The sequence below is a fragment of the Apus apus genome, chromosome 15 (assembly GCF_020740795.1).
Source record: "Apus apus isolate bApuApu2 chromosome 15, bApuApu2.pri.cur, whole genome shotgun sequence".
NCBI classification, from domain to species: domain Eukaryota; kingdom Metazoa; phylum Chordata; class Aves; order Apodiformes; family Apodidae; genus Apus; species Apus apus.
This window is the reverse complement of record NC_067296.1, coordinates 3,799,848-3,871,936: the sequence shown is the minus strand read 5'-3', so window position 1 is coordinate 3,871,936 and position 72,089 is coordinate 3,799,848. Positions and strand designations below refer to the sequence as shown.

At 44.5% G+C, this 72,089-nt stretch overlaps 1 long non-coding RNA gene across 2 annotated transcripts; it reads right to left on the bottom strand.

The window, feature by feature from the left end:
- Positions 1-34,839: 34,839 nt before the first annotated feature.
- LOC127391013 (uncharacterized) lies at positions 34,840-71,276 on the bottom strand. 2 transcript variants are annotated; one of them, XR_007890991.1, is made up of 6 exons: positions 70,873-71,276; positions 57,022-57,121; positions 54,249-54,314; positions 52,349-52,488; positions 47,182-47,249; positions 34,840-44,165 (listed from the first exon to the last, which is right to left on the bottom strand). It is a non-coding gene; the product is annotated as an uncharacterized LOC127391013 (long non-coding RNA). The 2 variants fall into 2 exon arrangements; XR_007890992.1 differs by lacking the exon at positions 57,022-57,121.
- Positions 71,277-72,089: the final 813 nt, after the last annotated feature.

Genomic DNA, 72,089 nt, shown 5'->3' with positions numbered 1-72,089 from the left:
GGTGTGGTTCATCCTGGAGAAGAGAAGGCTCCAGGGAGACCTTAGAGCACCTTCCAGTGCCTGAGGAGGCTAAAGAAAAGCTAGGGAGGGACTTTTTTACAAGGACTTGTAATGAGAGGACCAGGGAGAATGGATTAAAATTGGAAGAGAGTAGATTTAGGTTAGACAATAGGAAACAATTCTTTAGTGTGAGAGTGGTGAGACCCTGGCCCAGGTTGCCCAGAGAAGCTGTGGCTGCCCCATCCCTGGCAGTGTTGAAGGGCAGGTTGGATGGGGCTTGGAGCAACCTGGGCTGGTGGGAGGTGTCCCTGTCCAAGGCAGGAGGTTGGATCTAGATGATCTTCAAGGTCCTTTACAACCCAAACCATTCTATGCTTCTATGATTAAACAGGGAGCAGTTAGGTAAAAGCTGGCTGATGGCTTTTACTCACAGAGTATTTACCACTTTGCACCACAAAAAAGGAGAGCAGGATCTGGCCTCAGGAGCTGATGTGTCCAATGTAAGCATCACTATCTTATCATTTACATTTGCAGCTGTTGGCTGAAAAATGTTTTGACCTTTATCTTTGCTTTTGCAGCAGCTGAACTGTCACAGCTGGGTACGTGGCCAGGCTGGCAGCAGCTGCCAGCAGTGGGTGCCCTGACAGCCAGTGCCCAAGGGTGCTGTAACACCCTTGGGTGCCACCTCAGCCAACATCCCAGACCTGCCACAACTTGCAAGGCTTCTTCCATCTACATAGGAGAATCATGGTATTATTTTTTTTTTCCTTTCCTGTGACTTTTCAATCAGTAGAAACATCTCTTTCCTCAGTTTAGCTAATTAAGTGTCAGGAGTTGATCTTTGAGCTGAAGTTGGTACCTGAAGTAGAAATGTGTGAACAAGCTCTACTGATTTTGTTATTTATGGGTGAGTCAAATATAAACAGTCAGGGAACTGGATCAGCTGAAAGTTACTTAATCTGGCTTTTGTATGTTGTTGGGTTTTGGTTGTTGGTGTTTTGTTGTTGTTGTTTTTGTTTTGTTTTTTAATGTGGTAACTTAGTGCATATTAATTAAATGTAATAATGTAATTATTTGTTGTTATATGTAATGTAATAACATTTTTATTTGATGTAATCAAATGTAATGATTTTCCAAGCAGTCCTCAGTCACATCCTTCCTTTGAGATGAATCTTTTCTAACCCCTTAACATTATAGATAAAATCAATCTTCATTTTCACGTCTGTCCTTCAGGCTCCATCCACTCCTCAGCGCTTCTCCATGCAGGAGTGTTCCCTGTCACTGAGCCCCTAACACATCTCCCTTCCAGCTCCTTGTGATCTTGCCAGACTTCAAGATTTTGGGCTGAAATTTTCTGCAGCAGGTGCCTGCCTCCAGCTGACTTGGTTAGGAAAGACTTTAAGCAAAACAACTGTTAAGTTTCCCAGAAAGATGGTATGGAGATTATGTTGTTTTACTCATACTAAGAGGGAAAAAAAAAGAAAGTATCTAGCTTAACTCTCCTTTTAGAAGCAGCAACTTGCTTTAGAGCTAGGATTTGAAGCCTCTTCTGGGGATCTTTAGTGTTGAAACTGTACCAAATATGTCCCCTTGTGCATTCAGAAAAATGCAGGGCATGACAAATGAAGATGTGCAAGGTCTTTGTTGCTGAGAATGCTGTATTCTGGTTTCATCTGTCCTGAAGGTGCTCAGGTGTTGGAGAAGGAGGGTGGCTGCTTGGCAGGGAGTGTGAGATGCTGGGAACCTGCTGAAGCCATTGGAGAGCACAGAACTTTCTCCAGCATGAAAGCCCCTTGCTGATGCTCAAGCAGAGGGAAAGGAAAAGTTCTGTTTCCCTTTTGGATGAGATAATGACTCCGTCTGTGGAAAGAGCACAACAAGACTGGGCTGGGATATATGCTGTGGGGAACAGGACCCAGCTTAGAGCTTGGTGGCAAGGAAGACTAAAACATGCATAAAATCCCTAGAATCTTAATTTTCATTTTTACCCATTGGTGGTTTCTGTTATCTTCTATCCTCTCCCATTTGCATTCCCTTTCATCCTTATCACAAGACAAGGAATCCTTAATAACTAAATTGATTGTAGCTAAGTGAGGACAGCCCAATCTCAGCAGCTTAGCTGTCAGTTCCTTATATATCCCCTTTAACTGTGCTTATCTGGAATTAGAAAAGCCACATTTCTTTACTGGCAGCTGTTGACACTGGAAGAGCATTTGGTCATCAAAATCCTCTACATTTTATTGTTATGTATTATTTACTAACTTATACAGCACCATTAGTAAATGCCACTGCACAGTGATGGATACCCATTAATTTTGCATTAATGCACATCCCATCAAATACCTTCTGGAGTTTGGCACTGGGTTTCCTGGGCTGTTTTGCCTGAGATACCAACTTGTGCTGGCTTTGGGTGTGTCAGGTAATCACCCTGTGCCATAAAGAGCACTGTGAAGTGGGTGGGTTAATGATACCTACCTGAAATGATGCTGTGAGGCTGGATAATTCACACTTTTATAGCAGCACTTAGAGATCTTTCAGGGAAAAAAACAGTATTTAAATCTGGGTGGACTTGTATAATAACCCTTGGCATTCTGGATTTGTGAGGGAGCACAAAAAGGTCTGCAAATATTTACTTAAGCTTCAAAAGCTCTCAGAGATACATCTGCACAGTCAAGTTCTGTGCTAAATAGCCAAAGGGGATGACAGGGGTAGAGCACAGCAGGGCAGCCACCCTGGCTGGAAAGGAAGTTGTGTAAACACCGAGGGGGATCCCAGAGCAGTGCAAAAGCTTTTTTGCATGATGAAGATACAGTCCTGTCTCTCACAGCTTTGACCCCTGTCTGCAGGGATCTGGGCAGTTCAGGGTTTTTTACTTTATTCACAGAAAATAAAGTTGAAACTCCTGAATGTGCATGTTAATTGCAAGAGAATTTCAAAACATTCTTTTAATAGATTTTAATACAAAAATAAAATAATAACTTTCAGCCAGGAAGAGTCCTGGGTGAGCCATTCTCAAATGGCTGGGGAGGTGGCAGGTCAGAGGGCAGAAGAAATTCAGAACAAAGAGCAAGCAGCTGGGCAACAAATGGACATGGTGTGTTCATGGACGTCTGGGAGCTGCACGGAGCCCCAGCTGGCTGAATGCCTGTGGGCTGTCTGCCTGCCTAAGGGAAAAGTAGAATTTATTTCACTTCTGTTTATGGTCAGTACCTACTAAGCTAAATTTCTGGTTGCTCTTAATCTTATCCTACTGTGTTTGGATCATGGAAATAATGAGACAGTATTTCACACCGTGGAAATACAGCACAAAATCCTGGCCCTCCTGAGCACCACATAAAGATGCCATTAACCCTTGAGGAGCCAGGGCTTCATCCCAAATCCCCTCACTGAATGTCTCGGCTTTATTGTCCCTGGAAAGCTTCCTGAAAAACATACACTTCATGATCAGTCATCAGGTAGTCAAACTTATCTTTTTCCTCCTGTTTGGCCGAGAGGAGCCAGGGGTTGTTACAGCATCTCCTGAGATGGAGCAGAGGAGACACTGTGGCATGGCAGCCTTGGGGGAAGGTGCCCTGGTCCCATAATTTGTTACTCCTCCTCTGTTATAGGGCAGTGATGAAGTGGGAGACCCTCTCCCTCGTGTGAACATAGGAACCTCAACTGGAGGCAATCCACCTCTGCAATCCACCACAGTCCCCTGCTGGTTTTGCCTCCTGGTTCAGTCAGTGCCTTTTGCAGCACCCTCTCCCCTCAGGCTGAGGTGCTCCCTACCAGCACAGGCAGGTGGTGGCCTGTGGAGCTGGGCCAGGGGTGACATCTGTCATGGCTTTACCCCTGGAACATGAGGCACGCTTTCCAAAGAGGGATGGATCCTGATTGTACAGACATCCATCCAGCCTTTGGCTGGTGAGAGCAGGATGGATGAGAGCAGCCTAGAGCAGACCAGCAGTCAGATCCACTAGGAGGCACCAATTTATACCAACTAAGAATCCAGCCTGTGCAATCTGGTTGAACCTTAATTCCTGCTCAGATTCCGCTTTCCATTAGCACTCTGTGAGCATTTATTTGACAGCAGAAATGTTTCACTCTCTTAGAAAAAACAGCCACGTCTCGGGGAAAGCTGCTGCCTTGGGTTCATCCCCACACCCGCTCGCGCTCCCCGCCATGCACGGAGCTTCATTTTGCATAATCACATTGGTTCTTAACCAGGGCAATATATTCAGATCTTCAGATACCTGACAGTCAGACCCAGCTCTCCAGCAGCCTCCCTGCTGGCAAAGCAATTATTTTTGTGCAAAGGTGTCGGTGGAAACTGTAAAAGTACATGTCAACCCAGAGGGAGCAGAAAGCCTCTCGAGCCAAGCCTTGCGAGGGGCACATCCCACCCAAACTGGTTATCAAAGGAAACCTTGAGTGATCAAGAATAATTGTAAACTACATCCAGCAAAGGGAAATGGACCCTAATTCGCTAATAGGTGATTTGATCAGCTTGTCTTTCTCTTTGTGGTGATGAGTCTGTTTGTTGAGAACCCTCAGACTGTAGGGATGAAATTCTTTGTCTATCCAAGTGGAGGCAGAACCTCTTTAGCTGAGCTAAGGGGTGAAAACCAAGAAATAAACAAACAAACCAACCCCAAAACAAGTAGCCATGTACTAGCTCTCCTGTCCAGCTCCTTTTCTGTGCAAACAAGAGTGGGATAGTACTCCCGAGCTTTCCCCACTTCTGCTTCCTTGGGCTGAGCTGGCAATAACGTGGTCTCCTGCTCACAGCACCATTTTGATCAAGACCAATCCCAACTAACAATAATGATATGTTCAAATTAATAATCATTGTTGCTCGATCCTGGTGTGCTCCATTGAATTTTTGTGCCCTTCCCTGTGGTCTGACTGAGGACATGTGTGATGCAGGGAGGATTTATCCCACCCTGAGGCAAGGAGATAAACTAGGTGATGTCCTGAGGATTCCTCAAATCCTGGGCTCCTGCAATGCAGGAGTCACACAAGTGCCCTGCCTGTCTCTTTTTTTTTGACTAGATAACAGAAAAAGTCCTGCCACATGACAGAGAGATGGCACTGCCACAAAGCTGGCAAAACACACTTCTCTGGTAGAAGTAGCAATTCAATTGTCTCCATTTCAAAGTGTTTCTGGACACTGGAAGGCAGTCTCCTTTCTTTCCTTTCTTTTATTGGCTCTTATGAGCCAAGATCTTTAGTGGCTTGAAGGAGAAACTTAAGAAAGTCAAAAGAAGAGAAAATATTTTACTGATTTTTCTTTTTCTTTTATTTTTTCTATTTCTTGGAACATAAAGGTCATTGGGGCACAATAGGCATAAAGAGCTGTCATGCTCTTGTTCCTCTTGTTCCTTCCCATCTACAACCAGAAAAAGGAAAACATTTGGGTCTGGAGCCAGAGTGTGATCTTGATTAATGCATCCAGATGTAATGCTGAAGTGAATCTTGTGCTATAAATACAACTGTTTCAGGCTCCCACTTGTGTAACAGAGATAAAATTCTAACAAAAGGTTCCAAAAAATTCTCCTGAACCTTCCAAGACTCAGTCAGGCCCACATGCAAAGTTGAAAATAAATAGAATTTACTGGAAAATCCCCAAGACTGTCTAGAGTAATGCCAAGACTTTTCTTTATTCCAATTCAAATGAGTCCTATTACACACTGGGAATGTCTGGAGGAGAAACACAGCCTATTTCATAAGGCCTTTCTATATATTTTAATGCAGACAAGGTAAACATGAAAATGTCTCTTGGGCATTGCATTGTTTCAGTTTTATAATTTCGTGTGCTCTTTGGTTACTTCTAGAAAGTCTTCAGAAAAAACTTTGTGGTGTTTGTTTAATCTCCGTAAGGGCAATAGCTGCTCAGTCAGACTCTGTGCTTCATGAGTGCTTTTTACTCACCTGGTTAAGTCTGATTGATTGTCAGAAGTAACAAATCCCAAGGATTCAAGTAACACCATTTTGGAATGAACCCCCAAACCAATAAGCTTGGCACTGTCACTCCAGATGCAAATTGGACATCAGGGTACAAATATCCTCTTCTGCTGGTGGGATGAGGTGCTTCTGAGTCAGCTTTTTAAACTTGCCTCCTTCATCTCTCTGAGCTGACTTTGCTGTGTGCAACATTGAGGTCAACACACAGAACAGGTTCGTTGGGTTTGGGGTGCACCTGCTGGAACGGGGCCAGGCTGATAGCATATTTCTGGCACTGAACTGGGTGCAGGGTGACACTGCTGTGCCTTGATTCTGGTGAAGGCTGCTGACCTTTTAACAGGTCCCCTTTTTAGCAGCAAGCCCAGTGCACAGAGAACTTCCTCACTGAAGAACACTGCCTTTTTCTCTAAGGTGCAGAGAGCTACCCGAGCTCTGACAAAAACATCTGTTTCCCTTCAATTCTGGCTCAGATAATGGGGGCAACAAGAAAGAAAAAAAACCCAGAAGGATTCCCCATTACTTGCCAATCCAGGGAGGTATAAATCACAGAGCCAGTAAAGCCTCATTCAGGTGGTTTCCTTTTAGAGTCCTCACTGTAACTGCTTTGCAATCCTTTTAACATACAAACAGCATCACTTTATTTGTTGTGGGTGGAACTGATTCTCCTCCCAAGGGGTCCCCATTGATCCTGGCAATTATTTGCACCGAGCATGGGAAGGGAGCCACTTATTTCTTTAGTTAGTTAAACCCTTTAGCCTTGGGTAGTGTAACCCTTCTTTGAAGCTTAGCTTTGTTTTCTCCATCCCTGGGCACCCTGACAGCTATTGTAGCCGTGTAAGTAGGAGCTAAAAGGTTTGTGGCTGTAGGAAAGTTGAATATCCCTGCCCGTGTGTCTGCTTAGTTATAGGGAAGGTGGTACCTCTTTGTCTGTGGTTTGTAAAGGAGTTCCAGGCTCTGCTGGCAATGCAAAGAGTAAGTTACAAAACCAAGGTTTCTCTTAAGCCCTGCAAAACGTTCTGGGTAAGTTCAAGTCCTAGAGCATGAGTTGTTTGTTTTTGCAAGAGATTAGGAACCGCTGGGTCTACTTTTGCCGTGGCGTTAGGGGGACGCAGCTCAACCTCTGCAGGAGGTGCCGGGCTGGGTGGGATGCAGCTGGAGCAGCAGGACAGCAGCGCCGGGCGCTGCGGCTGCTCAGGGCTCGGGGTGTTCCTGCAGGTATCACTCCTGGCTGTGCAAACTGCCAGCTCAGGTACTTCCAGGGGGAAGTGCTGTTGCAGCTTTGCAGAGACTTTTGCTTGGGATTTTGTTTGTTTGAGTGTTTTTTATTTTGCTTCTCCAGCTTTGTACAACGCAGGACGTTTGGTATTCTTGGGTCTATTGGAGGAATGCACCCTGCTTTCCTCTGCCTGCTTGGAACAGTCTGTGTGTGTATATATACATATTTATGGCAAAAGATTCCTCAGTGATTGGTTATTTAATAAATCTGTGTGGATGTTCTGTATATGGAATTCTCTTCTGTATTTTTAGAAAGAGAGAGATGGAACAGTTCCCAAAATCCTGTGCTACAAACTCTGTCTTGCTTTTAGAAGTTGGATCAAAAGAGAAGAACTGAGTCAGTGGTGCCTGGTACAGTGGAGTCCACCTGAAGATGATTAAAGATTTTCCCAGATAAGTTTTTCAATATGAAGCAGTTGTACATAAGATAAATAAGAAGGTATAATACAGGAGTGAGAGGGGTAGGAAGGAGGCAGCAGGAGAGGAGAGAGGGATGGTTTGGTATGCAGTTGAGTCAGTCCTACTGCAGGTTTTATGCTTTTTTACTCTCCCGCAAGTGGAATGACAGGCTGCAAATATAAATATTAATTTTCTTCCTGCTATAAAACTGTCACTGGACAAAACAACACGACAGGTGAAAACACAGCTCCTTTCCAGATGTAGAAGCAGCTCAGTGGTATGAGCCTTGTCTTGAGAATGAAATACGGCTGATGGGGCTTGGGTATTTGGGCATTTTTGGGGTTGACTGGTTTGGTTTGGGTTTTTTTTTGCTCATGGGGTGGCATTTCTGCTATGGAGGCAGCCAAACCTTGCCAATACACAGAGCGGAATGACTGCAACGTGATGCTGACTGAGAGCATGTGAAGCTGTGAAAGCTGGTGATGTAGCTACATGGACAGCAAAACAAACTGAGGGCACAGGGGGCATAAAGTTGTCAAATAATTGCAATGTTGGAATGTTGCGTAGCAACAATGAAGCTCCTCTGTGTTTTCATACTCACTGTGCATTATGTACAAGCCTGATCTGCCTTCCATCAGGGAAGAATTGCATCCAAAAACCTGAAGCCAGTGGGCACAATATTGTCCAGCACAGTCTGTGGAATTGTTTGCTTGCTGTTGTCTTCTGTGTTTGCAGTCAATGTTTTCAATTGATCCCTCCGAAAAGCCTGTCCTTGGTAAAGGTGGTAAATTAAAACACAGCTCTCTACACCTGATGAATACTTTTTACCCTTTTTGGCAAGGGGATGAGTCTTCCTACACATCCCTCCCCATCTCAGAACAGACTCTGATGAATACATTTTGATTCTGCAGCACAAGACGCAGGTTCACGCACCCATGCCAACACCTTCCTCACCCCCAGTTTTTCATTTGGATTTCTTCCTGCATTTCACTGTCATCTTTGTCAAGTAGGGAATCTATTTCTGCCAACAAAGTGCTGCCATTAATTAAACTTAATGGCTAAACTGGTTACATCAAAAGCAGTGGTGGAAAAAGTTCCCATACTGTGCTCACCCTCCCGCATCACCAGCCCCTTTGCCCCAGCAGATAGTGTGTGTTTTCATTGTTACTTCATGCATGGGGCTCTGCTTTGGCATGAAGCATCTTGCATTCTGCTGCTGCAGGCTGCCTGGCTTCAGACAAAGACATTTGCAAGGGCCCTTTCTTCACTGCAGTGGAACAAAAAATCAGAACTTCCAAACCCCCTTGTTTTCTCACACTCCTCACCCAAGTGGGAGGCTGGGTGAGGCTGGGTAAGGATCCCCAGATTAAGGCCCCCTAACAACAAGCAAGCTGTTATTGAGCAGGTGTTCTTTACTGCAGTGCTGGGCAGCACTGGGGATTCTCCACCACGAGTGCTCCGACCAGTTAGTGAAACACCCCAACTAACAGACACCAAAACCAGGCATATTCAGTTCCACATCAATCAGTTCCCAGAATTCTTGTACATGGTCATTTAATTTCCTGGAATTGGCTCTCTTTGTAATTATGCAGGCTCGAGGGTCTCCTGTGGGGGTCTTTGTTGATTCTGGTCCTTTGTGTTCTTTGTCCTGTCTCTCCTCCTGGTCCTGTCTCCAGTCTCCCACTGGTAGATTGCCCAGGTGGGTCAGAATCAACATGAGTGTTGTCTGTAGGAGCCACAGGTTCTTAGAAGACTTGATGTTATCACAGCCTGCAGGATGTTGGCATCACTGACTGACAGTTTCACAAAGCACATTGTTGTAAAAGCAACCCTTAGTCTAGCAAATTCATTATATTAGTAAATTTTTATTAGGCTATATTTCGATTGAATTTACTAATGAATATCCTATGACTATCAGCAGTTAAGGTGCAAGGTCAAACACACAGCAGAATTGCCCTCTGCTTCTTTGTAGATCTTTTTTTGGACCCTACATGCATCAGCTGGAGGTGGCTTCCACATAACCTGGAACTACTTCAGAGCTAAAATCAAAATAACCCCAGTCCCCTTCCCCTCCATAAAAAATAAACCAAAACCCTCACAAAAGTAAAGGAACCACAAATAAAACCCCACCACAGATTTCAAGGTTTTGCACGTTACTTTGTTGGACGTTGCATTCTGTCTCCTACTGTGAAGGTTAAAGAAAAAAAGCTCTTTTTCCCCCTCCTGCAATATCATGCTAGCAAAAGCTAACACTGACAGCCTTGGAAATGAAAGCTCAGCTTATCTGGTCCAGGTAATGTCAGTTTTGAGTTGGCTGAGAGCCCTGACTTGGCCTTAAACATAGTTCTTCTGGGAAAGAGCAATCCCAGGAAGAACACATCCCTGGGTTCATACTGACAGCAGCTGCAGGTCACGCCAGGACCTGAGTCACTCAGACATCTGACCACAGAGGGCTTCTCAGAGCCCTTCCTCAAATGATTCCATGAATCCACACAGTGATTTGGATTCCCAAGCAGCTCACATTGCCTCTGAGGCTTTGGACTAAAAGCTCAAGTTTCTTTACTGTAAACCTCTTTGTGTTGAATTAGATAAACTTCATGACAGACAAGATAAAGTCACCTAGACTTTTTCAATCTTTCTACTCCAAGCTGCAGGATGTTCAAATACTTCTTACTGCTAAGATCCTCCTGATTTCCAGCCTTAACTTATTCTCCCCCAAGGCATAATTTTTCTCTTTTGTTCTTGTGTCGTGGTTATATTTTATATCTGCAGTGAGGACAAATTGCAAATTTATATAGCATTGATGCTGCTAAGTTTTTGCACTATGTGCAGATAGAACAACTTGCTTGCAATAATTACAACACAGTTACAGTTTTCATCTGAATAGCTGGAAATACACTGATTTTTCTCCTCCCATACTTCACATAAAAGTTCCTTTTTATCAACAATTTATACAAATGTTACTCTATAGGGGGTTGCTGTAGTTGCTCTAGATTTAAAAAACACAATAGCTTGTTTGTAAATAGGTCTGATCATTTGTAACACTGCTTGTTGCTCCCTTTACAACATCTGTTTGATTGGATGTTAGAAGAAAACAGGCTGCCCAGGGAGGTGGTTGAATCACCATCCCTGGAGGTGTTGAAAAGCCAGGTGGATGTGGTGCTGGGGGACATGGTTTAGCACCAGACTCAGGAGAGCTGGGTTAATATTTGGATTTGATGATCATAAAGGTCTTTTCCAACCCAAATGATTCTGTGATTCTGGAAAACACGCAGAGGAGGAGGATATGGAGATCTCTAAAATTACAGGAGGGAGGAAGAGAGAGGTGGATTGAGGCTGATTGCCCATTGTTTCCCTCCCTACAGGAATTAGGGAACTCATATGAAGCCAGGAGAAGCCAGGAGCAGGCAAACTTTCCTAGATTATTCTTCTTGCAGCTGGTGGAGGCTGAATTTGCTGGACTTCATGGCACAAACAAGGTGGATGCAGAAACATTGCATGGATTCCAGGGGAGGTGAGTTCATGAAAATTAATCTGAGGGCTTCAGAGTATACAGGGTTTCTCTCCAATTCAGGAACACCCTGGACTGGAAAGCAATTTGAGGCTGGGAGGGGGGGCATGTCACAGAAGTTTCCCTGTTGTTACTTTGTCCTGGGCAAATCTCACCTGGGTTAGTTCACCTGCAGTAGGGTTGGGTAGAAGAACAGCAAAACTGCAAGGGCAGCTGGGGCTTTGGAGCCCTGGGCCACAACAACCTCCTTAAAACTGACACAGTACATTCCCCTCCAAATGTTCCATGAACACCTTCACTTTATTGCATGAATTTATCTTACCTCTCACACTATTCATGTTGGTAACTTATCTAAAATGGAAGTGAAGCCCTGATTTTAAGGCACATTTTATGACCAGAAGTCTTACAGAGGTGGATAGGAGAATTTTTAAATGCACCAAAGCACCTCCATTGATTTCAGTAGCAGTCAGCTTTGTAAAAGTACCCAATTTACAAGTGTAAATAAATAATTTCAACAATGTGAGTCACTGCAGTTGTATATATTGAAATTCCAACAACAGCAGCTTCTTTTTCTCTCTGACCACTTAAAGACATTTAAAAGTACCAAAGCAGTGGTTTTAGTGCCACCACAGTAAAATTCTAAAAACCAACCAAACAACAACAAAAAACTTTGCTGAACCTATTTCAAGGTTAACTCTTGTGAGCAGCATGTATTTGTTCTCACATTGTTTCTGAGAAAACTTGATTGAAAATGTCAGGAAGTCACTTTCCTTCCCAGTAAGTGCCTGTTCCAGGTATCTTGCTGTTAGGCAGAAGCTTGTGTCCCACCTTTGAGTCATTCTGTCACTGTTGGAGGCATTTCCTGGCTGGCTGATGTGATCTTGAATTGGAGCACAAAGTCCAGAAGAATCCAAGGTGAGAAGTGTTAATTCTTCCCCAAATAAATGAAGAGATGTGGAAATGACACTCCTAGGCACATCTATTCCATTTGATGCTCAGGAAAGGAAGAAGGAAGGTTAAGTCTTCCTCTCTGAAGTAGTGTAAAGGGAAGCATCTTCTACTGTCTCTTGAGTAAAACAAAATAAAATAATCTGGTCTCTCTGCTGGCAGTTTTACACCAGTTCACTCTTGTTGGCCTCTTCTAGAAACTCTCCTGGATGGCAGGGGATGGAAACGAGCTCAGTACCAGGGCTGGTTTTGTCATTCCAGAAGTGCAGCTTTGGCACGTGTGATACACCAAACCACATCCCTGTGAGCCTCTCTGCTGCTTCACACTCACCTTAAGGCCATGACAAGAGGGGTGGTCAGTGGCTGTTAGCAAGAAATCCATTGGTGGTTTGTGTTTTGAGGATTTTCCAGGGTGAGACACAGGATGAAGAGATGGAATGAACATGGATGTGCTCCTGAGGGAATCAGTGTGACTATGGGATCACTGTGGCTGGGGAAGCTTGAGGGAGTGTGGCACTGGAGTCCTCCACTCTGTGCTGGCCCATGTCTGGCCAGACCATGTCAGTTATTGCAAAACAATGAAGCCCAACTCTGGAAGCTCTTCTGTAGGTCCAGTTCTCATGGAAAGAATGAGGAATGGTTTAAAAAAAAATCCTTTTTGAATCTAGAACTGGAATTTCCAGGGCAACATAAAAGCTTGGCTTTTCACCTAGTACCTGTGGCAGATTGGTGAGACCACAGCAGAAAAATCAAAGAAGTGGTAGCATGGGACTTCTCTGGCTTTGTTATAGATTCAGTTATGGAGGTATTGATCCTCTCAGTAAATGCTGAGGTTTCTGTTTCTTCCTGCAGTCAGTGTGTCTGCATTTGGTGTCCAAAATATTCCATTTTTTCCCTGATACGTGCAATATGTTTTATAGCTTATGGAACTATTTACATCTTATGGAGTGCTTCCTTAGGCCAAAGCCACAGCACCTGGTTATGCTGGCCCAGCACTTCCTATTAAAAGATCTTTTTCTCCTCTTCTAAACAAGCAGCTTAAGCTGAAATTTCTGTCTCTGAAACTTTTTTGAAAGGTCTGAGCAGAAGTCACTGACCTGTTTCTGTGAACAGGGCAACAGGAAAAGGATTCTTTTAGGAGTTAAGCATGTCTTCTGTTGTTTGATAAAGGAGGAAAGCCCCTAGACTGTAATATGACTCTGAGGTCTCAGAGTGGGCTTGCTCTACTGATGTGGTGTTGACCAGCACTGCTCAAAGCTGGACACATGTTTAGGTGTCCACAGCCAGAACTGCTCCACCAGACCCACTGCTTCCCAGGCCCGACCGGTCCTGAGCTGGGAGAGGGGACAGTTCTGCTCCAGGGAGGGGGATTCTCCGTCACAGCCATCATGTGCAGGACCCCAACACCATCATGTAGCAGCCTTGGTTGTGCAGAGATGCTGGCACAGCTGGGGCAGATGGTGAGGTGGTGGTTTGTCACAGCAGACATCTGGCAAGATGCACTGGGAAGCTGGCACATGGCAAGGGGACACCTCAGGGCAAAACTCCATGGTGGTGGAAATGGAGAGTGGGGGAAATGGGCAGTGAGGGATATGGACAATGGAAGCAAGAGGTTTATTTTTAGAATTTCTTTTGGGCTGAATCCAAAGGGCCAGATGCTGCTCCTTCTGACATACAAATGTGTTTTAACTGGCTCCAGCAAACCCATACGTACAGCCAAGGAGTTATGTTTCCCTTAAGTAAATTCTCCTGATGTGAACTTCCAGCCTGAAAAAGCACTTTAGCTCCAGGACCTTCTTAGTGAGCACATCTGCTCAGCACATTTGTGCAGCATCACATCTGCCATATCATTTAACCAAACCCGCAGAGCTCTGGGAGTCAAAAAAAGCACAGGTTCATTTCTGGCTCGCACATTGCCAACAGAATGAACCTGGGACAAGCTGTGGCTTGAAGCTACCTAAAAGACCTAAAAGGCTTTTATCATCATGCAAGTGGCTGGTTCTGCTGAGCAGCATATTGTGGGGTGGAGAACTGCCAGAGAGAGTCGAGCCAGGATCCCAGCTTTAGGGACTCTGTGGGAGAAGAATCCTGCAGCTCTTGAGTACAGGAGCAGTCTGTGTCCATCCTACCCAATGGTTCATGTACTGGTACAATTTTTTTTTGGGACTAGACCTTCTTCTATATCCTCCTTATCCCAGTTTGTCTGCCCTGTTGCCACTCTACATCTGTCTGTAGTGCCATCCTTCTCTGCCAGTGTCATTGCTGTCACACTGCAGCAACAGCCTTTGGTGCAGCTTTGTGCTGTGCCCTCATCTTTCTTTGTCATGGCTTGTGGTCCCACAGCCTGCATGCACCACAGACCTTACCTGCAGCTGAAGTAGTAAGTAGGTGATTGAGCAATGTTCTTCATGCTCCAGAAAGTGCAGGTATTGTGATCATTCTCTGTTGTCCTGGGCCACCTACCTACTTACCTACCTCAGCAGCATCTCAGCAGCTCCTGTGCCACCTGTTCCTTCACTAACCACAGCAAATGTCCAACATGGGATGCCATGTCTTGGCTCTTCAGCTCATCAGTGTCTCGGGGCTGTTTCCTATTCTCTCCTTGCTCTCTGACCTCTTCTCCAGCACAATTGTTGGAAGCAGGCACAAGAGGGGAAAGACGAAAGGTGCCACCATGAGAGCCACAGGGGAGAATCTTGGGACAGAGCTGGTGGGAATGGGGTGAGAAGCAGGCTCTTGGGTTTCTTGTAGAGCTATTTCCTCTTCCATCTTTTTCCCACGTTACCCCCAGCACACACCAATATGCAAGTGCTCCTGTGTCATTGTTTACTACTTAGTGAGTGTCAGGGAAAGTATTTCTCTCCTCCTGGGCTACAACTGCCTCCAGTTACCCTTCAGTGACATAATGACCAACCAGTGTGAAACTCTTCAAATTACCTCATAAATAACTCCTAATGCTCAGAAAACGAGGGGCTGCTGCTGCTCATAGATAAATTACTCCCTGCCATTATGGAGCATTAAACCATGGCTAAGATGGAGGTCTCCATAGGGGATTCATTAAACACCAGAGGTTTCCTATAGATTTAACCATCAGGAGGCTGTGCAGCTCTTGCTGCTTGTCAGCTCTACTGTATTAGAGGTAATGCACTTCTGCACACCAGTACCAGGGGTGCTAATGGCCAGGAAAATGTCTCTTAATGAAAGCAAAAAAAAATATATTGGAAAGCAATATCCCAATGTTGTTAACATTCAGTAGCAGAATGCTGTTTGTAGCAAGATTTTGGATCTCTCTAGAGTTTGGAGGTTGTTTCTTTTTGCATGAAGATGTTAAGGGAATGTAATAGCAACTGGTTCTCTTTCAATCAGGAAGCAGGGAAAGGGCAACGCTCTGGACTTGTGTCCCTGCCAGAAGTGGAGATTTCCAGACCTCTGTGGGTAGCTTGGCTGGGAAAGATGAGCTGTGCCATGTTCATTTGTTGCCTGTGACAGAGAAGAGCTACTGCAGGCACGTCATTGGCAGGCTGAATGGGGCTTGGAGCAGCCTGGTCTACTGGAGGTGTCCCTGCCAATGCAGGGGGGGATTGGAACTAGATGATCTTTAAGGTCCCTTCCAACCCAAAGCATTCCATGAATCTATAATTCTGTGTCTGCCTGGTTTCTATCACCCTGACACTGCCTGGTAGATACACATCCTCACCTTACAGTACCGTGGGACTCCACTGACACCCAGACTCCTTCCACCCAACCATAGTCCCTGAACAACCTTAGAAGACCACCCAAGCTCTCTGTGATCAAGGGAGATAGTGACTGAGCCCATGCATGGTCTAGACAGCCCTTTGGAGACTCTCCACCAGCATGGTCTGCATTGCAACATGGTCCTGTGCACAACCTGGCTCTGCACTGGAGATGTGCTGGGTGTCTCAGACCCAATCAAAGCCATGCAGCTTCCAGCAAACAAGAGATCCATGTGTGTTCATGCTTGCAGGTCATGCACCCTCTTACAGCAAAGGCCAGAAGAACAGATGGTGCCCACCAGATGAGAGCTGGGAAGGCTTAATGACCACCAAGGAAGTATTTATAGCTTCACCTTGTAACCAACTGTGGTAAGTAATTACCCCCAGCACAGCACTAACTGTATTTCTAAGATGTGTTTTTTCCATGTTTTGCCATCTCTCCTACCAATACTGTCACACACTCCATTTTAGTGTTAAAATACTTAAATCACAATTTATTTCCTAACACATTCAGTACTCAGGTGAAGTCGAGGACATGTCCTTTTTGGCACTCTAGTAAAATTGTACTTATCCTCAAAGCTGTTGTAGCTGTCATTCATGTGTAATTAATGTGGCTACACCACTGATGACTCCACTGACACTAACTAGAGGTGTGAACAGGAGTTCACACCCAGTGATCTTCCCTGTTGTGTCTCTTTTTCTACCATTCCAACCCACTGTTTCAGCTAAATGCTGGGTGGACAACTGCAAAGTAACTACATAAAGGTGGGCTCCTTGTGGCTCAGGGAATGCTGGGTCTGTGGGGATGCAGCTCTCCAGGGTGCTGGCCTGGCACCCAGGGCAGGCTGGGGAGCTTAGGGGTGCTTCTCCTGGGCTGCTGGCTCTCCTGAGAGGAGCTGGCTGAAGAGGACCTCAGCTCCCTTCTGTAGAGCAGAAAGGGAGGTGAACCACGGTGGAAGAGGAAGAGAAATTAGAAGAAGAAGAGAAATTGGTGTTGTTTCTAAGTTTTGTGATTTAAGCACAATGTGAGTCTCTCTCTAGAATAACCACCTTGTTCCATTAACTACAGAAATATGGCTGCAGGCACTAGGAGACTAAATTAGGAGATGTGATTACTCCTTTAAACTCAAATCAGATACTAATCCTTCTGGCACCCTAGTCTGTCTGGCTTCTCTTCCATCCCATCCTCCAAGTACAAATTAAAAAGGTGAGCTGTTATTACTTACACAGTTTTCAAAACTCTGATTATTTTTCTGACTCCTGTCTCTCCCTCAGCAGGATAGAAATGCTGTTCACTGAGTCTGGAGCAAACCCAGCTGTTCACTATGAAAGAAAAAGTAAGATTTGAAGGGAGAAGATAGAGGAGAAAATAATTAACTGTGCTATTGAATGATCAAGAATTTCAGTCCTTACCTGCAGCTGGGCTGTGTTTTGCTGATATGAGGAGGGGAACATGATTCAGTTTAGCCAGCCCCAGAGCACCCTGCCATGTCCTGATTGGGTCCATTCCCCTATGCTGGTCTGGGCAGGATCTGACCCCGTGCTACTGCTGCAGGTAAGTTGTTTTTTTCCTACTGTAGCACATACATGTATGAAACAGGTAAAAAGAATATGCAGCAATATTGCAAGTCTTCAAAAATGTTTAATTCTACTACCTGCAGGACCCTGAGTCTGCCCTGGGAAGGTTACTGCAGCAAATAACTGATGAAAGAGCATTCAGTGGCCAGTTATTTTAAAGTGCTCCCAATCTTGTTTGGTTGTGATCACGATGATAAGTAGAGAAATGCATATATTCACCTCTGCAAGAAAGCCCCAATCACAGGTGGCAGAGATAGTCAGAAACAATAAAGTCCAAGATTAAAAAATGAAAGCGAAGGATAAAGCCTCGTGGTTTAATATGAGAGAAAATATATGACAGAATCTTTCATCTCTGACCATGTTTGCTGCAAAGTAATAAGATACGTTGGCTCTGAATGGAGAAGATAAGAGACTGGGATAAAAAACAAGCTTCAGTACAACAACCATGGGAACTAAATTATTGCCTTGTTTTTATTACTACAGGCACAGAAGTAGAGCGGGAAGATGTAGCCTCAGGGAAAAACTCCAACAGCTGATGGGATGGGCTGCAAACACTTAGGGTAGGCTTTGAGAAGGGCCAGTGCTTGAGATATTTCTCTCTCCTAAAGCTCTCAGAATAATGCTGCTGTGGGCAGGTTGGATGCCTTGAAACAGTGGCTGTAGCTTGCAGATTTGAGTGAAAGTGTTGGGAGACTGAGGTCTCCTGAAGCAAACTGGTAGCACCAGTCAGTTTGTATCAGAACTGAGATCAGGCAACATCAAAGACTCAAGGGTCCTCACAAGGTGACCTCCTCCTCTGCCACCCCAGGGGCCTCATGAGGACCACAACCTCAGCCCCTCCTGCTCCGTTCCATTTTGGAGACCTATGGGGCTTTAGAAGTTTCTTTGTCCCCATTTCAAAGGCAGGGAAGTAGAAATCAAGCCAGAATGGCATTTTCAAGTGCAGGAGCTGTGTTCCCAACTTTGCATGCAGCTTCCTAAACAAGCAGACTGATTTTCCAACATGCTGAGCAGCTCCTGATGCTCAATGGAAATTCATCCAGAGTCACAGCTGGGTCACTAATGTGAAAAGGGCTTGGGATGAAAGGTACTGCAGGATAGTTTCTGTGGTGGAGTTGCTTTGATTCCATAGATTTCTAGGCAGCCCCTGGAGCTTAAGCAAGTCTGAAGATGCTGATCCTGGGCAGCACTACTGGACTGCTTGGACTGCATATATCACAGGTCTGACATTTTAAAGCAGTTGAGTATTTTTCCTGCTATAATTTGTCACCCTAGCTGTCCTTTGCTCCTATGACATGAGTTTCTGTCTGCCTGTGTTTCCTATTTGGCTGCGGGAGAAGAGGCAGGGACACACAGATGGTGCCTCTCGGCTGGCCACCCTCTGGGCTGCTCTTTCCTCAGAAGAGATGTCAAGAAGAGATGCCAGGTCCAGCTCTCAGAGCACCAGGGAAGTTCAGATTTGCAGCCAAACATTTGGGCTTTGACCCTTTTTTGCTAGCAGGACAGATCAGTCTTTGGCCAAAATTCCCATGCTCAATCCAGCTGGGTTTGGGGGATGTCTAGAGCCTGAGGCAACGTCCATCCATGCTGTGAATTCATTCCTGATGTGCTCCTGCTGCCCACTGTCCTCCTGCTGTCCCCAGCACACACCAACTTGCAGGGTCCATGCACACGTGCTTCCTACCGTGCTTGGTGCTCACAGGAACCTAGAGATACTCTTGGTTATGTATCACAACCCAGCTACATCTCCCTGGGCAGCAGCACTTTGCAGCCCTAAGCAGCATGTTTTCCTGATGCAGGCTATACTGCCTTCCCGTGGTGAAACACTACTGCTGTATTTTAATCTATATTATACATAGATACACACACTGTATATAAACATTCATGTCCCTAAGACTATAATGCCTTCCACTGCAGTGACAGCAGGCTCCCAGGTTCTTTACTACAGGAGATTTCCTTGTATATCAGGGGAAAGTATGACAGGGTTGGCAAAAAGCAGAGGGCTTTTCTAAAGAGCAAATGCCCCTAGAACCTGTTCTCTGCTCTTTAATGCCTTTCATGATTCGGATTCTCCAGCTCCCCCAGGTGGGATTGCTCACCAGTTAGTAAGCACTTTGGACTGTATTAAAACAAGCAATAATGTGTGGATTAAAACAGCCTGGAATCATAGAATGGTTTGGGTTAGAAGTGATCTTAAAGGTCATCTAGTTCCAACTCCTTTCTATGGGCAGGGACCCCTTCCACTAGACCAGGCTGCTTCAAGCCTCATCCAACCTGGCCTTGTCTTTCTGTTGTAGTGTGAGAAAAAATCTTGCAAGGGACCTGCTGAGATGGAAACAGACTTTCTGGACTTGAATGCAGTTATAATTACCAGAAATTATCATCACAGGACCCATGTATATCTTTGGTGATAAGAAAGGTAGGTGGGACACTGGAAGGAGACATCAGGAGACTTCAGTCCAGAGCTGTCAGTAGACATCTGCCCATGCAAGCCCATGATCTTACCACAGCCTGGGTTAACCTTTCTCCACACTGAATCTAATTGGAGAAAGGACTTGGAGAAAGAAGTGGCACCTGTGACCTGCAGAAGTGTAGAAAAGTAAGGCCTGCTCATGGTGGTGCTTTTGCTTCACATGTCCAGACCTGCTTGTTCAGTGCTTCCTGCCTTGTGTCTGGGGGAAGCCAAGGTGGGGGGAGGCAAAGATGCTGAGGCCAGAGCCTTGATAGTTTGGAGGTCAAACCTCCAGCCTCTGTCACCAGAGCTGAGATGAAGGGGCAGTAGGTGAGTGTGGATTTCCTCAGGTCAGAAGCTGAGTTAGCTTTGGACACACAAAAAAAAGAGTAAGAGTGCATCAATCTGATTTTGTGGTGGCAAGAAATCGTGATGCAGAATTGCCACCATCCTGTTGAGGTGTGAGACCTGCCAGTCATCAAACACACTTCCCCCCAGTGCCCAGGTGGAGGAGACTTTGAGGGGAGACCCCTCATGTTAGGAGCAGCACCAGCTTCTGGGGCCCTTCCCATGGGTTTTGAAACAAGGGACATCCCACTGCATGATCCACAGCTTCCTGCTAGGATGTGTTCATCCAGCACCCCAGGTCAGGTTGCCACAACAATTTGCAGGAGTGACTTCTCCATCACTCATCACTCTCCTTTTCCCCAGTAGTGTCTCCAGCTTGGGCTTGTGCCCATGAATCACAGCAATTCTTCTGGAGTGGGTCTGCTGTCCTTTAAGGGTCCCGTGGGTAGAAGTGAAATGTTACACTTGACTACTAAAAATATGGGACACTTCAAAACATAATGGTTTTGAAGACACAGATTTCTTCATTTACTAAGAGTATCACAAGGTCAGGCATCTCAATTCCAACGCACTAGAGCTGAAGGTAACTTTTCATGTGAAGTGATTGTTTCTATGACTTCAAAATATTTACTCCAAGTTCTCTTTTTTAAACCTTTTATTGGAAAAGTTGGTTCTCTTGAAATGCCTGTTGAAGGAAAAAAAAAAACCAACCCAGGCATTTCATTGCAGATCACTTCAATCTTACCAGCTATAGCTTCTTTCATAAAACAAAGTTTTGAGGTTGACAAGCATGTTTTAATGTAAATAGCTTCCTCTGGTTTGAGATTTCTTTAGTGTAAAAAAAAATATCCCATGAGTTGTGTTTAAGACCTGCTGTTATATGGTATTTTTTTGAAAAAAAGTCCAACTAAAAAGTGCTGTGAACCAGAATGAGTTTTATTCACCCCAACATAAATTGCAAGTGTAACAATGCCTGTGAGAAATGGTGAATTGAAGAGAATTTTTCAAGCACTTCATTGTGCCAAGAAAACTGTACACTCATCAGTTACTCCTGCTATAGCTCACGATTTTCTGAAGTAGAGATATTTAAAGAGCTTTCAATAAAGTCCAGAACCAAAAGAAATCACATTTATTCTGAATATGAGGCAAAGACCAGGTTCCCTGAAAGTCTAACAGAAATCTGTGAACTGTGTGTGTCTTGGGGAGTGTATCTGATCCAGCCCAGCCCTTCCTGTGATTTTTGCACTGAAGTCCTCAAAAAGAATTTCAAACTCTTTTAAAATACTATTGGTTGCTATTACACTTGGAGAACCAAGAAACAAACATAAAACAAATGAAGGGGGTAGAACTGGTGCTAGAATTTTTCCTCCTGGCACTCCAAAGCCAGAGCTGGAGGGTATAAACTCAGGGCAATATTGTCAGGTGATAACACAGATCTGGGACTTCAGTCCCAAATGATCAGATTTGGGATTTTTGTGAGGATTTGCCTGCTAACAAACTTGGGTTTGCAGCATCATTGTTATATGCTCGTGTACTACCATAAATCAGATTCTTCTCTTTCAAAAACTTGGCAGTTAGTGTTTAACATGACAAAATCCATTCTAACTATGTGGAAATGCACATATATATTACATATATTTAAGTTACATGCTCATATAAATAAGTATGTATTTTCTGAACAGCATGAAAACCTGGTCATTTTGTACAATTCTAAATAAATATTCACTAAACTATTTTTGCAGGTGAATTTTGAGAAACATTTTGTTCACACAGAGGAAGAGTGGGTCACCCATCTTAACCTGGTTGGAGATTTCATAGTGTCTCCTCTCTTACCTGTAAGCAAAACTGAGCACCTGGACTCTTGCTCCTTCAAATAATCCTTTTGACTTCAAAGACTTTTCACCTCTGCAAATGGATTTCATCAAGAAAGCAGGAAAGTGCATCCATTTGGGTTTCTGATTGCATGGGGATTTGGAGGGGGAGGAGGAGAAACAGAGACATGGAGGAGGGACCACAAGATGCTTCACTGGAGAATATCCTGGCCAAGCCTGCAGTTGTAATGCCAGCTCTGGGTGTGACAGGATGGGGTTTGCTGCTGTTGGCTTGAGCTCATTTGTTTTCATATCTAAACAGGTTTCTAGCTGAGTCTCACCTGGGCTACAGCTACTCCCAGAGAGGGGGGGTGAACATCAACAGTAAATGGAGATTATTTTTAGCCAAATTCTGCAATCCTGATATACCTCAGTTTTCACTTTCTCAGCACATTTTATTCAATTTTATTAGGTCATTTAGCAAATAATTCTAATTTTCTGCTTAGATCTGAATTTCTGAAAGTAATGTACTGTCGTACAGTTAATGAGTCTGCTAATAAGCTCCAAGAAAATGTGATTTGCAAATCATTCCAGGACATAACTGTCACTCAGACCCTATGCCAATTAGCATAACCATTAGCAACTATCCCTAAGAGGTCCTTGAAATTTAAATGAGATTTCCTAAGATCCCTTTTACTAGGGAGCTTGAGGATTCTGCCTTGAATGGAAACTGCCACCTGGTAAAAAGCAAGAATTCATTAAAGACAAAGTATAACTTTAGATGTAAATACCCACCTGGTTCTGAGCAGCAGTAATATCTGTCATGTATTTCAGTGTTGGTTTTTATTGGGTTTTTTCCTTAAAATGGTATTAAGAGGTTTCAAGGCTGAGTCACTACTTGACCAGCAGAGAGTTGCTGCTAAGACACTGATACAGCATCAAAAAGGGGGGTTTCTTATTGCAAACATGAAAAAACAAGTTAGCACCGGGGGGACAGCATGTTAAGGGAGCAATACTTGGTGGAATACTAAATCTTGGTGGGTTTACTGACTTGGAGGACTTTGTTTTCTTGAGCAAGAGGCTGCACAGAGGCTGTGGGACGTTGTGGCCAGGGCTGCAAATCTCTCAGGTGCTGCAAGGGAACAGAGCTCCTCTGGGTGCAGGTGAATTTCAACTGGTTGCAATTCCCACTGGAAATCTGTCCCGGATGCTTCTCTCCACAGATCCCATCCATGTGCAGCCTCAAGCAATTCAGGGATGTGACAAAGAGAATCTGAAACCTCACACTTGGCAAAGTGGTGTGGGAAGGTGCTTCAGGCAATGAGGTGGAAGGGGTATCTTCTCCTAATTGTCAGTCTGACTGCCCTGCTTTTAACTGAGCAAGTGAACGTGAAAAACAGGATTAAATAAAGATCCAGAGACTGGTAGGAGTCATCTAGAAGAGATTTAGATAATTAGGCAAATGAACAAAGCGGGTAACACTCTAAAAGGCAGGTACAGTTTGTCAAGATCAAGGAACTGCCTCAGAAAACGATGCTATGGATTAATGGCACAGTAAAGCTGAGCATGAGGCTGAGCAAATCCCTTCGGTGTCCCATGAAAGGCTGTGTTCCCAGCTGCCTCTGAAAGGATCTCCCCCAGTCCCTTGCCTGTGCTCCCAGCAGCTGCAGCAGCACCGGCCTTTCACAGCCCTGCTGGGCTGCTTCCCTGCAGCCTGCCTCCTAATGACATGCAGCTACACTTGTTTTCCTGGGGTTTGTTGTTGTTGTTCTGGTTTTTTTGTTTGTTTGTTTGTTTTTTAAGCAACATGGGGGGCATTTAGGACGGGGGAAAGGATGTCTGCAGAGACAACACCCTGCAAAAAACCCACCAGCTGATTATGATGCTGGTTATTAATAAGAACATCAAGCAGCAGCTGGGGCCAGATGGATTAAGGATGACTGGGAGGTCCAGGAGGCCCTAGAGCACCTTCCAAGGTCTGTTTCTGCCTTTTCTGATGGAGCCCAGCATCTATCAGTGGGATGTGGCAGGTTTGCACAGCCAGGTCCTTCTAACCCATTTCATGGCTTGCCAAGCCTCTGCTGGGCAGGTGCAACCTCTCTGAGCTGTCAGTGAGCAGCTGTGTCTCAGAGGACACTACAGCTCCAGCTTGTCAGAGCTCAACACATCCCAGGACTCTTTAGTTAACATGGAGACCCTATGGAAGATCCTCTTTTCTGTAGCAAGCCTAAGAGAGTGTGGTTCTTAAAGCATTCCCAACTCAGGCCTCATTATGTGGCTGTAGTTTTCTTGGCCATGTTGATGGATGACAATTCACCTTTATTTTATTCCTCTTGCTAGGAAAAGCCAGGGGCATATAAATCATATTATCATGCAAGAGACCAGGTACAGATTTTTTGGTATTTGCCCTTAATTGCCTTCTCAGTTTTTGTTAGACAAGAAAGAATATTAACGGGATTGTGCAATGGCCAATTAGTTTTAAAGGTCTTATTTCCATTACTTATCTGGAATAATTTGTAATCTTTCTTTGACAAAGGCAGCCAAGGAACCCTTTTTGATAATAACACTAAATCAGGCTGCTAAAGCACATCCCGATTAACATATACAAGGGATGTTACACCAAACAGAAATTCAATTTAACAGATCTCAAGGCTCCAACCATATCCCAATTATATTTATATCCTTCTGCAGACTTCTCTGTTTTACTCTCTTATCCCCATCCTCAGAGGTCTCAGCATGAATGTATCATGCTTCTTCTTGCTCTTGTTCATATGCAGCCTGCTCACTACCCACCAATGTTTTCCATAATGTTCTTTGATCTCTTCTCTCTTTACTGATCCCTTACTTTGTTGCTGCCTACAGAGGTGACTGTGATACCAGAAATGGGAGAGAAGGCACGTGGACACTTGGTCTCTTCCCCATATCTTAGGTATATGAGACAAGAGGGCTGACTTTGCTGGTGGTCAGTGATTTAGGGTCTGGAAATTGCACTAGTTGAACAAGATTATTTCAGTAATAGCAATAATTTATCCCGGGGAGAGAGGTGGCAGCCCCTGGATCTCAGCCTGGGACACTGGGAGGGCTGGTGGGTTATTCTGCTGCTTGAGTGGAATAGAAGAAACTTAAGTTCAGACCCCATCAAACTCAGACAGGGCAACAGTGATTTACTCAAGGCCTTCCCCATGTTGGGAGCCATCGGATCTCAGCCATCTGCCAGCTGCTGGGTTTCTTTCTTTGCTTTAAACCATTAGAAAGGCAGATGGAAACCTGTAAAAGGTTCTTTCTAAAGAAGTACAATAACACTGCCCTTGCTACAATGCAAATAGGAATATTTATTTTTTTTTTTGTCTTTGATGACTGGAAATGATTTGAGAGAAAAAAGCATTGAGGGGAGCAAGGAAGATAAGCATAGGTTGAAGACTCTAAATAGGAACAAAATAGGAACAAAATAAGGATTCAATAGGAACTAAAATCCTCATTAATGAGCTTTTATTACTTGCAACAGAAAAGGCTGAAATCAGTTCATCAGGAGCTGAGGCACCTAAAGTGCATCTGCAGACAGAGTTTGTTCTTCTTACAAGACCTGCCTGTCTGTGCTACCTCTGAGTGTTTCTTCCCAGCTTTCCTCCCAGGTAAATCTTTTCTGTTGACTGAGAATGCTGCTTTAAGTGGAGGTTTTCCCCTCTTCATGGTGTCTAGATTACATCAGCTTTTTTATATATACTGTGGAAGACCCCTCAATGTAGTCCTGGTCAATAAAGAGCCAGCTACAGTGGCATCATAAAACAGAGGATGAGACAACTTAACAGTCAAAAGAGACAGAGGGACTTGAGTCTCTGTCCTCTTCTCCCTCTCACTCTTGTGAACTTGTGCTGGAGAGAGCAGTGATGTGACATTCCCTCTGTTTCCTTTCCTTCTGTTCTTTATATATTTTGTCATACAACAGGAAGATTTCTTAACAGCCCTGGTGAGTGTCAGTGATGTCACAATGCCAAGGGACCAAAACCAGCTCTGCAATGCCTCTGCAATGGCTGTAAGTGTCAAATTAGTTTGACATACCAAAGGCAGTTTCATGCACACAAAGCATTTGTCTGGGGCTGCCTTCTGTTTTCCTATCAAACGTTCTCTCCTTCTACAGTTAACACAGGCAGCAAAACCTGCCCCTTTCAAAAACTCAAACAGGCAGAAAAACGTGGAGCCGACGTGTCTCAGTTCCGTGGTGGGTTCTGCTGTTGTGGGTGATTGTACAGCTGTAAAAATTCAAACACTTCAACATGTCTGTGTGCCAGGGAGCTGGCAGAGCTCTGCTGGCCTGAGGGAAATGAGGATTTGGTCTGGCTTTGTGTGGAAAGGGTGGAGGGGCTTTTGGCTGTCTTGGTTGCTCACCTGTAGAAGGAAGGGAGCACTTCCGCCCTTTGCCATCCCTCCCTTAGGCTTCTCCAGCCAAACAGCATATTTTCTGTGGCAGAACCACCTCTGCTAATGCATCTGCCCTGCACAGCTCTGCAGTGGTGGGGACCAGATGTCTACTTTGGGTCCCACAGCTCCCAGGTGGCAGAGAGCACCCTGAGGTGTGTACAGCCTGCCTGTGTCCAGATGGAGTTGCTGCTGTGAAGGTGCCATCAGAGATATGTTTTTAAGCCTCCTCACCCTGTTGCTTGTGTCTCCCCATGCACAAAGCACCAGCTTTGCAGCAAATGCCACCCCTGTATCTTGTGCAGGTTTCTCAATAATAGAAATAATAATAAGCCACTGAAGAGTTGTGTGTCATGGCTGCAGGAAAAGCTTTGGTCAACAGTCACACTTCATAGGCCGTGGAAACACCAAGCACAACTGTAGGAACCAAGTTTCATCAGTGCTACAGCTCATAAAACTGCTTATTATATACTGTGCCTTGCAGGATTTATTGTCACCTGGTCCACGTCCAATGCAGAGCATTGACCTGGGGCTCATGAATCCACAGCTCCCATTTTTGCCTCTTCCACAGTGACAAGGTGGACTGATTTCCATCCAAGTGATTTAAATGAGCCACCAGGGACCAGTGATTTAAATCATCAATGTTTGCTTTTTCCATTGGCAGGAGAGGCAGCTTTAATGATGTATGGTCCTACTGCTGCAGCTGAAATCTAAATTCCTGGAATATTCCCTCTAGATAATCTCTGAAGTTCATGTATTTGCCTCTGGCTGGGGGGTTGCACACATGGGAAAGGATTCTTGGCACGGGGCTGGGCAGTTGCATTGACAGCCTAAAATAGGCAGCCCAGACTGAAGGTGCCAAGCAGGGTGGCATTAAGAAGCTCTTGGCTTCTGCTGAGCAGAGGACTAACAGGGAGAGAGCTCCAAAGAGCTGGAAAGTGCAGGAGGGGTTTGGCAGGAGTGTGTCCCAGCCAAGCAGTGACCACCCTGCAATGGGATGGGGAGAAGACTTAGTGGAGATGCTCACAAAGGCAGGAGAGGACAGTGGATATGAAGGTATTCAGAGAAAAATTTCAAGCCTGGACAGATGGAAAATTTACAATGTAGATATACTACATTTTTTTATATATTTTTTTAAGGATTTATTTTTTTTCCCATGGAAAACCTTGAAAATGTTGATACATAATAAGTAAAGAGTTGGTTGGTATTCAAATGGCCTTTCAGTTCCCTGCTAGCCAAAAGAGTGCTCTCTACCTAATTGATTGAAACAAGTATGTTGTTTACCCATTCATTAATCCTTCCTTTTTACATTTTGTAATATTAAAAAAAGGTGAGCAATGTATTTTATTTTTTTTGTGCCAGAGGAGAACCAGCTTCTCTCATGGGAAGTGGGACTTTAGGATGTGACAGGTCAGTGTTTTACATATGTGTCTTATTTGTTCATGTGTGCCTGAAAGTGCTGAGAGCAAAAGACAATGAGTAAGGGCAGTATTTCTGATGTGGTTTTAGAAAAGATAGATCTTTTTCTCTCACCTGTAATTTCTACTTCTAAATTCAGCAGATCCTGGATTTCTGTGTTGGTTGGTCACAGTGCTACAGTAGTTGAATAAGCTGAAAGAAAGAAAAATAGCTCATTATCTCCTGCAGAAGTGACCAGGAGTTGCTGCACTTTTGTGACCATCAGTGCTGGGTGAGACAGGTTGGTTGGTTTGACCTCCTTTTATCTGCAGTGACAAGCATGTGACATCCAGACAGAGCACTTTTAGTTTAAGGTATGTGATAGATTGCACAGCCACCATTTAATCTTGGAATCTAAATAGACTTTTTGGTTTGGTTTGGTTTGAATACAAAAAGCCTTTATGACTTGAAAACTCTGATTGTACTTTCAGAAAGTTGTTGACTTTTATCCACCCTGGTGTGTGTTTGCAAGCAACTCTTCCCCTTTCATGTTTTCCTTTCTCCATCCACAAAGTGGAGAAGACACTTCCCATGTGCAGAGCCCGGTGGGTTCCCTGGTTCCAACCTACAATCAATGTTAATTGCTGTTATTTCTTTATTGCACCTCGTGTTATTGAAGCAGCAGGATATGGAGCTCACAGTCTCCATCGTGTGCAGTATCCCCAGCCTCTCCAGATCATGCAGAGATGCTAAACACCACCCAACACAGGAGCAGTTCCATGACGTGGCTTCCTGAGCTACTTGGGGAATGTGATCAGCTTCAGAAAACCTGATCAGGGAGGAGAGGTACAAACACGCCTCACCGATGGGGGTGGATGTGACATGGGAGGGTGTTTGGTGCTGTGGGTTTCAAGGCCATGCACTCAATGAGGTGGAGTGCTCTGATCCTCTCTTATGTCCTGGCTCTACCCCTGGAGACACAGTCATAGGGTGTCCTGCAAAAGATGTGGCTGTCATGGAGCACTGGGCATTCTCCCCACAGCCTGCAGCAGGGAATCTGAGAAGTCCTCTTCTCCTCAGCTGCCCTCTGCAGCTCTCCTTCATACAAACACTCATCTCAGGGAGGGAAAAGCAGACAAATATTCATAATTGCCTTCTGAGTTCCAAAGCCAGGAAGCTTGACTGGCCTTTTCATAATTGATATGGTAATGTAGTGAGTAGAGAAGATATCATCAGAGGTTGCTTTCATCTCTGGAGATAGAGAATAAACTAGATACGCATCTTAGACTTGACAAGGATTCTCATTGAAGGCTTCTCTGAACATCCTAATCTCTCTGATTCATATGTATATTTTGAAACCTGTTAACACCCCATTCCCTCTCTCCAGCACAGGACTGTAATTGTGGGGGAGCTTCAAAGAGCTCTGCTCCCACCTTCTTGAGTTTCTGAGGAAGGCTGGTCACCAGGGCACCTTTACAAGCTCCCTGTTAGGAGAAACAGGAGCTATCAAAGGGTGTCTGTTTCAAACACTGTGACCAAAGAGAACAGTAACACTTTGGCCTCTGTGGCTCTTTTCATGTGCAGATCTCAAAGTGCTTTGGCATCACTAATTTGAAGAAGGAATCTAGCTAATTAGTATTTACGTCTGAGATGGATGGATGTGTTTTGCAAGTCAGTGATAATATGAACAGTCCTGATTTACCACTAGATGAGAAAGAACTTATGGCAAAGCAGGCCTTGTTCATTTGTTTTAAAAAGCTCAATTCACTTTGCTTACAGAGATGGTTCTGCAGCAGTGTCCCTAAAGTGAGTGGGAAGCCCCAGCATACTCATGAAATATCTGTGTCCAGCTCTTTCTATCCCTAAAGTTACACAGATAAGGAGGAGGGAACCGATGTCTAAGAGGTGATTTTATTATTTTTTTTTTCACCTCTGTCATCTCCAGTGTCAGTAGTTGGCAACCAAGCTTAGAGAAGATTGGAGCTGAAACTGGCCTGACTCAAAATCACAGCAAGTTTTGGGTCCTGTGTGTTGGGCAAACAGGATTTTGCAGAGGCCACTGAAACACTTCTGTGAAGGAAAGGCAGGGTTGATTTGCAAGTTGAGGCTCAGTGTTTATTGGTGGTGGCAGATGCCTTCTGGGCTGCACAGAAGCTGCACTCAGTAGTAACTGATGATGGGCTTCACAGCAGGTGCCAGCAAGGCTGGCAGTCATCTGGGTGCCAAACAAGAACCCCCCCCTCCCCAGCCTGTCCTGCCAAACTGCTCCTGCAGCACTCAGCAGGGAGGGAACAGGGGACAAGCAGCTACTTCTTCACCTCAAAAAGCTAATTTGCCATATCCTTTGTTTTCAGCATCCAAAGCACAAATTGCCTAAACAAGCCCAAGGAGATCAGTGTGGACAGCTGGGAGAGAAGCAGGCTCTGGATCAGTTGGGTTGATGTTGTTTCACAAGATCATTGTGTCCTCAAAGGCTGTCACTTGGGAAAGCAAAGCCTGAGCCTGTCCATGCAGTTGGGGTGATTCAGCTGGCAGAGCTGCTGCCTGAGCTCTGCATGATTCACATCTAGGCTTCAATGGTTGGACCCAACAAGCTAAGCCTAATAAAACCCCCAAATCCAGGGGTATAATAATGAAGAATGCTGTGCAGCACTTAGCCATAGAAAAGCATGGGTAATGAGGGACTTAATTTGGAACATATCATTTGTCAGATAATTTGGAGGCACATCTCTAAACAGTGCAGAAGAATGGAGTTTGCTGCACCAGCTGAAGTCACCCCAAATGTTCTTCCTTTGTTGCAAATCCCTTTTGAAATCTAAGCCTTCAGAAAAGAACCTGGAACCAATAAATGGCATCAAAGCAGAAATGTTCACAACACGTACTTTGGGCTTGGTTCAAACACAATATTAGAAAGCTGAATTAATTGTGTTTGTATCAAACCCAAATATATTTTATGAAACAATGAGGCCTCTTAAATGGCTAACTGCTGCCCAGAATGTGTTTCCCCTGAACCAAACTAGATAACAACATATCCCTCTTAAATTGGTCAGGAGAACTGGCTGCCAAATGACAATTCTGTGCCCCATATTTATTCACCATCTGTGACTTCCACATCAATTTGCTCATTTTAAAAATCAAAACTTGATTTTTTTCCCCTCCCTCTCTCCCTTTTCCCTTCTCTGCCAGAGCTGCAGGATAAATCTAGTGTCTGAAAACCAAGCAATGTTGCTCTCCCTGCTGCAGGAACGGTTTCTGCTGACCACGCATGGGACATGATGGAGAGTGGCTTGTTCCTCTGCAGCTCTCTCATCTTTGTGGTGAGTTAATGCTTGTTCATGACAACACTCTATGGGTGGGCAGCAATGGGAGGAATTCCCTCAAGTGACCTGTCTTTCCATAAATTAATGGTAGAGAGTGTACGAGGGAAAGGGGAGGACTAAGTTCACCCATTTGTGTCATCCTTTACCAGCCCCAAGGGCTGCATTTGGGTGATAAATGCTGGCTTATGGAGGAAGCAACCAGCTCCTAAAAGGGAAGAGAATTAGGGAAATTAGTTTAGGATTCTAGTGAAGCAAGACTGTTACATTTCTTCTACTTCTGTTCTTAAAAAAACCCCATGACATTTTATGAGTAAAGAGTATTTATGGAGTCACGTAGCAAGCTTCTTAGGACATCATCCACCTGTCAGAGGCAGGGAGCAGGCAGGACCTCTCCAGGGCAGGGATTATGTCTGAAGAGTGTGGCACTCACTGATTAGAGGGGGTTTTTGCCTATCTTGTACCACAGCAAACATGGGGTGATCCAGATGGCAGCTAAATTTATGACAAGAAATGTTGCTTCATGTGGAATTTAATAGTTTAATCAGCCCATGACCAACCCCTCCTCTGCTGAGAGGTCAAGGAGCCAAACCTTGAGCTGAATTGTAGGGTTGATTCTGGCACTGTGTATTGCACCTGTAGTTACAAGCACTCACCAGGGTACTCAAAGCTCAGGCTATAAAGACCTATAAAAAGGAATAAAATACACACAAGGAATCTTTCTTACTCATCCATCTCCATTTTTTTGCATCCATCCATTTGTTGCTTTGCACACCTGTTACTATAGTAGCAGAGTGGGGTATTTTTACCCTGAGTTGATACTGGCCACTCTCAGAGAGAAATCAATCCACCACAGCAAAGCCAGGGTTCCTGCATTTGAGAAAAGGCAGCTGCTATCAAATCATCAAAGTAGCTCATGCTTGGCTTAGAGGTCTCGGATTGTAACTAACACCAGTACATTTAAATTCTGTGCAGAATTTATGATCGAGCTGTAGATAAAAACATTCTCTCACAATTACACCTTACTGGTAGGCTGAAATTCCAGTGGGTGGATCAGTTAAATGCTCAGTATGTGTGTTTGTTGGACCTGGAAAGCTGGGTTGCTTAGCACAGGTTTTCCCCGAGTAGCTTGACATGACTCTGAGCTCCATCCAGCCTTCTGGTTTTGTTTGATGTGAACTCTGGTTGAAGCAAGCACGTAACTCCCTGTATCTCTCTGCACAGTTTGCATGAAATGCAGCCCTGAAACCTGGGCTCAGGTGTTCTCAGCCTTTCCAAACTGTTCTGTGAAATTGAGGCAAGTGTAAGCATTTTTGACACACCCCAAGACGAGTTTTGCTTCAGCCTTACGTTGCGCTGCGTGTCCTTCTGATGGCTCTAAATCAGAAACCTGCCTGAACCTTCTTTGCTACAGGCATGAGGTGGCAACTTCCCAAGAAAAGGCTGCCTTGTGCCACTCCTGGCACTTCACAGGCTTTATGGGAAACAGCAGCAGTACCATCATTTTTTTCTCAGAGGCGTTGGGATACTTCCACTCCTTCCTCTGCTAAGGCTATTTTAACTGTAGCCATGAATCAAAGCTTGCCTTTTGGAAGGATGGCTCATGCAGCTGCCCTTTCATCTTCACCCCATCCACACAGCTGTTCTGCAGATGGCAAGAGAAAGATGTCATCTGGATGACACTGGCACCACGGGAGGGTGGGAGCTGGGATGGAGTCAAATGAGCAGGGGTGAAAGGAGATGAAGGAAAAAGGAAACACTCTCCCAGGCAATTTTCTGCGAGGAATAAAATTGCACAAGGAATGACTGACAAATTAAAAGCTCCTTGCACCTATTTTTAATGTGTTTGGATCTTAGGGAGGGGAAATATGTTAAGTTTCAAATTACCCACTTTACCAGTTGCTGCTTTCTCTAAAATCAAAATCAGCCTAAGCATTTGGTACTAAATCTTAAAGAAACAAATTACTTTCCATGGTACAGTGCATTCCTAAACCAGCTTTCTTTGAATGTCCAGCTGAGCAAGTTAATTGAAGCAGTGTGCTGGGCCGTGGCAGTTGAGCACTTGTTGTGGAGGTCAGATGAGTACAAATGGCACTGCCAGGTGAACTTCAGCTAAACCTGGCCTTAGGTCCTAACTCAGAGCCATCTGATGGTCATGAGGGACTTTCAATTGACTTAATGGCTCCTGAAGTAGAGCTTGGGTGATGGCAGCAATCAGCAGTGGCCTCACCTGATTCACCAGTCCCAGATTCACCTTCCCAGAAAAAAAGGAGCAGTTCACCCAAGTCCTCTGTACCCCTACAGTAGCTCTTCCTGGGCCAGCCTTAGCACCATCCTACAGCTGGTTTTGTGCCTCTGCCTAAGGGTACCTCCTGGAAAAACTCTGGTGGCTCTGGAGGCTATGCCCTTATCCTTTTCATCTACATATATACCTGCTCTCCATGCCAGAGGTTGGGAGGGAAGATCTGAAGCCAGCCTTTAAAGTGCTCTTGGAACAGGCTGCCCAGGGCAGTGGTGGAGACACCATCCCTGGAGGGATTTCAGAGTCATATAGACAGAGTACTTAGGGACATGGATCAGTTAAGAACTTGTCAGTGTTAGGTTGAAGGTTGGACTTGGTGATCTTGAAGGTCTTTTCTAACCAAGGTAATTCTGTGATTCTTCAAGCTGGGCCACTCCTCTGTCTGTCTTTGAAGCTCTTTCCCATGACCTCAGTCCTTGCAGGCCTGCTGGCAATATTACGTATCCATTTTATTCAATGTAAGTGGTCTGAAATAGCCAGTTCAACATCCCAATTTAGTAATGAGACTTATTGAAGCTTTTGAGCTGCTTTGGCTTGCAACACCATTACATTTCAGGAAACAGAAAACATTCCAGTGAGGCCAGTGGACTCGTAATACTATTTGAGGCATAATGCATAATAAAAATCTGCCATTTAAGGTTTAATATAATGTGCAACAGCTCTAAATGACCAGTAAAAACATTATGCAAATATTTTAAGGAAGTTATTGCCTACTGTTAATGACAATTTATCCATGGCTTGTAAACAAAGGGATTTCCTTATGGTTATGAACCAAAGGATATGCAGCAATGAGCAGGCATAAATGGGTTATAGAAACAGGTCAACAGAAAGCTGCAGTGGATGAGCAGTTGTGGGCCTTCCCCTCAGCTAAGGCAGGAAATAAAACACACTGTTTTTCCTGTGTGCCAACAGACTACATTTAGCCTGCATCCCACCCACCCCTAAAAAAAGACTTGCTTAAAAATACTGAGATATTTTGTAAACTCCCTGCCCGCAGTTTATTCTTGATTCTTCCCTTCTCCACTTTTAGCATTTGTTAAACATTTTCAGATTTTTTTATTTGTAAACATAAGGGTGAAGCCTTCCTCACATGCACAGTCAGCAAGCTGCTTGTGTTAGCACATGGATCTGAATTATTGAGTGTAAGACTGCAAGATCTTCAGTTAAAGTGCCCAGCCTTAGGATGTCCAGAGGTCCTCTGGGGACATCTGCTGGGTGCCATTGTCACCTTTAGGAGAGAAGTGAAGCCATGAATGCTGCCCAGGGGCACACAGGCATGGGCATGCAGCCACCACTGCAGTCTGCCCTATGGAGCTGGAGAGGGAGAGCCAGCAGACTTGGGTCTGGGTCTGTCTCAAGAGCTGGTAGCTGTGGGAAAAGGAATAAAACCACAGCACAGAGTCATACAGTGATTCCCAAATATTTTTATTATTCTTATTTTTTGGACAAGTGTGGATAGAGCTGAGCTCCCCACCACATCCAAATGCCTAGTGTTATAATGGGTTTTGAAAAATGTTTCAACTCTTAGGAAGCCCTTTTTACAGTCGTGTCATCAATTCTGTACAAGAAGATATTTTATTTTAAATGTGCTACCAAGACACGGAGGCATTTGCATTGTTAATTTCTCAGATGTCAAACAAACACCATTATTGCAAAATGAATGCAGCTACCCAGCTGAGAAGCAGCTCCATTCACTGCAAATAAGTGAAACTTAAAAAATGAATGAGTTCTGCTGATTGCAAGTATCATCAGAAATTAATAATCCTTTAGGAATTTTTCCCACAAAAGATAATGAAAGTGTTGCAACTGTTTGTTTCCAGTTGTTGATCTTCATTCCTCCCTGAGGTGCAAGGGTTCATCACTGGCTTCAAATTTAAGGGTCCTGAATAAGAGCATGGGTTTTGTTGTCAGTCTGGGGAGGTGATCTTTCCAGTGACATACGATGTGACCCTCAAGTCTTGACAGCTGAGGCACCTTTGTGCTCCCCAGACCAGCTGGACTCCTGAGCCGGGCGCTTGGTTGCCCTCATCACTTCGTCAATGCCAGATCCTTCTCAATCTGCAGGTATCATCTGTGAAAGGACTAATCCCTCTCTTTCAGCATGAGTCTTCCTCTCACACTGCACCCTCCCTTCAGCAGGTACTGCTGTTTCTTACCCTCCTCTTCCCACCCCTTGGTTCTCCTTCCCTCAGCTCCTCCACGGCCACGACGTTCTTTCCGTCTTCGTGTTTGTCATAACAACTTCAGCTCTTGGCAAATGAGGTGAGATGAACTTGTTATGTGACAAATTAAGCACAAACAACTCCAAAATACCATTTTGAAGTATTTGTCTGTGTCTGTATATTCATCCACTAGATGAATCACTCGAATTATAAAAAGTATAGAAGAGAAAAATCTGATGGAAATGATAATGCGATTACTGCCCATAATCCTGGCAAATCAAGCGTATCCGTTACGCACAAGTAGGCTGGCTGAATGTCTGTGGGTTTGTTTTTTTTTTATTTTATTATCTAAAGCTGATTAAACAACTGATTGTAGGCCCTTATGTACCTTTCAGCACAGCTGATACTTGAAGTGGAAAGCACCAGGTATTTATTTTATGACTGTGCAACAGCCAAGCCTCCCGGGGCCGAAGGCCGCGCGCTCTTCTCTGCGTCATCTTGTTTCTAACATTGAGAAAACACAAGAGACACATTTATTTCCAGGTGTACTTACTGGGGAGCTAATAAACTGGTTTCCACGTCAACCTGTATTTTAGTTATTTACTTGGCCTTTGTGTGTTGAGCAGACACAGCTAAGGAATTAGCATCCTTTTTCTGCAGTTAATGGTAGTATCAAAGAACGTGGCTGAAAGACTGAGCTCGCTTGGCAGGATTAGTGACAAGATTCAGACTTTCTGTCTTGTTTTTTTTTTTTCAGGAAATCATAGGACACCCAGCAAATGTTATGGAAAAAAATATTCAGGTATGAAGACAAAAGCCCACTTTAATGAGAAGTTACTGCAAGGAGAATGGGTGTGGTAAAGAAGGTTATAAATCCTTATGTTGATGGGTTGAACACATAGGAGAAGTGCATGAGAAAGCATCTATGCTTTGGCATTAGTTTTTAAGCTGAAAGAATTTATTGCAAACCAACCTGCTACTGTTACAAACTTGAATGTTCTGAACAAATCAAGTTCCAGCTTTATCCACCTTGCTCACTGCCAATGCCTTGCTACTTGGAGCAGGTTCTAGTGTGCAGCACAAGGAGAGAAATTAGAAGAGCCTGGCTTCTGACTAGGGTCTTTCAGCAAAGAGGGGACCCAGCTGTGCCATGGCAAGGTAGAGTTGGGCTGGGGGGATGAGATGGGAATGAGAGCTGGGGGGAATATGGCCTGGCTGTTGCACTAACCATGTGCACAGCACATGCTCCTCTTGAGGAGATCAGGAGGTGTACTTCTGGAAAGCAGCAGCATTCCTATCACTAAAGGCTCCCATTCCTGTGCCTGACTGTTATTTACTCATTCATCTGAAGGGGAAAAGAGAGTCCCTGCTCTGCGTGGCAGCAATGGCCAGGCCAGCCTGCAGCCCTCGGGCTGGGCAGAGGGCTCTGCCCAGAGGAGAAGCTCTTCTCTCTAGAAGCCAACCTGCAGGTCTCTGGGACTGAATTCAGCACTGGCTCTGCAGTGACTCTGGAGAGAAGACAGAACAGAAGACACAAAAGATGAGTTTAAGAGCTTAAAGAGTCATTTCAGTTACAACCTGGACTGTTCATAGAGTCAAAGATTGCTAATTTGTACATCTGTGCTCCCATCCACTCAACGCCACCCTGAGAGAATATCTGAGTGTCTCTTGTGGGTCCTTGAATACTCCTTTGGAGTCTCCACATAAGTAATAGGGTTGGTTTATATTGGAGAGCAATCCTTACCTTTCCCTGGATAGGGTTTTGGCTTGCTGAGAGGAGGCAGGCTTGAGATTAAGTAGAGTCCCCTAACAATGGAGACTGGGGATCCCAGGAGAAAAAGCAAAAATTCTGATTAAATATGGAGTAATTCTTACCAGCTCGACTACCAACACTGCTCCAGTTGTGTGATTCAGTAAACATCTTCAGCCAAGATAATCAGGCATAGCTTCATTCAATACACTATTGACCCACTTGCTTTTCAGAACAGATTGTTGGTGAAGAATTCAAGCCAGAGAGCAATGGATCTGGTCCTGCACACCCAGGCCAGTACATCTGCCTAGTGTTTATCTTCTGTTGATTTCAGTAGGGTCAGGATAGGAGCTGTTGGGACTATTCCAGGTATGTTATTTCAGACGAATCTAAAAGCCAACATCTTTTCATTTGTTTTATTTTCCCATAAAGTCACTGGTTTCATCCAGCCAAAAGCCAATGGTAATTAGGTGTGCAGGACATACTCATCAGATACGTAGTGGGGTCATCTTGACCCGGGCACCAGAACCTGGGTACTGCACAGCTTGGTCATGTGCCATTGCACTAATGGAGCATTTTGGAACGACTCCATTTCTGAGCTGAATCCAGATTTTAAAGCCAGTCTTTAAAAGGTATCTGCTCATTTAATTCATTTGTGATAATAACCTCAAATGAGGGACATTCATTTCCTCTTAGCGTAACTATATCATGAAACTCTATTGTGAATGAGGCACTTGTGGGAAATCTTAATTATTTTTTAAAGCTTTGCTTCCTTCCAGACAGACAGATTTAGAAGATACATTTGCCTTTGTACAAATGAGCCCTTACTGTAGCTCTGAACAGACTTTCCCAAGTGTTACTTGACCCAAAGCCTACACAGTCTTTCTGGAAAAAAAAAAAAAAAGTAATAAATGAACAAAACCTCCACCTGGCTGTGTGTATCCTCCTGCTTTGCAGGAGCTGAAAAACATTAATAGAACACACTATATTCAGATAAAGAATTTGGTTTTGTTCAAAAAAAGTGGTTTTTTTTTTTCTCTCTGCAGGAATAGCAGTTGTACCTTGACATGTCTGATAATGCCCAGCAGCACTCAAGAGACACTAGAACTTGACAGCAACTGGGAACCATAATAATTTCATTACTCTCTTCTGCTGTCTTAGAGCTCAGCAAATTGCCATGGGCTGCTCCATGCAGCTCTTGCTTGTCAGGTGTCTGCTCCCACTGCCTGTGCAGATGTGTGTAGCTTTCTCCAGGGCCAGCTGTGCTCTCATTGTACTTTGCTAGTGGCTTGGGCTTTAGAAGGTCACATACAGCTGAGACAAAAACAGGCAACTGCTTGTATTTCCCTTGTGCTAGGCAATTTTTGGTGACACTTACATGTGGTTTAAGATGCTTGAAGGCCAAACGGTGGGGAAGATCCAGTACAAGGGCAGTCTTGACTCATAAGGTAGGTAGGGACTCCTGTCTCAGGCTTCCTGGGATGCTGACACACTGCTGCACCCTCATGCTGTTGTTTATATTGCCCAGTTTCAAGGGAAAATTGCTCCTGATCCTACACTTTTATCTAGAAATAGCTTTGCAGAGACAGCAAAACGTCTCCTGGTGAGATGGGCTTAATTTTGCAACTAGTTCACATAGTAAATGTGTTTGCTAATTAGTTAAGCTATTGTGGGTCAGCAGAAGATGCATGTTGCAGTTAAGATGTTTGCAGCTGGGGTTGTGGGATCAGATCAGTGGACTTTTCCATATCAGGCTGCTCCTTAGCAATCCCACTACGAGTTGCTGCAGTGCAACTTTAATTAGAGCCACCTCTGGCAATGAAACCTAAAATGAGCCACGGAGTTTGGCTTCTCTGCTGCTGCTTGTTTAGTCCTTCTCTCCAGGGACAGGTGGGAGAGCTGTTGTCCCACTCCCTGTGGTGTTCAGGAATTGTTGATGCAGAATCTTCTTTAGGTCTCTGGAGTCTTGGAAGCTGCTAATGGACCAGTAGCTGACTTTCCTCCTATGACAAACTCAATTTCTCACACCAAAGGGCCACTATCTGCTCTCAAGCTGTCCCAGAGCAGGTTCACACCAAACTGAAAGAACAGCTGGGACAAGTCACCTTTGTGTGGCATCACTGCTTCCCAGGGCTGGGGACAATACAGAGGGGACTAGAGAAGTCTTTAAATCATTCTTGGGGAAAGAAGACCACAGCTGTTGTTGTACAGGCACTATTTTGATGGGTAAATGTGTTTGGACACTTGGGTCTCAGTCCATGGCACCCAGGCTATGTTCTGCTAAAGCATTGCCCAGCAGCACTGATCTTTATGTACAAGTTTAATATTGATAGTTAACAGTAAATTTAATATTGCCATTCGAGGCAGACATTTCTGTTACTCCCATTAAGATTGGCAGAGGGAGGAAAGACAAACTAGCTCCTGGCTTTATATTTGTGAGCACTTTTCAGCAAGAAACTGCAGATGCAAAGGAACTGTCTTTCTGAAAGCAAAGAGGGGGCTTCCTCCTTCGTGCTCTGTGATGTGCATTAGCTGCTCTCTCCAGAGACCACGAGTAAGTGCTACATCTGGGTAAGTACAGCTCCCAGTGGAAAAGTGCTTTCTCTTCCTCTTATCCAGCTCCCTATCATTTACCATTAGAGCTAAAGGCATTTTCCATTTGGCACAGTGGCTCACCACTGCCATGGAAAACCCAGGGATGGGGTCCCAGGAGCTGTGGCAGCTCTGGAATGTGCCTCTTCTTGTCCTTCTGTCTGTTTGGAGACCCTGTTGCTAAACTCTTGCTGCCAGGGGGCTCGTTGCATTTATGTGATGGATGGAAATGGAAATGGGCTAAGGGGAAGGTGAGATAGAAGGGTGGGGTAGGAGACAGAGAATTTTCAGCTCAGATTTCAGTGGTACAAAGGTACAAGCACATGATTATAATCCAGGGTTGGGTGGGGTTTTTTTGGGGTTTTTTTTTGGTTGGGTTTTTTTAAATTTTATTTTTAAGGTGTGTGAAAGATTAATGGCAGCCTGGAAAAATCAATAGTAACTCATCACAGGCAAAATCTTCTGGAACATAAAATCCCACTGTGGGGGACACAGCAAAATGATGGCAGTCTGCAGCAGGGCTAACGAGCCTGTGATTAAAACTGAGGCTTAGCTGTGTCCCTCTGCACCTCTCTTACAGGTTTCCTGGGAAAACTGCCTCACTGAAGTCCTAGATCCTGAAAATAATTTAGGCACCTTTAAAAAAACAACTAGGGAGTTTAGACTTGTAATTATGATTGGAGAACCATGGTCCCTCTTATCTCCCGGCCTCAGTTCCCCCTTTCTAAAATGGTGAAGTTTGTTTTCTCTCCTGTTGGATTCTTTGTCATCTTCAGACTGAAACCTGGGGTAGGCAGAGAGGTTCTGCTGCCTGGATACGTGGTGCTTTGCCCAGGAGACTCCTGGTCTTGTCAAGCCCCTCAAACTGCTGCTCTTCTCAGAAATAATTAGGGAAGAATATTTGGCCTGAAATATGCTTGAGAGGCAAAAAAAAAAAAACAACACAAAAAAACACACACAAAAAAAAGTAAAGCAAGATTTCCAAGAGAGAACCTTGTTAAATGAGTCTCTTAATTCTCATCAGGAAAAGCATGCTGTAAAGGATAGCCTGGAACTGGTGGGAGATGAAGTCATCTTAGAATGTGTTTTGAACAGCAGTCATTAGGTGTTCATGGTGCTAGTAAGTTATATGAACTGGGGAGATGATCTCTCTTCCAAGAAAAGAAATAGCAGTTTAAAACCACCAGCTAGCCTCACAACTTCTGTGAATGCAAAATGAAGAGAGAAGCAAGGTTGTGGAGCATATCTGGCACAATACCTTTGCAAGGTCTTATTCAGAAGGAGAGAATGAAATTGTGCAGATGTCGAAAGCTTTCCCAATAATATTTATCAGAATCAAAAACCAAAACCAACAGCCTCACAGAGGCAGCTGCCAGGGCTGAGTCAGGGCTGTCAACATCCTACTGCCTGTGATCGACATCAGATCTAAAAGATTTGGCAAGACATTTGGATCAGTGCAATTACCTGTGTGGCTATTTGTTAAGGGTTGTCTCAAACACAGCACTCGGAGAAATTGAACTGTCAGAAGCTAATACAGGAATAACAAGAGGACATTTCATCTCCATTGGACACCAGAGAAGAATAGCAGGTAATTCTGAATGGAAAAAATAAAATAAAATAAAATAATATATATATAGAAATTGAATATGTATTTGGCTTTAGTTTTTGTTAAAGGACTATAACATGAATAATGAATATTTTACGGAGAGAAGACTGGGCCTTCAATTTCTTTCAATAATACTAGTGTTGTATATACTGGTTTGAATACCTACACACATCTCTGCAATGCATTACGGATGGCCCCTCCTGAGAAATCTTACATGGTTTTCAATTTTGACACAGTGATATAGTAATAATAGAAAATTCAGGCATAATATTCAGACTGCATCCTTCCCCCCCCTTATTATTTTGTGCCACACTGGGTGAGCACAGATGTGCTTTCCTGATGCTTCCTCAGGCAGCTCTGAGGCACTGCAGGACTCACAGGAGGAGGCATCTGCTGCAGCAGGAAGGTTGGATCCTGCCTTGAGTGGGATAAGCGTGGAGATAGAGCAGGGTTTTCACCCGAAGGAACTGAGTTTCTGCACAGAAAGAGCCCAGCTAGGCTGGAGGAGCTGCCACCAAAGCATGGGCACATGCTGTGCTTGAGCAGAAGTGAAGTCATGCAGCTCTAGAGTGTCCCTTGGGAGTGAGGGAGGAAACTTGAGTGCTTGGGAGGCATCTGAAGGAGCTCTCTATGTGTGTGGGAGAGCAGCAGGTAGAAACAGCAGGGAGAAAGCTGTTGGAGAGCTAAGCACAGTGTTTGAAGTTCTACCATATTGTGCTGAAGGACCTGGCTCCTGATGGTGCAAGGTGCTCTGGAAAGAACACGAGGCAGTAACTTTGTGAGAGCAAAAAACTCGGTGTGAGCAAAGACTGACATGAACCTCCGTGGTGTCTTTATCCCACAGCCTGGCCTGGCCATTGCTGCCAGCCTCACAAAAACTTTCAGAGAGCCCCAGACTACTGGGGGACACTGGTTACCTGCCCAGAAGCTGGTCACCTGTCCTGAGGGGGTGGTGAGGCTTGTGGTGAGGCTGAAGGCAGGTGACCTGTGCCTGTGGCACAGCTTGCTGCATCCTGCCCAAGGGCTGCAGAATCAAAACACAGACTGGGGACTGAGAGGGTCAAGGCCCTGGAGGTCAGTGGCCAGTTATGACCAAGTAATACCAAGTATTACCAATCACCCCCTGCCTGGACAGAGAACAATGGGGCTCATTTTCATAATGAATTTTGCATGACAATTAACTCCAAGGTAAAAAAGAACCTGCTGGTAAGCTCAGATCAGGCCTGCTTTGGGAGCAGGGCTGCAGGGAAGTCACCATGTGTGGACACAACCCCGAACCCACTGTCACTCACCTGTGTGGCAAAAAGGGACCCACAGACCCTCTCCTTCTGCAGGAGACTTCACCCCATGTATCCTTCTTGATAACTCTGGATTATTTCCCATCAGAGTGTGTGTCGGGGCTCTTCTCTGCTGTGTGGGTGGGCTCTTGTATTCACAGCAGGGGCAGATGCATTTGGCTTCCTGCTACACATGCACAGCCTAATTTCTAGGCCAGCTAATTATGAGGGAAATTGTGAAATGCTGCAGTAAACAATCAGGGTTTTTTTGCTAAAAAAGAAATCTGTTCTTGATGAACAAATGATAAATGAGGCAGAGCCATCCCCGGCTGGATTGGAGCAGCAAGAGGGCAGTGAGACACCAGGCTAAGGTGTTACAAAGGTGGTAAAGACAGTGCTCAGTGCCATCCAGGGCCAGGGAAACGACCCACTGGCACATGAGGTGGCCTTTTGTTGATGTTCCTGAGCTGTGACAGCTGCAGGTGCTGGTACTGGAACCACCCAGCAACACACACTTGCTGCTCGACGTTGGGTTCTGGAATTTTAGAGAGAAAAACCTCCAGCTTCCCACAGGTTTTCAGACTGTTTTTCAGCATCTTTTCCAAGTGTCGAGAGGTCCTTGGTTAATACCCAAGGATATAATGGATCATAAGTATTCCAGCAGATAAAAATAGCAAAAATAGCCAAAACAACTCTTCAGGGAGTGAAAACCATCGTGGTCATGGACCCTAAAAACCACACCACAGAAATCAGGAACAAAAGGTACCCACAGATCCTCACCCAAAGGTAAAGCAGGACATTGCCTACAACAATTAGCAATCCCAACATTATGTTCCTTCCCATTTCTGTCAGCCATGCCTGAGCCACCCACTAGGTAAGATTGCAGGGTTAAGCTCAGAAGTGTGTAGCAGCTGATCAGATGAGAGTGCCCCAAGAGCCGGGCTGCACGGCGGGACAGCGAGAGAAGGGGCGTGAAGCAGAGAGCACACCAGTCCTTGGGTCACACCTACACACACACACACAGCATTGAAAGCACAACGTTGTTGAAAGAATTAGGCAGGAAACCACTTGTACTGACAGCAGTGGGGGAAGACCCAGTAAAGTTGGGAAAATGAAGGTGCTTTGAACTGCAAGAATAAAGGTGTCTGGGAGCAATCGGGACCCTCTGACTTGCCTTTGCCATGAGCAGAACATCAGACTGCAAAGCTTGAAGAGCTGGTTTAGGACCTCTAGACCTCTCCAGGGTACTCAGCCCTGCTCCTTTCATCTTTACTTGTTTGTTCACCTGCACCAGTCATTTGCATTCCTGCTGCCTCTCCAGCAGTTCCAACTTCTCTGTGCAACTGTGAAAAACATAAAGAGCAAGAGTAAAAAGAAAAAGGAAGCGAAAGGAGGTAGGAAAAACTTCAAAGTTGCTGGCTGCCAGTATTTGTGGCAAAAGGAGGGTTGTGTGGAAGAAGGGACTCCAGCAAAAGGACTGGGACACACAGGTGAATCAGGTGGTATTCAGGAGGGTGGCTTCAGAGAGGCAGAGTTGTGGGCAGTGCACAAAGCTGCTCCTTCATTACACATCCAGACTTCAACCTAACAAAATCATCCAAGCAGAAAGTGAAAACGTGCCCAGCTCCAGTGCTCCCTGCCTCACCTTGCACACTGTTAGAGCTCACCCTGGAAGGGGACCTCACTAGTCTTGTGTTCTTAGCAAGACATTGGACAGACATCCTCACAGGAAAGCTGGGGAGGGACTGTTGCCAAGGGCTTGTAGCGACAGGACGAGGGGCAATGGCCTTAAACTGGAGCAGGGTAGGTTCAGATCAGACATTAGGAAGTTCTTTGAAATGAGGGTGGTGAAGCACTGGAACAGGTTACCCAGAGAGGTGGTAGAGGCTCCACCCCTGGAAACATCCAAGGTTGGACTCAACCAGGCTCTGAGAAATGTGATCTAGTCAAAAAGGTCCCTGTGGACTGAAGGGGGTGGAACTAGATGACCTTTACAGGTCCCTTCCAACCCCACACATTCTATGATTGTGTGTAGTGGAGAATGCTTGTGCAAATGCAATTACCACTCTGTCAGGAGGAGGATGGGTTGGGAGACTGTGCTGGTGGCTTTTGCTCAGCCTGTCACTTTGGTGCCCCTACTCCAAGCCCTTTGCATCACTAACCCAGCCGAGCTGGCAGCAGAAGGTACCCCGGGCAGAATTAGTGCTCTAGGGCAGAATAGTTTAACAATATAAACCAGAGCTCTTTTAAGTCCTCCTCAAGTGTAGGACAGAATAAGTTTTTCCAAGGAAATGAAACAGTTCAGTATTATTTGTGAAAATTATCTGTGGGGAAAAAATACAATTTCACAGTCAGCTTTTTTTGCTGAATGGCTCTGCTTGGGAGCCAGCTGTCTGTCAGCTTCTGCTAACATTGCCAGATCTAAAATTACAGTTTTTGCTGCCTCCCTGCAGTTCATAGGACTAGGCCAACTAGAGCTTAGCAGTGGTTCATCCTGTCTAATGTTCTGTCTTGATGGTCACCAAAGCAAGATGCTTTGGAGAGCTGGCCCTGGTGTCTGTTTCCTTATCCCCTTCTACACAGCTCTTCCTCTCTTCTCTCTCCTGTGTCTTTCATTGTCTTACATCTCTCTCATTTGCCATCTTCTTCCTTTTTTCTGTCTTCTCTGCCTCCACTGTTAATCATTCTGTCTCCTCCATCCCACATTCCCTCTTGATATCAATAACTGTATCTACTTCTGCACTGATGCTATGGGAAGCTCCACAGGATTTGATGGGGAAACAGTCCCTTTCTCCAACCACCACCTGTAGCATGGGATCCTGGTAACAGGACCATGCAGGGACCAATTAAAAAATGGGAAACAGGTTTTATTTCAGGTCTGCACAAGGACATTTAGAGCTAGTGCAGCTCAGCATAATTGTTTGAAGGCCCCATAAAAGCCCAAGGACTGAGTAGACCACGGAGGTTTTCAAAGCAAAATGACTCATCATGATGACAGATATCTTAGCTGCAGTGTAATCCTTGAGATATCTTAGCTATAACTTGTGTACAGGCAATAATAGACCAGTGGCTGCAAGAGATTTGGGTGTTTTTTTAAAGAACAGAGACTAAATGCACAGAGAGTCTTTCAATTTGATGTTTTCCAGATACTACTGAAGCTTAATGAATAAATAAGTACAGAATTAAAGGCTCATTACCCACCCCAAAAAGTCACTGTCATTTGTTAAACCTTTCAGAGGAAGTCAGGAACAGGGAGAAGTGCCCATTAGAAGGATAAACACATCACAGATCTGAATGTCAAATGAAATTGAGCAAAAATTAATTAACTCAGGGAGCATTGGAAAGGAGAGGCTGGTGTCAGCAGAGCCTGTGTGTACCTGTTTGTACTTTCTGGGCCAGCTCGAAAGGCACAAGGGGCTGTGCAGGAATTGATGTGTGCCAGGTGCAACCCTCAAAGCTCACTTTCATGGCAGAAACCTGCTCCTCATTTCAGAAACCACTTTTCTTCCATCTTCAAGAAATTGTCTGTAAATGGGCTTCTCCCTGGTGCCAGATGCTCTGAGAATTGAGACTCCTCTCAAGCTGGGGACTTATTAACCCAAAGGTGTCCCTGAAATTGCTGTGCAAATCATTTGAAGGGGAGTTTGGATCAGGCCCCCCTGGGCCAGCTGGGCTATGGCTGCAGCTCAGCTTACAAACAATGCCCTGAAACTGAACTATCTGTAGCTGAGAGCTAATCCCCTTAAAATCAAGAATTCCTGATCTCTGAAGTTAGTGTTTTGGTGATGGGCAGCTGGAAAGTGAGACCAACTTTCTGAAATAATCCCTTTCACCCCTCTCTGAAGCAAGCTGCTTTTTTTTTTTTATTATTCTATTATTATACCAGCTGATAAAAAACAACTGTAATCAACTCTTTTCTGCTCCATAAAATAGTTACTGCTAATTACTAATTATTGGGAATAAGCTTCTTAGCATCTCTGGAAGCATTATAGTGACTGGGAGTGAACAGTAATCATTGCTTTTGGAAGAGCCACTATTCACTTGCAAGGGGTTACATATGGCACACCAAAGAGTTTTTAACTGACATAAGCCAAAAAACTCTTTGAAAGAGAGGTTGATGATTTGTCAGATATTAATACACATTTTTACACGTGTTTGCATATGTGACTATTCATTGCAAATTGAGATTCAAGCCATTGCAGCCACTAGATGCTTATTGGGCATTTGCATACAAACCCACTTGATTTGTGCAGACAATCACAGTAATTGCTTGGGCAAAGAGTTGCTGCCTTGTGCTTTCCTCATGCAGAAGTTGTTTCTGGGCATTAGTAAGTGCTAGCAAGCAGAATACAAACTCACTGGAAAGTTTTGTCTCTGTGCAGGGCATGACAGGTTTCCAGTCTTTCTTCTCTGGGATGTCACTGGTTCTGCAGAGAGGAACGAGTGAGGAACAAATAAAAGTGACTCAGCCACAGAACAATCTTGTCTTTATGACTAGGAAAACTCACTCTGGTATCTTTGTATAAAAACTACTATCAGCTGCCAAGGGGAAAATCAGCCCAATGGATGATGAGGTATCAGAAAGGCCTGTGAAGGGGCAAAGGGTATTTTTGTGCATCAGTCCCAAGGTGTGAGTCCCAGCTGGCAGCTGCTGGGCAGTGCAGGTGAGGGTGCCACAGCAGGTCTGCAGGACTCCATGCACTCATATCCCAGCTCTTCTGTTCCAGGCTGTCTCCAGGGACAGTGGAAACTGGGGCAGGCAGGTAAGAAATGACCATAACATCCAACTGGAACTTTTGTGCTCCTTCACATGCCCTTAATTGGTATTCCCTAAAGTAGCCAAATATCTGGAAGTCCTAGAACTCACTTAGGCCACCAAGCCTACTTCTGATGTCCCAGGAAACACACCCTCATCTGGAATTGCCAAGGGTTTACCCAGATCAAGAGAAACCCATGACTAAAAATTTGCCTCTGACAGCAGTAGAGACCCCCACAGTGAGCATGCCTTGCCTGCAGCTGAATCAGGACTTGTTCATGGGGTGTTACAGTGGCTGGATGCTTTTCCAGACTTAATTCAATGGTGATGCTTTCTCAAAAACCTTTGTTTGTTCTCTAGAATAGACTGTTGCCAAAAAGCTCAGCCCCTTCCTCTTTCACTACTATAAATGTTGCTCTGGTGACAACCTTAAGCTCATTTCCTCTTAACCATTCCTGTCTCCAGACTCACTTATCTACCCTTCTATTCTCTGGCCAACCCTCCTTTCTACCCTTCATCTCAACCCCAGAGCAAGCCCTTTTCTTCCCATCCCTGTATGAAGTAGTACATAACACTGCTTCTCTTTATTTTTCATGCTTTTGCAAATAGTTCAATGAAACACCACCTTAAATAAGCCACAACAACAGCCTGCAAGTCCTCTAAGCATGCCCTGGAAGTTTTTTTTCTCTCTTGATTGCATCTATAAAGTAATATGTGATCCTAACCAAGGTGCAAGTAACCCCCTTTAAAAATGTAGTCAACTTTATGGACTTCAAGCCCCATTAAATCTACTACATCATTCCCCTGAAGGAGACACAGAAAATGTTCATTACCAGCAAAAGAGAGGAAAATCCATCACTTTTGATTTGCAGGGACTAACAAAACTATGGGAAGTAAGATATGGAAGAGAACCTCATCAGCTGTAAAGGGCATTTACTCCCATTCAACCATGTATTACATGGAAAAAAGAATCTTGTAGCTCCTCTGGTGTGAACAGGAATGGATGCAGAGAAGCAACAGCACAAAGTCAAGTCTGACTCAAACTCCCTCTTTATACAAAGACTTTTCCTTTTTTCTTTTCAATAATTGGGTTAATTTATCAAAGCAGAATTTTTGTACAAAAATGGAACTCCAGGAGGAAGCTGCTCTTGTGGGATTTTTTAATTTGGCAGACATTACTGCTGTAGAAGTAGGAAAACTTATACATAAAAAATAGTTCTGTTTTTTTTTTTTCAAAAATGCTGATTTTTTTTTTCTTGGGCTTCTGAAAATAAAACTGGCATAGATTTTACATAGTTTTTAAAAGGCTTAAATAACAAAGCAATGCAAAACACTGCAGTTTTTAAGTTTCATGAAGTGCTCTCAGTTAATCCAAAACATTGGCAGTTCAGGGTTTGTTTTCTGTTTTTCCACCCAAAAATCATTAGTTTCATCAACGTTTTCTCTCCCCACTCCTGCCAAAAAAAATCCCCCAAACCTCAAAGTATATTTTACTTAATTTTGACTCGAAATGTATTTTCTTCCACACTATTTTTTTTTTTTTAACCTTACCTGTGGACACTCTCTTACTCTGCCTCTAGACCAGCTCATGCCAAGTCCTACAGCTCATGAAGACTTTCTTTTGAAAAGTGAACATGAAATCTACCTCACTTGGAGAGAGGGACCAGGGACACTAGGGGCTTAGGTCCAATTTCCAGATACCAGTTTCCATCCAGAGATGAAAACCTGTCTTGAGTCATTCACATCAAATTTGACTCTGCTGAAACTTCAGCTGGAAATTTGATCATAGAATCCCAGACTGGTTTGGGTTGGAAGGGACCTTAAAGATTATCTAGATCCAGCCCCCTGCATGGGCAGGGACACCTCCCACTAGCCCAGGTTGCTCCAAGCCCCATCCAACCTGCCCTTCAACACTGCCAGGGATGGGGCAGCCACAGCTTCCCTGGGCAACCTGGGCCAGGGTCTCAACACCCTCACACTAAAGAATTTCCTCCTAATGGCTCACCTAAATCTCCCTCTTTTTTCCTGTAGCCCTTTCAGATACTGAAGAAATGCAAAATACAAAAACTCCCACCAGCTGCAGAGACAACCCAGTCATCACTCTGTGTTGTCTTTACTATTTTCTATTTCTTCCAGCCTGAGATAGTCCATGCAAATTGTGGAGTTGAGTCCAACAAGCAGAGACATTCCCTGAATTTGTTCCTGTGGGGCACTACAACCTCAGCCAGTCTTCAATTCCCTGTGACTCTCAATGGAGAGAAATGTCAGCAGAAAAAAGCTCCCCTTGGTATGGGATGGCGAAAAAGATCTCTGTGGTCTGTGAAAACACCTCAAATAAGTGAGGAAATGTGCCTCAGGCTGAGTCCTCTTCCCAGGTACTATATAGGATGGCTGAGATCTCACCTGGCAAATCCAGTCTGACCAGCTCTTCATGCCACTTGTCCTGGGCAAGTTCAAAAGATGAGGTAGAGCCCAAATCTGGAAAACCTATTTGAAATCCTCTTCTGTTAAACTTTTAACAAGTTCAGCCTCACAAACTGCCAAAGGGGAGTCAATCACAACTCTGAGGAGTGCTACTTCTGAGCTCCTGAGCGTTGTGCAGACAAAGAAGAATCACCAGCTAGACAGTATTTATAACTGATCCTGAGGCTCAAAAATCACAACACCATAAATCCTGAGTTAAGAGGACCACAAAAATGTCCAGAAGCTAAGCAACCAAATAATCATTATAATAATTAATAGTGATCTTGTACAAAATGCTCTTTTTCACTAGTAGACTTCAGAGGGCTTGACAAAGTATGTCATTACAGACCTGGTCAGTACATTTTCATCTAAACTGTTTTCCACTGGAAAATGATGTCTCAATAAACCTGAGATGTCCCATTATGTGCTGCCCCTTCTTTCGGTGCTGCTAACAAGTGGTGAAGTGCCACACACAAATGGGATGCTTTAAAAACATCTTGGATTCTCATCTGAGCCATAAATTGTGTTTGAAATGGAATGTCCAGAAAGAGGGCCTGGGGCGGGGCAAGAAGGAATTGATCATTTACAATAGATCTTCTAAATAGCTGAGTGTCATTCCAAACCAGAAGGAAACACTTCTTAAAACCTTTTCCACAAAATTATCAGGCAACCATTTCAGCACCTCTTAGCCAAATAAAGGCAGAGCAGGACCAAGGTCCATGTCCCACACGTCCTTGACCTCCAAGGCACCTTAAGTCAACCGAGTTCTCTGTTTGCTCCAACCAATGCCCTCACTGACTATTTGCATCTGAAGGCTCCTGGTCGTGGGGGTGTCCTTTGACCACTTTCCCTTGCATGCTCCCAATTCAATTTTGCAAATGCTAAAGTGATATTGGTGCCTGTTCATGAAATTAAAGGCTCTTAACATCCTTTTGTGCCCCAGGGTCATGCATTTGTAATTTACAGAGATTTTGCTATCCATTCAATCTTACCTTTCAGAAACCAGGGCTTTGCTAAACACTGCTGCATGTACAACAGCTTTTCTTTACTTCTTAAAAGACAGTTGTTAATCAGCTAGAGTAACCAGCTGCAAAATACTTTGAGCAACTGGATTAAAGTGATTATGGGATTATTAAATGGGTTAAGTTCTATCAATAACTGGTTGGCAGCCAGAAGAGCTAAAGTCCTAATCAGTTAGAGAAAAAAGACCATGCCAGCCACTTACATTTGTGGTTCACCTTGACCTTATCTGTAACTTCTGCTTGTTTCAGTCATGTTTCTATAGCAACCAGGGTAATTGACATTAATTACCCTATTTTATCTGCGGTTATTTTGTGCTAATTTAATTATTTAATTGCTTTGAATTCTAATGTAAGACCATAGTAACGGGTTTTCACTCTGCTTCTCATAAGGTTTTTTGGGCATCAAGGTGCATTCCCCCTGCCCTGCAACATAGACTGGGGAGGTTTCATCAAAATGCAGCTCCTCTGTACTTCTGAGAAGTCATTGAGAAGACAGACCATGCTCTTCACAGCAGCAAATAGTGGGAGGACAAGAGACACCAACTGTGCAAATCAAAACAATAATTCCTTCTGGATATAAGGAAGAAATGTCTCCCCATGAGGGCAGACAAACATTGGAGCTGCTTGCCTGGAGAGACTGTGCAATCTCTGTCCTTGGGAGTTTTCAAGACTACCTGTTCTGGCTTCCTCTGACCTTGCTTTGGGTAGAGGATTGAACTAGAGACCTCCTGAGAACCCTTCCCACTTTAAATATCCTATGACTTTATGTTCCTGTAAACCTATGATTGTTAATTTCTTTCTTTGTTATTTTTGTACATAAGGAGATGAGATTCATGAGGGGAGGGAGCACTTCTCAGAAAAGCAAGATTTAATCTATTATACATATCGTGTCTGCAATGAGCTTCCAGGTGAGTTGTTTAGTTTTACTGCTCATTTCAAATATTTTTAAGAAGCAACAGTTCTCTGTGGATGAGTTCAGGCAGCCATTCCCAAGACAACTGCAACCCTAGAGGCAGAGGTACTGAAAGATGGAGCATCTTTGGAGCTCAGGCCTTCTATTGCTATAATGTCAGAGAGAGCATTAGATCTGCTTGTAAGTGTTCACAAGTATTTTCAGAGCCTGAGGTATCTGGTTACCTGAACAATTATATGGATCTGTGGGTCTTCTTGAAGTGGTGTTTCTGAATCACAACAAGCATGACCCTAAGAGGAGTGAGGAAGGCAGATGGAGGGAGAGGTCTAAGTGAGCCTGTTTTCCAACAGTGGCCTGCAGTTTGGTCCTTACCTTCAGCCTTGCTTGCCAGCCCCTCTTGGGTCTGTGGTTGCTGTGCTCAGAGGTGCCCTTCGTGATGCTCCACGAAGAGGAGGCAACAAACCCATCCATTGCACCACAGCACTGCCTCTCCAAAGGGACAGCATGTCCTGCTGTAAAACCAGAGAGTAGGAGTGAGGGGAGCAGGCCTGGCTGGTGGGTACCAGAAGAGACTGATGTGACGTGGCATAATGTACAGCACAGAACTTCTGAGCCTCCTCCCTTAACGAACAAATATGACCATTAAAAAAATACATTTCATAATAACAATTCAGCACTGCAGTCACACACACTGCAGTGTCTGAGTGATGGCTTATTAACTCAGACATTGCTGTGCAGAGAACACTTGCAGTCTTTGGCCTTACACTTAATAACTCACTACGTATGAATGGGTTCAGTGATTCATTCCTTGTCTTGTGTGGCTGCCCAAAAAACCTCATTGGGTTGAAATTTATGACTTGTTTTCAGATGACTGTGAGCACCTCCTGCAGGTCTGCCCCTTCAGCTGTGCAGAGACAGGCTGAGTCACATCTGTATCAGGCTTTCACTAGAATTTGCACCCCAAACTTGCACTTTGCTCTTTGGTGACTTTTAGGCTACTCTGTTCTGCCTGATCTCATACAATTAACTGCTTGGGTGATGGGGAGGCTGGAGAGCAAGCAGAATAGGACACAACAAAGATAGGAAGATAAAAGTGAAGCAGCTAAAGGGAACAGAGGATGCATGTCAGAGAGAACTACTAGAAGTTTCCTTACTTATGGGTTTTTTGATGGACTCCTGCTGCACTTGGTGAGAGCAGCACTCCCCGACATGGGGACTAGCAGAGTTGTGTTATCCAGCCAAGTGAGGCCAGACCCTGTATTTCTGATGACTGCAAGGCAAAAATCATGAAAGGAGGGAAAAATAAAACCCTCCCTCTGTGACTTAATGAATATGCAATGTAACAGGGTAATCAAGGGCATGACAGGAAAAATAAACATTTGTTTTTCCATATACTGGTGGATATCTGAAGTCCTCCCCTCAGTGGGGAACAGCAGTGACAGATGGAGGAGGATGAGCTCAACTCCTCAGCACCCTCAGCTGAAGTGCAGTCTTTACTGGTGAACCATCCTGCCCTTGGAATGCTGGCTGAGCTGCAAGAAGCAACACATAGCAGAAAAGAATCACCAGGCTCTGGCCCCCAATGCTGAGGCATCACATTGTCACTCAGTGCTGGGAGTGCACAATCACAGCATTACCTTGGCTGGAAACTACCTCAACGCAGCCCTGGCCATGAGCAGATGCAGGCAGATGAGCAGTGGATCTTGAGGGAGAACTTGAGATCCTCCAGTATAAACATAAGGCAATTAACTTTGCCTGTTCTTTTTCCTGTGCCATCCTCTTTACTCTTTAAAGATGGGAATGCCAAGCAGAGCAACAGACTCTTCCTTCCTGCTCCGGATCCTACTGCTATTTCCTTGCAGTAATCTCTAAAATTGGCATTTTCAAAGAGACTAAGGAAGTGAGAGTCCCCAAAGAGACATAAACATCCAGTTCCCTTGGGAAAGCCCAGACTAGACTATCTTTGAACATGAAAGCGTGGAGCTTTGCAAACCTGCAGGGCAGAGATGTGCTAGATGGCCAGAAACACAGAAGGAGGGGTGTGATTTATTTAAGGTCACAGAGAATGTCAGATGAAGAGCTGGGAAAGTGCATCTGTATCATCAACCTCCCCGTCAGGATTTCAGCCACTGTAATATCCTTCCTCTCCCTCACAAAGGCTGATTCCTCACTCACCCAAGCTTGGTATAAATCAGGAGCAATACCACACAAGTCCCCAGTGTCATTTCAGGAACGAACAGAGAGCTGAGGATTGTCTAATGCTTAGACTCACCAGGGATTTCAGCAGGAGTTGGATGCTTAAATGCCTTTGTGAATTGAGGCTTGAGTGTCTTCGTTCCTTAATGAAGCAAAGAGGGGAGGGGAAAAAAAAAAGTAGCTGTAATTAGAGGAGAAGGAATGCCAGAAAGTAGCTGCATGAACAGTTTCTCATACTGAAAAAGATTGGCTTCAAGCTCACTGGTGCTCATGGGCATGAAGGAGAGTTTTGTTCATCAGTGTGTGCAGCAGCATTCTGTAAAGATGAGAACCAATCATATCCAGTCCTGCTGCCATTTGGAGGGGAAACTGGAAAGCACGAGTGGAAAGCCAAGTGTCAGCTCCCACGACAGGGAACAAGGAACTCCATCCACCACCTGCAACTGATCCCCAGCTTTTGAAGTCTAAATGTTCAAGTCGCACTTTCAAGCCACAAGATGATAACGTGCAAGGGAAGAGTCTGTTTAATGCTGAGCAGCTGGGAAAAAAAAGTAACACCTTTGAGGAGGTTATGGGTGGAAGGAGAGGATACTCTGTTAAGAATGTCTCCTGATGAGTTAGTCACTTGAATGCTGTCACTGCCCCACTGGGGGCAAATGATGAGAGTGCAAAGCCATATCTGCAGCTCCCCACCTCTGTGCTGGAGCCTGGCTTGCTTTCAAGCCAAAAAACCCAACAAGGCACCATAGGTGATCCAAAGGGATTTCAAACATACGTTTCCTTGGCCACAATTCCAGCCACTGGCATCTCTTGGGCTTCCTGGGGAATTATCTCCAACATGCTGCTTGTGGGAAACAGACCCTCTAGCCACTTCAAAGAGAGTCTCATAGTTGATGGTGAATTTAATCCTACCAGGTCATGTCTATGTTTGGAAAATCATCATGAACTACCTCGTGGGCCAAATAATCTCCCAGTACTGCCAGTAGGTGCCCTTTGCTCTGTAACAGCCATTTGCACATACATGGGCAGTGAGAAGCTCGAGTCTTCTGGCAATTATGGTGAGATGGGTCAGAAGCAACTAGGCACCCAAGGGGCCTCATCAGGCAAGAGCTTTTCCAAGTGTCCTGGATGTGGGAGCAGGATGATTTGCCCTCCACACAGAAGCCAGTAGCTGATTGTTATTTAGGCATGTGGCAAAAAAACTGTGAGACTGGCTGAGGCTGAATGTTGAAATTATTTTTAATAGATACTTGCAACGTCTGGGATGCTTTGATACTGGCAGCTGTGGGAAATTATTTGTAAAGGTACTGTCATCTTAGTGACATAACCTGATTGGGATTTAACCCATACAACAAAGAGCTGGGATGGGGAATAGCTTTCCTTCAAACTTCTGAGACAATGGAAAAGCCAACTAAGCTTTCAAAACCACAGCCCTTCTTTGCATATGGAACAGGAGCAGCATTACACAATGGTCAAAGACTTATAGGAACAATTTATCTCAATTTAGCTTAATTACTTAATTTGATCTTTGAACCTAATAACAACAACTGCTGATTTTGCTTCCTGTTCTCTTCTGAATGGAACCTGTGAATTTCTGAGGGAATTTGAATCTGGCTGGTGAGATCTAAATTTAGCTCAGGTACCAAGTGTCAGTTGGTATCTAATCCCACTCTCATCTGACAGCTAACCCTGGCATTTGTGCAAAAATTAGCACCTTCTGCTATATTCCCTTCTGCAAAAGCCTGTGGGATTGTTTGGGGACTCAGGGTCTTCCAGGTACAAGCATCACTTGTGGATGAAATACATGATTTTCAAATGTTCACTGGGAAAGCATCTGTCTTATAAACTTGTCACCAGGAAAGCCTCAGCAGCATTTTAACTTACAGTCTGAGATGTCAAAACAGTGCCTCTATAAACCTCCTTTTAACAGCTGGAATTTCTGTAATTTTGGCCATCATAGATGAGGACAAATGACCTCACAGACATAGAAGATGTTGTAGATGGAGTACACAGAGCAAAGCAGCTGGGCACTTTCACTGGCTTTGGGATACACAGAGGGATGGGAGCTGGTTCCTGCTGCCAGCTTTCCTCCAGAAGACCTGCCAGCAGTTTGTCCCATGGAGACAGCCCACGGGCTGGAGCTCAGCTGTGCCTGCATGGCTGAGCATGGCCACCTAGGGTGACAGACACCCAGCCTGCACTGTGAGCTCCCACAGACCCACACTGAAGCTAACAAAGGCTTCACTTTTTCTTGTAGATTTAAGCCCAGCGAAGAGTAAGAGGCTGAAGAGGGTGACAGACAAGTCTGGATGCCTTAGACTTCCCTGAGTGTTTGCAGAGAAACATAAAGCACTCGGCCTTCCTCACAGAAAAAAAGGTTAACTCTCCCCACCAAAAATGTTAAAAAATATAATAGGGTATAAATACATACCTTCAAGTAGAGTATTTTTTTTTTCCTCTTGCCTACACAGTAGATTATAGTTAATTAAACCTCCGTTCACATAAACAGAACAAGAAAGGATGTAAAAGTAATGAGCTGACAACACGGTCTGCATTATGTTGGGCTTCTAAGAGAATTTAATTTGGAAAAGAATTATGCACAAGCTAAAAGACAGTCCATTAAACTGAGCCAACTGTCTGGAAAGAGATAAAGCAAAAAAAGGAAAAAAAGAAGAAGTGCTCTGCCTCCTGTGAAATAAATCCTGTGCTGCACCTTGTTCTTACCTTGTGGGTGACAGGGCTAGACATGCAAGTGGCCAGGTGGCCTGCATGCCCACAATGGGGACAAAGAGCTTACAATGTGACAGTGAAAAAACCCCCAGGTCTAGATACATGCTGGCAATACTTACTCTGGGAAAACCCTGCACAAGCATTAGATTCTCTGAATATCTCCCTGTGTGAAGCACCAGGTGTCTGTGCTGAACTGTTTCTGGTCCAAACCTACTGATGCTGTGCAAAGGAGAGAGATGGTGCTGTTAGTTATGATTAGCTGTCATAAACATTTCATTTTTTTAATCACAAAGATAGTCAAAGAATCAGCACAGTACATAGGAGATAAACTGAGATGGTCCCTCTTGTGCTTACAAACTAAGGAAGCAGCAGCATCCAGAGCCAGGATCCAGGGTGTCACCTACAGAGCAGGCAGGGAGCAGAGGCTGCTTGTGGGGCAGGAGGTGCCACAGCCCCACTGGGCTGCAGGAGGGCAGTACACAACTGTCCCTTGGACCACCTTCTGTCCCACAAACTTCCCATGAGAATTTTCCCACAGGAATTTTAGGGACTCCTCAGTTCACATGGGTTAACACAGAGTTACCATGCACTGGGTGCACACGTTTTCTTCCTGGTTGCTGCTGGCATCTCTCTCTTCCCATATCCCTTACAGGCAGTTACTTTTGTGGTGTTTTTTTGTTTGCTTGTTTGTTTTGTTGTGTGTGTTTGGTTTTTGTTTGTTTGTTTGTTTTAAATTGTATAGAACTCAGCAAACCAACATGGCAAAACATGCATGGCAGTGTTTCCAAATGAGCAAGCCAGTTTGCTCAGGGGATTAATTTCCCTATTGTGGTCTCCTTGAGGCAACCAATAGGTATTCAGGATAATAATTGTTAAATAAAATGCTTTTTATTTTAATAAAAAAGTCTTTGGGATTCAAATACTTTGCTTCAAATTATTTAACCTCATGAGGTGAGAGGTTGTGTGACTTAACCTCTTCCCCACCCAGATGCTTCCCAGCAGCTGGAAAGAAAGAATCCCTTCAAATGCTCTTTCCAAACACTCAGGGGGATGATGTTGGTTAGAGTTGAGAAATTATGGGATATATTTTCTTCAATGTGAAGAAAATAGGGGGAAACAATTCTAAGCAGAATGAAAGTATTTTTATATTTTTTAACTTGCTAAGAAATTTTTTAAAAAAACCTCCAACTACTGTTTACCTGAGATTGGTTAAAACTACACATAACATCTTCTCCAGCCACTTGTAACAGGAAGACTTAACATATTTTTAAATAAGGCTGCTAGAACTTTAAAACGTATCAAGTAACACTAAAAGCAGGTTTATTTTCATTTCAGTAGCCTTGAAGAGATTCATCTTCTAGACCTTTCTGTTCTTTACCCCAGCAGTGGTTCTGCACAGGCTCACTGAGCACAGGGCAGGTGCTTCAGCTGCACTGAAGTCAGCTAAAAAATCATGTCATTTCCTTTTGCCCCTATTGCTTTATTCAGCACTTTTCCCTCTCCTGTGCTTTTGGAAAACTTCAGGAGCCCAGGCATGGAATGAAGCTGTGGTATCAGCTCTGGAAAAGCTGGGAACAACCTGAACAGACAATGTGGGAGAACATTTCAATTCGACTCGCTTTTGCCAGCTGGCCAGATGCCTGAAGAAAAGGATCCAGGGAGAGCTGCAGGGCTGCACTGGCTGGATTTGCACAAGGTTTGTGAATGGAGAAGTTCTATCTGCTCCCTCACACATCGCTCTGCCTTTGTTTGCTGCCCAGTTGGGTGGGCAGTGATGATTGCTATTGCAGGAGCATTAGCTCCCTGCATCCAAAGGGATGAAATCCAGCAGAGTCTGTTTGTTTTGTATATTGATGATAATCCCTTCATTCCTGAGAACCACAAAGGACCTTAAATTAAATACCAGACCCAAAGAAAAAAAAACTGTCAACATTTAGGCTGAGCTTCTCAGCAAACCAAGCACTCACTCAGCAAAATGTTTGTAACACAGGCCCAAGGGGCCCCAGCCAGCTCTGTACCCTCAGCTGGGTGCTGGAGACTCCTGGCTGCAGTGCTACCTCTGCAGCACCAGCTTCATCCCCACCTCCCAGTTCCTCCAATAAATCATAGAATCATAGACTCATTAAGGTTGGAAAAAAACCCTCTAAAATCAAGTCCAACTGTCAACCCAACACCACCGTGCCAAATAAACTGTGTCTTGAAGTGCTGTCCACATATTGTTTGAACACCTCCAGGGATGGTGACTCCACCACTTCCCTGGACAGCCTGATCCAATGCTTGACCACTCTTTCAGTAAATATTTTTTTCCTAATATCAATCTGAATTTCCCCTGGTGTGACTGGAGTCCATTTATTCTTGTCCTATCACCAGTTACATGGGAGAAGAGACCAACTCCCACCTCACTACAACCTCCTTTCAGGCAGTTGAAGAGGGCAATAAGGTCTCCTCTCAGTCTCCTCTTCTGTGGACTAAACCTCCCTAACTCCCTCAGCTGCTCCTTGTAATGATGTGCTTGGGGATTTAGGACTGTCTTGTGGGTGATGGGTTGCTTGCCACACAGCAGGTGGGTAGTGGTAGCCCTCTCCACCACATGGGCATGGTAGCTATAGCAGAGGAAAGAGGTGACATTGCAGAGCATGGCTGTGTGCAGGACTAACACTTTGGTAAGGAGTACACAGCATATCTCCAAGGGTTTTTCTCTTCTCTGGGCACACTCTCCCACTCAGTCATGGCTGTGCTGAGTTCAGGCAGCTCTGGACATGGGAAAAATCCAGAGCTGTGGGTGGCAGAAGAGGCTGAGTGATCCCCTGGTGAGCTGCACTCCCTTGCTTACCACCTCCAGAGCCGAGGGAGTCAAGCTGAGAGGTGCAGATGACTTAACCTGTGGGACTGAACTCTGGAGCTCCCTTTTTAAGGCTCCAGATATTGCAAATAGACTATTTCCAGTGAGATGTAGAACAGCTGTATGACATGGTTTGTTAGGCCACATCCATGATGATGCTCTCACAACTGCTGCTACTTCCAGATGTTCTGGAAGCTGAGCTGGGATCAGCTCTTTGGCATGACCTGGTAAATCTACTCTGCTTTATACAAAGGGTGGTATAGGACAAAGCTAGCATGGTTCCTCAACTTTGAAAGCACTTACCCATAGCCAGATCTCCTCCATCCATTTTTTGTATCCAATCCTTAGCCATCTTTCCATCCCTCTTAGAAGAGCGTTCCCATTAACCCTTTCCTGTTTCCTGTCTCCATTCAGGAAGTATGGTAAGGACTTGACTCCTTCCAACACCCTACCTTAAAATAAACACAGGGGTTCCTTACAGCTGGGTATGCTGAGCAAACAATGTCACAGTGAAGGCATGATGCTTGGGTATAACCTCAGCCCTTTAGCCACTGCAGAGGAAGCCCAGGCTGTTGTGCACCTCTAACAAAGTTATCATGGAAACAACCAAAATTCTCCTCTGATTTAACAAAATCAAAGCTCAAGAGAGATCCTGCCAAAATGATGCATCCCATGGTGCTGGTGCTACCTGGAAAGCAGGTGGAGATTCTTATCAATAAACACTGCTCTGCAGTTAGCCTCTGAGGGGGATCTGAATCCTTCCATGCATTTTGTCTCTGGGTTGCCACGATTCCTTCCCAGCCACCAGCACACTGGCTGCAGCACGGAAGCCACTGGCCATCCTGTTTGATCCTTCCCTTGCTGGGCCATTGTCTTGTTGTTATTAGTGAGGGATTAGAAGTTTAAGGCCTCAGAGCTTAATGGCCTCAGCGGGTGGAGAGCATGGCACTAGCTGTGAAAATGACAAAAATCAATAGCTAATCCAGTGCAGTCAGTCAACCTTTTCAAAGACTCATCTGTATTGATTTGCAAGGGCTGCTCTTCCTGTCCCTTGACGTAACCAGCCTGTCTGCTCAGACAGACTCGCTCTCTCCCACTATCCCCCCACTTTTTTGGGCTTTTTACACATAGAAATGGATTACTTAGATCCCCCCCCGGCTTTTCATCTCTCCAGTTGCTGTTAGAGGAATGATTAAAGGGGAGGCAGACTGAGCAACCATCTCCTACAAATCAAGGAAGAGCTGAGCTGAGGTGTGATGGATGTTTTGGGAAAGGAGCAGGCAGGCTTCGATGTGGGAGGAACAGAGGACATCTGGTTAAGTTAGATAGTTACAATCTAGGTAGAGAATGCAGAAAAAAAATACAAAATTACTTTAATCTCCTTTCCCCATCACTTTGAAGATACATCAGAGTCACCATGATGATAGAAAAGTCCCTATGGCACTATGTGAATTTAAGGATTGGGATGCAAGTGCCTTGGAGCAAGTTTTTCCTCTTCCAGAGAGGATAACTTCACCCACCCTGCTCTGGCTATTTGAAAGAAAAATTTCCATGGTATCTAGACACCCTTTTAAAAAAAAATACCAATAAATGATTTCCTGTTGCTAGAAGCAGCCCAGCATAGTGGTGCTGAGCTAACTTCTGCATGTGCAGCTTTCCCAGTGTCATGCATCCACACCTCACACTGCACATCCCCAAACCACAGAGCTACTGAGAAAGCAGAAAGCTGGAGGGAAACCATTAGCCACAAGCTCAGAGCAGGCTCAGCCTGGGATGGCCCCATCTTTCCAGCCTGACTGGTGTCCTTCTACTGCCATTAAATAAGGGTCAGTTCAGAGAAAACTAGAGTGTGTTTGGAGTAAAGACACCAATTAATGGGTGCACTTGGTCATGTTTTGAACCACCTCTGAGAACTGAATTGACCCAAAGAGTAATATTAGAAGGAGCATATTAAAAACCCCATAACTGTGGCAGCTGCTGAGCTACATGGGCATCAGCATTAAAGTCAGGGTATCTGCAGAGCTGGGCTGGCTGCATGGGGTATCTGCAGTGAGAGAACACTGAACAATGATGCAAAAAATACAAGTGAGGCTTTCTCTGCCTGTGGCATTGCCATCTCTGTCCCCTGGGCTGGCAGAGAGGACAGTGCAAGCAGACAGGGCTGGGGCAACCAACAGAGCCTGCTACTCAGAGCAAGACACTGGCTGCTAGCCCTGCTGGGAAGAAACCCCTTGCCCCAGACTTGCACACCAAGCACAGTAGGGGGGTGATAAAGGGAACTGGGATTAGCTGGGAGTTCACAGCAGCTTCCCCCTGTGCCCACAGCCCCAGGCCTGGGGTCAGTCCTGGGCAGCACTGCTGTTTAAGCTTGGTGGATATTGCCCTTTCAAAGACTTGTTCATTCAGCACTCCAAGCTGGCCTGGCACTGCTAGTTTGGGAGATAAGGAAGCATAATTTGCTGTAATGCTTTTCTCCCCAGGCTGCTTTGCTGTGTCTCAAACACAGCAGCTGAATTCTGTCTGTCAAATCCAGTTACATTGCTTTCCATCTCCTGTAGATCAGAGGGCAGACATTTATCAGGCAAGCAACCGAATTACCAAATTACATTCCTAAAACAACCAAACAAAAAAGCCCTTCTGTGATTCTGCTCTGGGTGGGGAGCCCCAAACACCCAGTGTTTTTCCTTGCAAATTATAATGAAGCATCTGCTATTGTTAAAGCCAAAGGAACGACTCCAGCAGAACAGAAGCTATGGAAGAGCAAGATATGCTCAGGAGAGGCCCACTTCTTAATAACAATGCTATTTCTCTTGTTAAAAATTGTGCCAGCCACAAAAATACATCACTTCCTGAAGCTACAAGTGTCAGCAGCAAAGTCACCTCTGTGCCTATTGCTCCATTTTGCCCCAGGTTAACAGGGAAGAACAGTTTTGGGCTCTTCAAAGGCAGGGAGAGCTTTATTACACCTGCAGATGGGACCGTCTGGCAGCAGAGGCCACCGTGGATCCCCTTTCCTGCCCAGTTAGTGTTAATAGCCTTGTCTGAAGTGATCTGGTACAAAATGTAGAGCTGACACTGAAGATGAGCTTTGCAGAGCCATACAGCAAGGTCTGCTGGCCAAGATGCATTTATTTTAATGAGAAGTCAGGGGGCAAGTCCCATTACACCTTCAGCTGGCATGATCCTGCACACCAAAGAGAAAGAATTAGACTGAAACAACATCTGTCTTCAGCAGATAGTTGGCAAACTTCTGATGAAGCATTTTCCCTCAAATTAGTTTCTCTCATGGCCCTTGCTGAGTTAAACCCTGTCCCAGGCAGCACCCTGCCAGTTGGCCTTGAAATAATAGACTTTGAGGAAGAAATCCTTGAGTAGAACATGACCAGGAGACCATGCTGTCCAGCAGAATGGGCTGTGGGTTTTTCTGCAGTTTTACTTCCAAACTATCACTGTGCTGCCCCACAGCCAGACCCACACTCCTTAGCCCAGGGCATATGTCACAGACCAACAGTGTTGGTAACTCCTCCTTGTCCCAGCTGAAAGCTGGTGACTGCTCATCTCTGTGGCTGGACCTTGTCACCTGATGCCCCTTCCCTTTGCCATAGACAACATGTACAGATACTTTTCCTTTGGGACCAACAACTGTATTTTCTAATTGCAAAGAGTCCTTTCAATTCAAAGCATGAGGCATTTGCCAAGAAGAACAGGATGGCTGAGAGGGACACAGAGATGTGACTGCATGTACTCTGCTCCTGAAGGTTGGAAGCTCCCACAGGAGCCCACAGTCCATGTCTGTGGAATCTCAAATTAACCAAGGAAAGCTCCTCTCCAACTCTGTGATCTGTAAGGCTTAGAGTCCCCCTTTGATCCTCAGCTTAGCCTTGGGAAGTAGGTGCTTCACCAGCCAGGAGAGGCGAAGTGTCCCCCAGCCAGTAACTCCCAGCTTTGTTCTCGTATGGGCATGTAGGCTCACTGGTCTGGCTTGGCTTTCAACAGCCCTTTGATCTCCCTCCTGCATCAGTGACCCATCGGAGAGGAGAGGGAGATGTGTGAGCAATGCTTGTTGGAAAGAAACGTCTTTCCTCTCCCTGAGATAAACAGCCAGTGTTGGACCAAGTGACCCAAGGGGTACTTCTTCCTTGGGACAGGGCTGCCCCATCACAGGTACCATTCCCCAGCCCTCTTCTACCCACCTTAACTCAGGCACTCGTTTCAGAAGGCTCATTGCCTTTGGCTTGGTGAGGTCCATGGAGGAGGAGTCCAGCTGTCACCAGAGCATGCTCCAGAGCACTTCTGCACCCTCTATGGGCCAAAGAGAGCAGGTTTTAGCAAAGGCAACTGAGATTGAGAAGTGAAGTAGGTGATGTGATCCCTGCTGGGTTCCTAAAGGTGCCATTTTTCAGCTGAGATGCCAAAGCAAAGTCTTGACTACTTGTAATAAATAAAAATCCTATTTTTAATATTCTGCAAAGGGAAAGTTCTTATCCCAAGGGCAATGACTACATTCTCCTATGAGTGGAGGTGTTAACCTTGTTGTACTGACTACATTTTAGCCTAAATTATTGCTAAATGGATGATTTTTTTATGTGATGACGACCTTTTCCACGAAAGCTCAGGGCTTTGTAGATGCTGCTCAGTGCTTCAGCTCTATAGCAAGGAGCTGCAGTGTAGACTAGAACACACCAAAAGAAATAACTTGGTAGCTTAGCAGGACAAAATGCTCCCACTGAAGGGCTGAAAATTAGATTCCCAGTTCTATATTTAGGTGCACCTGATTGATGAATGATGCATTTCAGAGACTGTTTCAGCCTCGCAGATTTGGAAATTCAACCTTAGTTTTCCAGTGGCCACAACGAATGGTGATGGGATTAGTTTACCACTCCATAAACAGTAAATAGGCAATTATTTTTTTTTTCATGCATTCATTAAACATTTAACCACCATTTATACGTATAAGTGACATATAACAAGGTAATTTCCCAGGTTCATTTGGGATTCAGATTGCCAAGATGTTAATTGACATTTAACAGTTTTGTAATTGATCTCTTGTCATTTTACATGTGGAAAAAAAACCTGCTAAGACGTGTTGCAGCACAATGGAAAATGGCACAATGTAATATTAACCATAGCACAAAGATACACATTTAATGCAGCTTTGTTTCAAACCACCCACAGAATTTGAGAAGGCAACAGTTTTGCACAGCAATAAAGAAAATGTGCTTCTATGTAATAATGGGGGGGGGAGGCTACACAGTTACATAAGATGTGAGTATACTGAGCTCATTGCTGTTTTTAATAATTAAGTATGTATCAGCATATTTACAGAAGCCCAGACTCTGACTTCTGTGAGGGGTGATGCATGTGAAACAGCTCCATTTATTATTATAATTACCTGATGTTTATACGTTTATAGCTCTTCTCAGTGACCCAGAACTCCCCCAAGCTGTAAGCTAAAAGCCTATTCGTTGCATGCCTGGGCATTTCTGTACAAATATACACAGATTTTTGTCCAGCTAAAATATTCCTGGTACCTTAGGACACTGAAATGTAACATGAGGTCGGTTTTTATAGCAAGGAATCATCACTTGTTGTTTTTATGACAATCGAGAATAATTCAGGCCACAAGGGGCATGGCAATCCAGGGGAGATGGAGAGTTCTTTCCACCCTACTACAAAAAAAAAGGAAAGGAGAAGTATGAAGAGGACTTGACTGCACTAATTACTTGCAAAGATCACCTCTTGCATCACAGTGAGCTAAGCAGGCAGGTGGGGCAATTGAGGGGGCTTGCAGGAAAGCTAGGGAGGGAGTTTTTCTAGGGGCTTGTAGCGAGAGGACAAGGGGTAATGGATTAATACTGGAAGAGGGGAGACTTAGATTTGACACTAGGAAAAATGGGTGATAAGACATTGGAACAAGTTGCCCAGGGAAGCTGTGGCTGCCCCATCCCTGGAAGCTTTCAAGGGCAGGTTGGATGGGACTTGGAGCAACCTGGTCTAGTGGGAGGTGTCCCTGCCCATGGTGGGGGGTTTGGAACTGGATGATCTTTAAGGTCGCTTCCAACCCAAACCATTCTAAGATTCTATGATCCAGAATTCGTTTCCAGCCTGCTCCCTTCAAGCCAAGTCCCTGTGATGACTACAAGGTTGCCTGCAGGAGGACAAGAAACTGCCTTGTGCAGAGCATTGACTCAACAGCAAGGGCCTGAACTACCTTCACTGCCTTATTATCCTCCAGAGCTTTAACATCAACAAGAGATGGGGCCTCATTTATCCAAAGGTGCATGAATCAGGTGGCTGCTCTGGGGCTGTATCAGCCTGACTGGCTATTCCACCTGATAACGTCTGATGGAAACTGTCAGAGCAATCACTGTTTATCCACATCAAACCATCTTCTGAGGCTTTTAATAACTTAACTCTCTGTATTGAGCTGTGGTCTGACTATGTAGTTTTCTTCTCAGGATAAGTAAACTGTCTCTGATGACTCTTTTGGTGGCTTTTCCCTCACCGACTTTTGGTCCTGAAAAATGATCAGCCACTCCTGATCACCCAAAGCTTTAATTTGAAAAACCATAGGACAACAGTACCATTCAGAATGTTGTTTCTCAGTGATTTGTAAGGGATACTGTCAAATTGGATCTGTACAAATTGAAGTTGACTCTTTTTGCGTGTGTTATGAATTTCCCATTATTTGCCAAAGGAAATCCTAGTAGAAAGGACTGCTAAATATCAGTGAAAGGCTGGAAGACTAATACTTCCAAGCCCTTGGTTTCTCATCTGGGCTATGTGGGTGCTTAGTTGATTAACTGGTAAAGAAAGCATCTCATTTAGTCAGGAGCTCGGTTTTGATATGAGCATGTTCAAGATTCCAGCATGTACAGATGGCTAAGCCTGGTTTCTGTGCCTCTGAAGTAAATGTGTTCAGTCTGCCACATCCATGCAACCTACCTGAGCTGCTAACTCTGAAAAACAACTACTGAAGTGCTTGCCCACCAATGGCCATTGCTTTACTTTCCAGAGCTGCTGAACAACTTAAAATATTGAACAAGACTGGCAAGTCCCAGGAGTGGCCTGAAAATGCTGGAAGAATCAAAACTTAATTATCATTTGTGTGTGCTTGTTCTTAAGGTGTTTAATTTTTATGAGTTAAGAAATGCATATGTTTAGATCTAGGCTCATAGAAGAGTTTTTATACAAACAAACTATTGTCATTAACTGCTGCCATAATACCACTGTAAATGAACAGTAACCCAGAAACAGGACAAATATCTAGACTTCCAGCCAGGATATCTCTGTTCTTAGCAATGGTAATTGTGGAAAGTTCTAAAGATCAGCAAATACAGATAATTTTCAACAACAGAATGGTCTCCCACTTTGCCTTGGTTTGCAGATTGAGCAGTTGCAGAACTGAAAATATACAGGATTGCTGCAGGAGACTGCAGCAATCTCCTTACTGTCCTTCTCTTGCTTTAGTTCATACCACTTCCACTGCAAGAACAGGAATACAGCCTAAATTGATTATTCAAGATGAAAGATCCAGTATTATGGATATAAAGGGGACAGCTAAAACATCCCTGCAATCCCCAGCTGGTACAGAAGAGCACAAGAAAGCCTGTCTCCTCAGGCAAACTCATCTAGGAAGACATGGTGTAAATAATATTAGGTGTAAACGGATGGCTGAGCCTGTGCTGTGGTCTTACCCCCTCTTTCTAAGTTTGACAGGCAGAGACTGAATGGGCTAACAGAGAGAGCTTTGCTGGAGCTGAACCATATGAACGGGACCTTCTGCTGCCCACGTACCTGCTCCCTGGAAGCCAGATGCTGAGGGAACCAAAGGCTCTCAGGGCTCCTGGGAGCTCCCATGGGCTGGAGAGAAGGCACTTTTCTACTATAAACATGTGAGCTCATGACCAAAAGGAAAACTATGCACAAAATCACTAAGGTTAAATATTTAACTCATTTTGGCAAGTTCTTAGATTCTCTGACAGGTTAAGAGAAGTCCTACATACTGGTGGGTCTCCTTAAGCTACAAATATACAAAATTGGGAGCCTAATCCTTTCACCAACCTGTCATTAAAATTCTCCCCCAGTGAGCTGGAGTTGGGCTAAGCTTGGCCTTTCTATAAATCTATAGATTACTTGTTACTAATGCACAAATACATCTAGACAGGACAGTACACACACATGCACACCCAGGGGAGCAGTGTCCACCCAGAGTTGTGTTACCAGGGCACAAATTGTGACAGCACCATTTCCCTCACTGACCAGACATTAGACAGATGGCCAGGGCAACACATGCCACACTAACCATCCTCAACTTCTAACTGCTTTGGGGGAGAAAACCTCTTTGCAGCTCAAATGAGATGCTTCTACTGCTGCAGTGCTGAGCAGTCATGCTTTTTGGAATGCACTGGGTACCTGCAGCAGCTTCCTCTGAGCCAGACTGCATTTTGTTGACTTAACTGAGAGAAAAGAGTCTGGGCAAGCCAATAAGAGGTTCATGGCTGAGCTGGAGCATTACAAAAGTACAGGCTCCAGGAATTAAATCAGTCAGTCATTTACTCCTACTAATGGAGACTGGTTAATTCTCATGGGCAAACCCTTTCTTTCATTGTGTTTATTCCTGTGCTGATCTGTGAAATTTTCATTAATGCCATGACATTTCACAGATCTGTTTACTATTCAGTGGGCCGTGTGGGCTTGTGTCTCTGCCAGTCAGGGGGGTGCTGTGGAGGAGAGACTGCTTGTAACAGGTAAAATTAAAGTGACCACACATGCAACCTAGGTGGAGAATAAAACCACTTACATGCTGTTATTCTTGTCACCAGAACAACAGAAAGAATCACTCCTGTATATGTTCCTGATGAACAGATTAAAAAAAAGTCACTGTTGGCAGAGATGAAAATCTGAGGTTTCTAATTAAAAAAAAGTCTTTGCTCACTGAGTCCTTGTCTTAGTTCAAGTCATTCTTCAAGATTTCTGCACCATGGTCACTGCCTGTAGCATCACAAGCAGAATTTTATCAAAAGAAAAACAAGGGGAGAAAAAAAAAAAAAAACATCAAACAAAACATCTCCTGGTGAGATGAAGGAAGTTTTATTTTCTTAGAGCTTCTCCTGTACTGTCCTCCTCTGCCCATCTCATAGTTGGAGGATCTGTCCCAGTGACTGATGGTCACTGCTTGAGAGAACTCATGCTTGGGGAGAAGACTATGGCTCACGGGGAATCTTGCCCATTTTCAGTGCTGTGCAAAGAAGCAAGCAGCACGACCTCCAGCAGTGACGTGCTACTCACTGCTTTGGTGCTTCTGCAGGTGCCTACTTGTGGGTCTTTACTTCTTGCTGTTTGAGGCCAACCTCCCAGTAACTCATCTTGCCTCCCTGAAGTCCCAAACCTGGGATTCAGAAGAGTTCCCAAGGAAGGATCGTTCAGCAGCACAGAACTGCAGCAGCAGGGGATCATTAAACACTTTGACTTGAATGAAAACTTACAAAAATTGCTTAGAATACCAAATTTCTTCTTGCTTCTTCACCAAATGCCTGTGATGATTCTCCCAGTGGAGGGCCTTCCAGAACAGGTTCACTCATCTGATTTTTGCTACCTCTGTACTTCAGCTGAGGCCAAAGTAACTACAGATGAATATGACATAGGACTTTTTTTTTTTTTTTTTTCTGGCATGATTTGAAATGTAGATGAGAAGCCTGGCAGAATTTAAATATTGAGTGGGACTTTGCCCTTAGTAACCACCACTGTGAAATGCTCCAGTGCTGCCTTCTGAAGGATGCACCACCAGTTCTGTAACGTGCACAGGTTAAATGTAAATAATTATCAGTTCTCAGATTCTCATCCAGTCAGGAGAGGAGCCAAGAGCTTGTGTGTTTATCTTCAGATCTGTTGGGAAATTTCCCAAGAGCATGAGCTCTCAGACATTTAGTCAAAACACCTAGTGATAACTGTCTCCAGAACATTCAGCAGCTCTTTGATTGACATATTGCTCATCAACAACTTGGCTTTGTTTACAAGGCTCTGAGAAGTACACAGGCAGCGATGGAAAAAATACAACCAGACTTTTCTGTTCTTAGATTTTCTTCTTCTGGCAAGATGGGTTTTATTCTAGGAACTGTTACCAGCCCAGATTTGCTAGCCTTAAACAGCTGAGCTCTGCCAAAATGGCATGCAGAACAGCTTGCAAATGCTCCTTGAGGAGATTCCCAGAAGCTCTGATCTGAAGCAGGATCAGAAGAAGGCAAAGAAAGCTACTATTTACTTATTTTTTTACTCTTCAGCCGACCTCTGCTAGGCATGATTTTGCCACTTCTGTCAATCCCATTCTTTAGGAAATAGATTCTGTGTCTCCACTAAACACACACACCCTGATGCATCCCTAGAGCTGTCAGATACTATTTCACTTTGCTTAATTACACACAATTGTTTCTCAGCAGATCGACCAACCCTAACAAATCCTCACTTTCCTCAGCAATCCTGCCACTTCTCTCAAATCCTGCCAGGGATTGCCCAGGCTCTACTTTCAACTCATCACCAGCTGCATTTCCAGGAACCTGGTTTACCCATCTCTGCAATACTGACTTACCTCACAGGGTTGTTACAGAATTTAATTTATTTATGGACACACTGAATTTATGTTATTTATGGATCACCTCCCAGGCCTTCATCTATCTGTTTTCTTGTAGCACCTCTTGTTATGGTACCTAAATATGCCCACACCAAGCTGCTAGAGGGAAGAACTCTGTGGTTCTTATATTACCACATACATTCAGGCAGTGGGAGCCAAAGCAGTCTAAGGAGAACAGTGGGTATTGCCATGAATGATAACTGCTTTACTGTCATGAACTACAAACTGTGACAGTTTTTCATGAGGTGAGACCTCCTGTCTACTGCCTTCCTTGGATTCAGTTTTTGCACAATCACAGATTAAAAATACATATCTTAATAAAAAGCATCAGGTTTGGAAAAGCACAAGAAGAAGAGTACAGCTATGGAAACCTAGAAACCCAGACAGAGGGTATCAGCAGATGGCTAAACACAAAAGATTAGAACATAATTGTTTCAAGAGATTGAAAGTTGAGGAAGGAAAGCACAGGGAAACCAAAATAAGGTCTCATTGCCTCACCTCCATTTCAGCCCAAAGGTATTCAGTGAGCAGATGCCTTCTGCTGGCACAGCAGCTCCTCAGAGAAGACAGAATCTTCTCCCTAGGACAGCCAAGAACACCCTGGAAGAATTTTTAGAAGGTATAACACAAAGAAAAATCTTCCAGAGGGCTGAAGCGAGGTAAATTAGTCTTATCTGCTTCTCAGTCTGCAAGCACACTGTGGCACGTTTTGCCCCTTGCCATATGGGTTCCCAGCTGCTGCAAATCTCCCAGATGAGAAGCCTTGACTGAGTTGGTGGCTTGCCTTCCAGAGAAACAAAGCATTTCTATCCCAACCCCCAGTCATGAGAGTTGCACCAGGTGTCCATCTAACGACAGGAGCACCAGAAACCACTTTGTCAGTTATCCCCATTGCCCTTGGCCAGCTCTGCCTGGGCCTCACCCACAGCCTGAGCAGCCCAGGCAAAGGTCCCCAGGTGCTTGTCCCTCAAAGCAAATCAACAAAACCTCAGAGTTAATAATTGTGAAATCCTACAGGAAGGTCTACCGTATTAACCAACAATTAGGAAATCTTCTGGTTTTAAATCCACAGCTAGTAAGAATTCCCAGAAAAAGAAAAAAAAATAAAATAAAAATAGCTGGTTTGGAACAGAAAGAAGGACAAGCTGTTTCAGGCATCATTTTATTACTGACTCCCAAGGGGAATCAGTGACTCTACCAGCGGCTCGTGCAATTCTGTTGCCAGCTTCTCAGAAAGGAAATGTCATGTATAGCAACTTGTTTTTCTATTGCAGCAATTAAAGTACATAGGAGGCCACAACAAAATCAATACAAAACTGGTAAATCCGTAATGAATGACAGCAAAATACTGATCTTCTTGCCTAAAGAAATGTGTGTCTAAATGCCTTCTCAGGGTTAGGCAGTAGGAGGCTTTCCTGGCTTATTTTTGAAGGATCTGCCATTTTTTATCTCTTCTTTATGTATGGGTCACCAAATGGCCTCATGGTTTTTGCTTATTGTGCTTGAGTTTCCTCTGAGGAATTTCTGTTCAATTGCAAATTTTCCAGGCTTGAGCTATCCCTGAGGAAAGTGCAATTTATGCTCCGACACATGTGCCTGGGTTGCTGCTGGCAAAACCCCCAGAGGGGCTCACCAGGGAGCTGATGAGGCAGTGTTTGGAGAGCCTCAGGCTTTTACTCAGCCTTTGCTCCAGCAAAAGACTCATGATTTTGCTT